Source organism: Nicotiana tomentosiformis, chromosome 2 (genome assembly GCF_000390325.3).
Source record: "Nicotiana tomentosiformis chromosome 2, ASM39032v3, whole genome shotgun sequence".
Taxonomy (NCBI): domain Eukaryota; kingdom Viridiplantae; phylum Streptophyta; class Magnoliopsida; order Solanales; family Solanaceae; genus Nicotiana; species Nicotiana tomentosiformis.
Genome location: NC_090813.1, coordinates 111,357,592 through 111,429,680, shown reverse-complemented (window position 1 = coordinate 111,429,680; position 72,089 = coordinate 111,357,592). Strand labels below are relative to the sequence as shown.

The 72,089-nt window shown below is 38.7% G+C and overlaps 5 protein-coding genes across 6 annotated transcripts in view; 4 read left to right on the top strand and 1 right to left on the bottom strand.

Moving 5' to 3' along the window:
• The window catches only part of LOC138905402 (uncharacterized), a 558-nt gene extending 102 nt beyond the window's left edge, over positions 1–456 (top strand). The window contains exon 1 of the mRNA XM_070193922.1: positions 1–456. This exon is cut by the window's left edge and continues 102 nt beyond it. Within this exon, the coding sequence (XP_070050023.1) occupies positions 1–456 (456 nt within the window).
• Positions 457–18,454: 17,998 nt separating this feature from the next.
• LOC104119019 (microtubule-associated protein RP/EB family member 1C) lies at positions 18,455–21,843 on the top strand. Its single transcript, XM_009630408.4, has 6 exons — positions 18,455–18,643; positions 18,744–18,899; positions 19,036–19,142; positions 20,692–20,935; positions 21,003–21,116; positions 21,211–21,843. Exons 1-6 carry the CDS (start codon positions 18,536–18,538, stop codon positions 21,484–21,486), a joined length of 1,005 nt encoding a protein of 334 aa, XP_009628703.1. The 5' UTR covers positions 18,455–18,535; the 3' UTR covers positions 21,487–21,843.
• A 5,958-nt stretch (positions 21,844–27,801) lies between these two features.
• Positions 27,802–28,432, top strand: LOC108949008 (uncharacterized). 2 transcript variants are annotated; one of them, XM_018778556.3, is made up of 2 exons: positions 27,802–27,951; positions 28,066–28,432. In XM_018778556.3, exons 1-2 carry the CDS (start codon positions 27,931–27,933, stop codon positions 28,288–28,290), a joined length of 246 nt encoding a protein of 81 aa, XP_018634072.1. In that variant the 5' UTR covers positions 27,802–27,930; the 3' UTR covers positions 28,291–28,432. The 2 variants fall into 2 exon arrangements, with proteins under 2 accessions (XP_018634072.1, XP_018634074.1); XM_018778558.3 differs by having other exon boundaries at positions 27,823–27,951; positions 28,075–28,432.
• Positions 28,433–40,382: 11,950 nt separating this feature from the next.
• Positions 40,383–41,383, top strand: LOC138905401 (uncharacterized). The gene is made up of 2 exons (XM_070193921.1): positions 40,383–40,594; positions 41,047–41,383. The coding sequence occupies exons 1-2, from the start codon at positions 40,383–40,385 to the stop codon at positions 41,381–41,383; spliced, it is 549 nt and encodes a 182-aa protein (XP_070050022.1).
• A 30,091-nt stretch (positions 41,384–71,474) lies between these two features.
• LOC138905400 (uncharacterized) overlaps positions 71,475–72,089 on the bottom strand; it is a 1,140-nt gene continuing 525 nt past the window's right edge. The window contains exons 1-2 of the mRNA XM_070193920.1: positions 72,051–72,089; positions 71,475–71,726 (exon numbers count right to left, since the gene is read on the bottom strand). The exon at positions 72,051–72,089 is cut by the window's right edge and continues 525 nt beyond it. Coding sequence (XP_070050021.1) covers positions 71,475–71,726; positions 72,051–72,089 — 291 coding nt within the window. The remainder of the gene's footprint in view (positions 71,727–72,050) is intronic.

Here is a 72,089-nt window from a genome sequence, read left to right as displayed (position 1 = left end):
TTAATGAGATGTGTGCTTTTATTGCAAGAGTTCGATCTAGACATCCAATACCGCAAAGGCAGTGAAAACCAAGTGGCGGACCACTTATCTCTCTTGGAGGAGGAGGGGAGGCCACATGACGGCCTTGAAATCAATGATTCCTTCCCCGACGAGAAACTTCTAGCCATTTCAATGACCGAGATACCATGGTTCGCTGATTTAGCAAATTATCTTGTGAGTGGAATTGTATCGGATGAGTTCTCTTCAAACCAAAGGAAGAAGCTCAAATGGGATTGTCTAGACTATTATTGGGATGTACCGTACGTCTTCCGAATTTGTACCGATGGCATGATTAGAAGATGTGTGTCAGAGGAGGAACAAATTGAAATTCTTGGGGCTTGTCATTCTTCACCTTACGGTGGTCACCAAGGGGGAGCAAGAACAACGGCCAAAGTGTTGAGTTATGGATTCTATTAGCCTACTCTCTACAAGGACACAAGTGATCTAGTCAAGCGTTGTGATGAATGTCAAAGGGCCGGTGGGATTTCAAAGAAAAATGAGATGCCCCTCACCACCATCTTGGAATTTGATATTTTTGATGTGTAGGGTATTGATTTCATGGGACCATTTGTAAACTCTTGTGGGAACACCTACATTTTGGTAGTTGTGGATTATGTGTCAAAATAGGTTGAGGCCGTTGCTCTACCCAACAATGAAGCTAGAAGTATGGTGGCATTTTTGAAAAAGAACATCTTCACAAGGTTTGGTACTCCGCGGGCCATTATAAGCGATGTGGGGTGGCATTTTTGCAACAAAGATTTTGATACTTTGCTTAGCAAGTATGGTGTCACTCACAAAGTCACAACCCCCGATCACCCTCAAGCAAGCGGACAAGTGAAAGTCTCCAACCGGGAGATCAATAGTATTTTGTCAAAAATAGTGTATGCCAGCTAGAGAGATTGATCAAAGAAACTTGATGATGCTTTATGGGCTTAAATGAAGGCTTACGAAATACCGATTGGGATGTCTCCATACCGGTTATTGTTTGGGAAAGCTTGTCAACTTCCGGTGGAACTTGAGCACAAGGCCATGTGGGCTTTGAAGAAACTAAATCTTGAGTGGGATGTTGCCTCCAACTTAAGGGTGGCACAATTGAATGAGCTAGATTAATTTCGGTACCATGCATATACAAGTTCATCCTTATACAAAGAGAATATGAAGTACCTCAATGACAAGTACATTCGGAACAAGGAGTTTAAAGAAGGTGATCTTGTGTTATTGTTCAATTCTCGGGAAAGTTGAAGTCTAAATGGAGTGGCCCGTTTGAAGTTGTGAGTGTGACACCCTTTGGTGCATTGGACTTGAAGAATAAAAATGATGAAGTATTTAGAGTCAATGGTTACCGGGTGAAGCACTATCTGGGAAATGTTGGTGATGGCCACGTAGTGGCAGTGATTCATTTTAAGTGATTGATGGTAATCTACGTCGTGCCGCGACGTTAAATCGGGCTATCTTGGGAGGCAACCCATGTTTCTTTTTCTTTTCCTTTTCTTCTTCTTTAGATAGGTCTTGTTTTGTGTTAACTGGTTCTGAAATGTGTTGCAGAAATGAGTGTGCTTTGCAGGAACTGTGCTCAGAAAAAGTGGCTAAGTGTGAAAAAAGTGCGGACCGCACAATTTTGAAGGCCAGAATAAAAAGGGATCTGCGGCCGCACAATTCTTGTTGCGGTCGCACAACTGGAGATAAGAAATTGCAAACTCTCTGAAATTGTGCCTGTCAGAGAAATGGCCAAAGTGCGGCCGCACAAGGAAATATGCGGTTCGCACAAAAATCTGCGGCCGCACTCAAAAATCTGTGGACCTCGGATCATCAAAACGGTAATTTGTAACAGGTAAAGGAGTGCGGACCGTACACAAAATTGTGCGGCCGCACTCAGCTCTTTAACTTTTTCCCTAATGAGTCAAGTATAAATAGTAGCCTTCTCACTACTGTTGAGACTTTACGAACTTTGAACAATTAACACAAAGGCAAACACAGTGCACTCAACGGATTCACGCATCTAACACTCATTTCATCATCTTTGGTTCTTTCTTAGCATCACTACATTACTGGTATGTTCAATTCATCTTTAAATTTTTTAATTTTCTTAATTTTGTTCTTAATTAGTTTAGTTATTTTTAGGTCTAATGTCAAATTCATCATCATGTGAGCTTAAATTTGTGTGGGTAACTTTCTATTTGCTATTTGGGGGATGGGTAAACTATGTATCATGTCTAAATTGCTACTACCATGTCTAAATTGAGAGTGAATTAGAAACCCTAAGAATCTGCCCGATAAATATTTGAATTGTGCGGCCACACAAGGAATTGTGCGGTCCGCAGATCAGTAGGCTAGGGCATTTGAGGTAGAAGATTGTGCGGACCGCACTTGAAATTGTGCGGTTCGCAGAAATTCAACTGCGGACGCAGAAAAGTGTGTGCGGCTGCAGATCAAGCAAGTCTATATTTTCTGAGAGTTGCCATTTTTGAAGTTTCAATTGTACGGCCGCACTCAAGATTGTGCGGACCGCAGAACCATCAGTGCGGCCTCACTTCCAAAATTGTGCGGTCCGCACAAGCCCATCTGCGGCCGCACCCAAAAATGTGCGGACCGCACTTCCCCAACCTGCATACTGTTTGTCTTTAACTGTCTGATACTTTGGATTTGAACTATAACTGATTTATGTTTCTATATATTGCAGGCAAAGGTTAGATCACGGGGACGAGATGATACATCCAAGGGGAGGGGTGAACCCTCCCGAGGCTGAGGCAGGGGTACCCTACCACTCTCTGTGCAAAACATGATCAGTAAGAAGGCAACAATAGGCCGAGGTAGACAGCTAGAGCCCTCCGAATCAAGTTCATATGCCCTGTCTAGGGAAGCATCAGAGGGCAACTCAGTGTAAAGGCAGTCTGTTGTGCAATCACAGCCACAGCTACCCCAGGACAAATACCGACTGAGAGATGAGCCTACCTCTTCTGAGAGTACTTCTGAGGGGTCGGAAGGGAACAGTAAGGCTTCGGAGCCCTCATTTACTCATGCCCCCACCGCACCAGTCACAGTTGATGATGATGATGATATTCCGAATGATGGTCGGAGGGGAGGGGGGGGTGATACCAGAGTTGCAGGCCTAGAGAGGTCAAAGAAGAAGGAAGTTTGGGAAAATAGGTTTGTGAGCCTGACTGCATTCAACAGGTTCCGAGAGTGGTGGCCGCAAATGTCACGCCCCGGTCGGAGGGGAGGGGGGGGTGATACCAGAGTTGCAGGCCTAGAGAGGTCAAAGAAGAAGGAAGTTTGGGAAAATAGGTTTGTGAGCCTGACTGCATTCAACAGGTTCCGAGAGTGGTGGCCGCAAATGTCACGCCCCGAGCCTGGGGAGGGGGGGAGGGGGGAGAGACTCGTCTATCTTTGCGTACCAACTTGCGACTAAGGGGCTCTGAAAATATAATATCATACTTTGGCCATGGGCCACATTGCAAGACAATTTGCGAAGCAAAATATAAAACTAAATGGAAACCAACGCTGACTAAAAATCAATATTAAGTTGGGTCGGCAAGGCCGTCATAACTACTACAACTGACAAACAAACAAAATATACATACAAGGCCTAAAATCCCAACATACTGCACTAACTGAAAGGTTATATCTACAAGTCTCTACTGATGGATGTACCGTGATCGGAACAGGGCCCCGACCTACCCATAACCTATATACATATATACACAAGATGTACACAGAACTTCTAGACCCGATAACTCTGAAGGACGTGGAGCTTACCGATAAAGCTGAACTCGGGCAACACCTACTGAGGAAGTCTACCCGCCTATCTGTCTTAACCTGCACACATGAAATGTAGCGTCCCCAGAAAAAAAGGGACGTCAGTACGAAATAATGTACCGAGTATGCAAGACAATAAAATAGCTGAAAGCTGAAACTGAACTGATAATATAATAACTGAAAGTAACTGGGAGTCAAAGATGATCTGGATATATACTTACCTACTGATACTGACTCAACTCTCTCAATATAGTAAGTAAAATAAGTTTTCGGCCCTATAAGGCTCGGAACGTGTAACTGCTTTGCCGTAGTAGGCTCGCTCGTAGGCGCTCAGCCATACTAGACTTTGTATCTCGGCCATTTTGGGCTCGCCCATAGGCGCTCGGTCACAGTAGGCTTGGTATATAACTTACCATCTGATCAGAGGTTGCCCAGTAGGGGCCTGCCTATCGATTATAGCTCGATGGTGGTGAAAATACTGTAATATTGTATATATATATATATATATATATATATATATATATATATATATATATATATATATATATATATATATATATATATAGATTCTCTACTCTCTTGGCTGAAAGAAGACAAAACTAAACTGAATATGAAGTCCCGATAAGAGAGAATGCTGTAACTTATGAGACTAGGAAAATCTACATAAATTCAGGAATATGAACTTCTCTTTATGCCTCGTTATCAAACTCGTGTAATTACAAGATCATACCTGAGAGTAGAGAAAAATCCGTATGATATTCTTGAGAAGGATTACACCGTACTCCCTTAGAATCGAAAAATCCCATTGTTATTATAATATGGAGTCTCGTATGAATTTTCAAATCCCCTCACCTTCGTTCTTGTGTTTGCTTTTCTGTATAACTCCCTTACCAAATGGAGTTTGATATTAATTCAAGATAAGTGTAGGGATGATTATCCTTCTTGGCTTTGCATTCTATATAACTCCCTTACCAAATGAAGTTTGGTATTAATTCAAGATAAGTGTAGGGATGAGTATTGTTCTTGGCTTTGCATTATGTATAACTTCCTTACCAAATGAAGTTTGGTATTAATTCAAGATAAGTGTAGGGATGAGTATTATGGATTCTCTTTCTACGTGTTTGCAAGGAGTGGATTAGGATATTATCCATGTGTCCTCTTAATTCAATGGTCTAAAGTCAAAAGTCACTTATCCAATATTCCTCCACTTGCTTCCACGTGGTGGGGGACGTGAGGGGCTTTGTCCCCACCTACAATTATCCACAAATTCTTAATTACATGGTTAATCTCCCATTAAATAATTAATTAATTAATTATCCACATAATTAAAAATTATCTCAAATTACTTAAAATACTACTCATTTTTAATACACTTTATACATCATACTATCATGGTCATATGGTACCTTGTATGACACTAGTCCATAAATACAGGGTATTATAGCTTGGACCGTATTTTATCCCAAATTGCCAAACTTCGACGAAACTCATTTCCTTCTATTTGCTTACCATCTCTCCTTCATGAATTTACCCATCACGTATTTGAAATAACATAATGCTTATAATTCTAAAATAACCTCATTCCCGAACTTACATCGATTAACTTACGATAAAACTTTAACGTATGAAAACGTGAGACATAACAGTAGAGATCGCTCACACTTGAGCGTCAGTTTCTTTTGAAAGACTTGGATAGGTACAATCCAAATGTGGCAAAATAGTTTCGAGAGAGAAAAGGGTGGAAATGGTTCACGCAAAGCGTAGTGGATGCCAAGGAGCACTTATTCCGGGAGTTCTACGTCAATGTGGCGCACATCAAGAAAGGGAATAAGGTAAGGAACTTGAAAGTATGATTTGATCATAGCACCCTGAACACTTATTTGGGGCTCGAGGATATGAAGCCGGTGCAGTATTTAGAGAAGTTTGAAATGGGTGATGCAGCTCGCCCTTGGCTAGCTGAGATACTAGCAGCTCCAGGACCACCATCACCACCATGGATCACAGCAGGGGTTCCCATTCAGCGGAACACCCTCAACTTTGAAGCAAAGGGGTGGCAAACATTTATGTGCAGTTGCATAGACCAAGCCGGAATGAAAACAATCTCCCAATCCCTCGGGCAGTCCTAGTTGCTTCCATCATGGCTGGGTACCCAATCAATGTGGGTGCCATCATGTCGGCCAACATGTCTCTGGTTGTCAGGCAGGGTGAAAGCTCCTATCCATATCCCAACACTATCACGGAGTATCTCACAGATGCGGGGGTGGAGCCCAAGAGCTTTGATAAAAAGGTTAGGGCTAAGAATCTCTTCTCCTGGTACTCTCTGAAGGACCCAAGGAACCCGAAGAACAAGGGTAAGTCGACTACTACCGTAGACCAGTCTGATGAGCCATCGGTGGTAGTTGCAGATTCAACTGCCATGCCTTCCACAACAGTCGTGCCTTCCACCGATACAGCTACCATACCTCCACCTCCATCTTCAGGGACATCGGTATTAGTGTCTTCCTCCTCTACTTATCCACTCTCTGTGATGCGAGTCTCCCAGACACTGGCGAGTCTCAACAACTGGATGCAGATAACTACTGCAAAACTGTCTGACCAATCCAGTGTTGTTGCATCTCAAACTTCTACCCCAGCACCCCAGATTCCTCCGTCAGTGGAGGAAACTTTGAAGAAAATATTGGAGAATCAGAAGACCATCATGGACACCTTGGTAGCACATGGGGGAGCAATTGAGGAGCTTGGGAAGCATGTGAAGAAGATGAGGAAATCTGAGGCTTCGAGGAAATCAGTTGACAAATTGAGACGAGAGGTGACCAAGATAGCAACCGCAGGAAATCTTCCATTTGACTTACTGATGGAGATACATCCATCAGTACCAGCAGACCCAGCAGCACCAGTGGCACCAACTGGCTAGTCTAAGGAGCCAGACCTCACTGTCCACACGGCTGAGGCGGTGCTATAGATGTTCACCAACCCAACTACTCCACGAGCAGAGGATGATAAAATCCAGTTGGAGGAGCCTGAGAGAGGTGATGCTGCTATGGACACTGAGACAATATAGGGATTTATCTCTACTCTTTCTCTTCCTTGTTTTTATTTTGTTAAGCATTAAGGACAATGTTTATTTTTATTCATGCGGAGTCTATTTTGATTTGACATTTGATATTGGCCTATAATAATTGATAACATTCTCTTTTTATTTTTATTTTTATTATGTACATATTCTTCTCTCTCTATTGATGTATATATTCTCTTTCCCTTTCTCAGTTTGTATATTCATTTATACTTTCAGCAGTTTACTTCATAGCTTCTTTATTTTATTTTTTCAGTAGTTAATATTTAGTCTAATAGCTTCTTATTTACTTTAATAGCTTCTTTTTAATTTAGTAATTTCTTTTCATATTTAAGTGATCAATAAGTCTTTGGTTTTCTTAATGCCACAGTTCTTTCCAAAGGTGGTTTTTGTGTGAAACGATGATTTTTCCCAACGATGGATGATGTGACAACCTTCTTAAGGGATTGAGACCGTTTTTGATGTTTAGGTAAGAACAGTAGTAATAATGAATAAGAGGACCTAATTGAGTCGAATTAGAAGAGTCAAGCATGCTTCACTTGGTACCAACATACTTAACTACATGCTTATGATTAAAAATAAGTTCTTGGAAAGAAATAGCTCTAGTTAGTGACCTTTTGACTCTTGTGTTGACTTAAGAAATCATCGAGTAGTTTAGTTGAACCATTAGTGATTTTCAATCTCGAATATGGTTGTTGTGGGCCCTCGATTCTATCCTCTTGAACAATCCAGCTGTGTGAGAGGTGAGATGTTTTGTTGCAAGTCCAAGTGCCCGTAAAAATGGTCTAGAACTTGCCCCGAATGTGTTTCTAGATGAAATTCTAAGTTTTGCTTGGCTTGAGAAAGGATTGTAGGTATTTATAATTTCCAAACGATGGCTCAAAACTAGGAGTGGCCAACCAACAACTGACGAGTATTTAATTTCATTAAGACGTGATTGACGAGACGTTTCGTTCATTTTGTCATTTCTGAGGCGGAGTACCGAGGTAAGAATCGGAAGATCATATCGTTTCTCGTAGTTTACTCTCCGAAAAACGAGGGGACTATCTATATACGGTCGAAATCGGGCTCGACTATTGCATGACAGATCAGGCTCGGAACGTGAGGGGTTGAAGATCGACCCTGAGTCTCATCGAACCAGAATACAAGGTCAGAATGTCCGTCCTCGAGAACATTGAGTCCATGATCCCGGAATCGAACCTGACCCCGAATAAGCTCGAGGAAACATAGCCGGTATAACCAACAGAAGACCGAAATAATGGAAGGCCAAAATATCTGTAACCGGTCGGATATCACAGCGAGAATCTCGGCACGTATCAATAAGGAACAGGTAAATCAGCAAACATGATATTTTTACCTTTTATAAAATTATACCTAAAGTAGGACTCCCCTACTATATAAAGGGAGTCTGATTACTTGTGAAACACACGGTAACTCGCATTCCAAAGAAATATATTATTATTTTTAGTTCTTATGATTCTCTTGTCATTCTGTTCTGATATCGATAAAAGCACTTTTGGCTCGAGGGCGGCTAACCTTCTAAGGCTAAGATTGTTCAACCTGTGTGGTTTGCATTTACTTTCCCATTGTTTATTTCAATTTCAATCTGATTTATCATTTTGTATCAAGCTAGATCACGTATTCTTAAAACCACGTATAAATCTAATTGTTATTCGATTTTGAGGGTAAACACCTTCATTCTTTAATTCTTGTGTCTATAATTGCATGCAATCATTTAAATACATATAATATACTTCCAAAATATTTACTTTGCTCACAATTTTCACTCCAAAATACCTACACATAAAATAAACTCAATTAAACACAAATATAGTACAATTTAGTATTAAAGCACCAAAATATAAAGTAGATAACGCACTAAAAATATATAATTATAGCCAAACATCAGTCAACATATTTTATAGTGATAGAATTATTAACTACGCTTACCCCGTAATTAGAAATTATTGAGTGGGTTTTCGGTTTGAAAAATGAATATACAACGATCTTTTGTCTGCCTTTGGTCTTGACGAAATGGAGAAAAATCGTGAGGAATAGAAGCTGGACCAATTTGTTAATATTAGTACAAGATGACTAGTTATATAAAGATGAATAATAAATAATTATTTCTCTCCGAGGATAAGTCATAAGTGTATATGGGGGCATTTACGTATATACCTATTTTTGGGGCTACCATTGAATTTATACCCGTATTGCACACAATGGCAGAGGTAGGATTTCCGCTAGGGGGGTTCAAAAAAGAAAAAAAGTTTAAAAAGATTGTACCTAGTGGGAATTGAACCAATGACCTTATAAAAATTTTGAACCCCCTTGACCACTAGGCTATGCTTTTAAGTTGTATTAAGGGGACTCAAAACATAATATATAGAGGTAAGAATCAGATTTTGCCTTAAATATACAGTGCAATTTTTCAACGAAGGGGGTTCGGGACCCCCTTCCGCCCCCCTAAATCTGCCCCTGATTGCACAAAACTTCGCACCCGCTCAGATCTGAAGTAGTTCAATCTCTTCGGTGCAACTTCAGAAATCAAATCTGAAGTTTTTCTATCTTTCAATTGCAACTTTAGAAATTCAAATCTTAAGTAGTTCAATTTTTCAATACAACTTCAGATTCGAGTTCTTCTATTTCTCCATTGCAACTTCAGAAATTCAAATCTTAAGTAGTTCAATTTTTCAGTACAACTTCATATTCAAAATCTAAAATCTTAAGTAGTTCAATTTTTCAATACAACTTTAGACAATTTCAGATTCAAAATCTAAAACATAAACTTGTTCTTCGAATTTCAAAAATCCAACACACAATTCAATACCCAAATCTACTCCAAATGAGCTCAAATTTAAAACATAACTTTCAAATAACATAAAGAACAAATCCCAATCATCCAATTATTAAAACAATAATAAATTTAACAAATTCATTTTGCAACTAAGAAGAAGAAGAAACCCTAAAAACAAAAGAAGAAGAAAAGCAGCAGTGATGAAGAAGCGAAAAATGTATGTATCTAAAGTTACTAAATAATTGGGCACCAATTAAACATTTTAAAAAGAGTGGACAAAGATTCAATCGGTGGCGCAAAACTAAGCGCCACATGATTTTTTTTACATGTATATGGAATACTTATGTTTACATTTTATCCGGATAATCACTTGTTAGGATGTCATTATTTGAATATTTAGGATTTTTGGGAAAAAAGAGAGGAAGATTTACTATTTCAGAATAAAATTTAATATTATGACAACTCTTTTTGTTATGAAATAAAAGCAATATAGCAAGAACTATGTAATTATGATTAATAATATAAGAGAATGATAATAGTAGAAAGGAACATTTTTTTCTTCGTTTCAAAGTGTCTCGTTTAGGTTCATGAATGAACCTATTTATAGATATTATTGCATCGTTACATAACTTCCTAAATCTAGTTATGAGTCTCAAAATCAACACAAGTCTAAACATGAAGACAAATATAAGATATGTCAAGATTTCCAAATCTCAAGTTGGACATCCACCTTATGTGCAAGTGGATTTATAACACTCCCCCTTGTATGTCCATTCAAAGATAATAGTGTCTCGTTAAAACCTTACTAAGAAAAGTCCATTGGTAAAAAAGTTAATTGAAAGAAAAAGAGCACACATATCTTGTAATATCTTGTAATACGCATTAAGAGCTGGCTCATTAAAAACCTTATCAGGAAAACCCAATTGGGACAAAACTTTTGTTAAGAAAAAAAGAGTGCACCGCGTATTTTTTCCCCTGATAAAAATTCTATTTGATATCTCGGAGACTACGCATTCCAATCCTATATCTCAACTTCTCAAATGTTGATGTCGGTAATGCCTTAATGAACAAATCTGCTAAATTATCACTTGAACGAAATTGTTGAACATCTAATTCACCATTCTTTTGAAGATCATGTGTGAAAAAGTATTTTGGTGAAATGTGCATTGTTCTGTCTCCTTTAATCTATCCCCCTTTTAGTTGATCTATACATACAACATTGTCTTCATACAATATTATTGGAATATCTTTTCCCCATGAAAGACCTCCTAGATATGTTGAGTTATCGATCTCAACCAAACGCATTCTCGACTCGCTTCATGAATAACTATTATCTCTGCATGATTTGAATATGCTACCATCGTGTGTTTTGTTGAACGCCATGATATGGAAGTACGGCAGTACTTCCACATGTGAATAAATAGCCTATTTGAGATCGACCTTTATGTGAATCTGACAAATATCCTGCATCTGCATAACCAATCAGTTGTGACCTGGATTCATTTGAATAAAATAATCTCATATCAATGGTCCCTCGGAGATATCTAAATAGATGCTTAATACTATTCCAATATCTTTGTGTTGGGGAAGAACTAAATCTTGCTAACAAGCTTACGGGGAAAGCTATATCTGGTCGAGAATTGTTAGCAAAATACATTAATGCCCCAATTGCACTAAGATGTGGTATTTCAGCACCTAAACTCTCTTCATCATTTTCATGAGGGCGAAATAGTTCTTTAATTATATCAAGCAATTTCACAACTATCGGGGTATTCAATGAATGTGTTTTACCCATATAAAAGCACTATAAAATATCCATATAAAAGCACTTCAAGTGATTTCAAATGCTCAATTTGTAATCCATGACAAAATTTTGTCTTTTCAAGATCTTTTATTTAAAATTCATTCTTCAAATATTCTATTGCCTTTGGAAGCTCCAGGAGTTCCAATGATATTCAAGTCATCAACGTACACAACTATTATAATAAACTTAGATCTATATCCTTTTATAAAAATACAAGGGCAAATTTGGTCATTCTTGTATCCTTCTTTCAATAGGTATTCGCTAAGGTGATTATATCACATGCGCCCTGATTGCTTTAATTCGTATAAGGATTTCTCAAGCTTTTCTGAATAAGTTTCCTGGGAATTTTTATATGTTTCAGGCACTTTGAATCCTTCAAGGATTTTCATAAAAATTTTGTTATCCAGTGAGTCATATAAATAGGCCGTGACAACATCCATAAGACGCATATCTAGTTTTTCATGTACTGCCAGACTGATAAGATACCTGAATGTGATTGCATCCACCACTGGAGAATATGTCTTCATAAAATCATTGCCAGGTCGTTGCGAAAATCCTTGTACCAAAAGTCGTGTTTTATATCTTACGACTTTATTTTTTTCATTTCTTTTTCACACAAAAATTCATGTGTACCCCACTGGCACCTTCAGGAGTTCGAGCTATAGGTCCAAAAAATTTACGTTTTTCAAGTGAAGTCAATTATACGTGGATAACGTCTTTCCATTTTGGCCAATTATTTCTTCTTCTATATTCATCGACAGATTTAAGTTCAAGATCATCATCTTGTTGCATTATTTCAACCGCAATATTGAAAGCAAAAATATTGTCGACAACTATATCATTTCGATTCCATCTCTTTTTCAGTTAAGATATAATTATTGATATCTCTTCATTTTTATTATTTTTAGCTACCTGAACCTCTCCTGAGGTTTTATCAATTGTTATGTCTCTTGGCTCTTCTTGAGTAACTACATCTATATTATGGCCATCTTGATCATTTGATCCTTTTCTTTTACGAGGATTTTTATCTTTGGAACCGATTGGTCTATCACGTTTTAATTGTGGCTTATACTCATTTGCTTTAATAGATTATCCTACCGGGACATCAATTCAAATTGGAGCATTTGCAGCTGGAATATGCAATTTAGTACCCCTTGGAAGGTTAGTAAATGCATCTGGCAAGTTGATTCACAACATTTTTCATATAAATGATCTTTTAAACTTCTTGTTCACATTGATTTATATGGGAATCTAAATGAGATAGAGATAATACATTCTAATCTATCTTTTTTTTCCAACTGTTTACTTTCTCCCCCTAATGTTGGGAAAACTGATTCATCAAAATGACAATCTGCAAATCTGGATGTAAACAAATCTCTTGTCATATGCTCTAGATATTTGATAATAGAAGGAGATTCATAACCAATATATATTCCCAACCTTCTTTGGGGGCCCATCTTTGTGCATTGTGGTGGAAAAATTGGAACATATACCTCATATCTAAAAATTCTTAGATGAGAAATATTTGGCTCCTAACCAAAAGTCAACTGTAATAGGAAGATTTCATGATAACTGGTTGGCCTTATGCACATCGGTACTGTTGCATGCAAAATAGCATGTCCCCACACTGAAAGGGGAAATTTTGTCCTCATTAGCAATAATCTAGCTATTAACTGGAGGCGCTTAATCAACGATTCTGCTAGACCATTTCGAGTATGAATATGAGCAACTAGATGCTCAACTTTTATTCAGTGGCCATACATAATCAGTAAAGGCCCGAGATGTAAATTCACCAACATTATCAAGACGAATTGTCTTAATTGCATAATCTGGAAATTGTGCTCTTAACCTTATTATTTGGGTCAACAATCTCGCAATTGCCATATTGCGAGTTGACAATAAGCACACGTGTGACCATCTTGAGAAGCGTCTCTCAAGACCATAAAAATACTTGAATGGTCCACATGGAGGGTGTATAAGCCCACATATATCACCCTGTATAAGTTCTAGAAATGTCGGGGATTCAATCCGAACTTTTGCTACTGATGGTGTGATAACCAATTTTTCTTGAGAACAAATAACATACGAGAATTCCTTAAATTGAAGAATCTTCTTGTTCTTTAATGTGTGCCATTTTGAATTCTCTATTATTCTGCGCATCATATTAGAAGCTGGATGGCCCAACCAGTCATGCCAAATGATAAAATTATTAGAAGTAGTAAACTATTTGTTTACTATGGCATGTGATTCAACCACACTAATATTTGTGAGGTACAATTCAGAATAAAATACGGGTAATTTTTTACGCACACATTTGTTTCCTTCTTTTATTGTAGTAATATAAAGATATTCAACATTTCTTTCGTTGGAGGTCTCAACATGGTAGCCATTTTGGCGAATAGCTTTGAAACTCAACAAGTTTTTTTTGAGATTTACCACAATACAATGCATTATTAATAGCCAATATCGTTCCTCCAGGTAGTAACAAGGTCGCTCTTTCAGAGCCCTCAATTAATTTTATACTACCAGATATTGTATTAACATATGCCTTTTTCATAACCAAAAAAGCGAAGAATTTCTTTTCTCTTAATATTGTGTGAGTTGTAGCACTATCCAGAAGGCATAAATCTTCTTTACTCATCGTGGATTCAATTGAAGGCCAAAATTTTTTATTTTCTTTATAAAAAAATAAAAAGTACATCATAAGAAATACGAAAGACTATCAATAAAAGAAACATTAAGAAATTACACTAGGAATGTAGAAACTAGCATGTATGATACGTTAGAAAAGTACACTAAGAAGAAAAAAACTACTTGCGGGCATAATATAAAAATAACAACTTTTCTTAAAGTTTTTATTCCCCAGTAAGATGATCACTTCTTCAGTCAATATCCTCAAAGAAGTTTTCAACTTCTAAATTAGTAATATTTACAAGTCCAAAATCATCATCTTTATATGCAATATGCAAGATTTGCCTCAACATCATCATATTTATTTGAAGAACTTGCTTTATTATCATTATTTTGAAAAGTCAAGTGTGCCTCCACATTGTTCTCTTTTCTTTTGATGGAGGCTTGATAGAGTTTAATAAAATAGTCAGGTGTACGACATACACGTGCCCAATGACCTTTCATACTACATCAGTGGCAAATATTTACTCTGCCTTTTAAAGAAATATTTTGAGGCCCCTTATTGTTCTCCTGTTTATTTCCATGATGACGATAATTATTTCGTCCCCTACCATGTCCACGTCCACGGCCACAACCATGATAATTATTTTGTCTTTTTTCATACTTTTGATTCCCTGCTACTAAATTCACTTCAGAAAATTTTGTAGATCTAGTGGGACGAGCTTCATGATTTTTCATTAAAAGGGTATTATGTTGCTTAGCCATCAGGAGACATGAGATTAATTCAGTCTATTTCTTTAAACCCTTTACACGGTATTGCTATTGCAATATCATATTTGAGGCATGAAAAGTAGAAAGAATCTTTTCTAGTAAGTCCTCATCATTTATAGTTTCCCCACATAATTTAAGTTGGGAAGTTATCCTAAATACAACAGAATTATATTCACTTACGGTTTTAAAAACTTGTAACCATAAGTGAATCCATTCATACCGAGCTCTTGGCAAGACTGTTGCCTTAAGATGGTCATACCGTTCCTTCAAACTGCTCCATAATTCAAATAGATCTTTCAGGGTTAAATATTCAGTCTTTAACCCTTCATCGAGATGATGACGAAGGAAAATCATAACCTTTGCTTTATCCTGTCCCGATGCTTTATTTTCTTGTATAATAGTATTTTCAAGAGCTTCTGCAGCAAGATGAATTTCAGCATTAAATACCCATGATAAATAATTATTTCCGAAGATGTCAAGTGCCACAAATTCAAGCTTTGGTAAGTTCGACATAGCGAAAAACTATCATAAAAATAAAAGACGTAGAAATAATAAACACTAATTATATAACATGACATACATATGGATGAAGAAAGAAAAATAAGAAGTTGAAAGAGGCATAAAAATTAAATAGACATCATAAAGAAACCAGCAAGCCAAGTGACATAAAGTATTACATAGATGGAGAAAATTTGCTAGCATTCCAAGTAATTCATCAAATTTTTATTCTTTTAAATACACATTAAAGTCACTGTGCCTTTTTTTTCTTTTACAAAATAAAGAAAATGTAGTGCTATCAGAAACATATTATCCTTCTTTAAGCAATACTCATTATTTCATGAAAAATAATCATTTTAGCTATTCTTCTTAACAAATAAGATGACACACAGTTTGGTACAAAATTTGCAGTGTATTTCCAAATATGCTTATCATATTAGTATTTTACCATAAAACAAATACATGTAATATATACCTGAGGAATGTGTAACATGATAAGTAATGATAAAATTGGAGTCTCATACTGATAACGTGTTATGAAATAAAAGTAATATAACAAGAACTATGTAATTAAGATTATTAATAGAAGAGAATGATAATAGTAAAAAAGAACGTTTCTTTCTTCGTTTCAAAGTGTCTCCTTTAGGTTCATGAATGAACCTATTTATAGATATTATTACATTATTACATAACTTCTTAAATCTAGTTACGAGTCTCAAAATCAATACAAATCTAGATATGGCAAGATTTTCAAATCTCAAGTTGGACATTTATAACATTTTTTTATTTTCTGGAAAATGTATTAACCAAATCAAAAAGAAACAAAACTGTCAAACTGTAACTACTTTTGGTTTGTTTTTTCCCTTTTTGTAATAAGAATGTTGATATTAGTGATAGTAAGAAATGTTTAACACGTAAGCCGTTATTACCAATTAGTTTAACTAATCTTTTTCTTTTTTGTTTCCAAAATTTGGTTTAACTTATAGGAGTAGTACCAACTAAATTTTCGTAAGAAGATAATAAAAGATTTTTTCTTCTTCTTCTTCTTCTTCTTCTTCTTCTTCTTCTTCTTCTTCTTCTTCTTTTTTTTTTTTTTTATTTAGATTTTTACATTCCTATACACTATTTCAAACTTTATTACCCTCCCTACTCAAGTTTTAATCTAATTACATAATATATATAAAATTACCAATTATGTACATTTTTATGCATTTAATGATAATAATTAAATCCTAAAATCACTCTAGCGTCTATATCCCACTCCACCCACGTTTCTCTCTCTCTCCCCCCCCCCCCCCCCCCACACACACGTATCTTCAGTATCTCCCTCCATTAATGCATGTTTTCACTCTTCTTCAAAATTCCCTCTACATTTTTTCACTCTTCTTCAAAAATCTCTCTCCATTTTTATAGATCTAAACTCTAAATACTCTATCACACACCTCCATTAATGCATGTTGCTTGCTTAACTTTCAATGAAAAAGAAAACACTTTCGAAGATCAGCCCTAATTCCAGTAAGAGAGCATCAATTCCACCATTGACAACTATTAAAAAGCTTTGACGCCTTGAATTCGAATTTAGGTTTTCAAAAACCATTATTTGTTTGGATTGAGTGTTGTTGCAAACAAGTGGGAATATTGTTTGGAGTTTATATCTCAATTTTGAGGATGTTTTGGTGAAGATTAGACTTGATTTTGGCTGAATTTCAGATTGAAACTCGAAAAAGAAGAAGAAGAAGAAGAAGACATGGCATGCATTATACTTGCGAAATTGTAGTAAAGTTGTAGTAAAATTGTAGAAAAATTATATTATGTTGTTTATATATATATTTTTATTTAAATATTATATGAAAGTTGAACAATATTTGTATAAAAATTGTATTTAAGTTGTATGATATTGTAGTTGTATATAACTCGGTAGGAATAATGTATGAAAGTTGTAGATAAGTTGTAGATAAATTGTATAATATATAATTAGTTGTATGAAATTTATTTTTATTATGTATAAATCAGATACAAAATATACAAAAGACATATTCTATAAAATTTGTATAAAAATTATATTTAAATGGTATGATATTGTAGTTGTATATAACTGAGTAGAAATAATATATGAAAGTTGTAGATAAGTTGTATAATATATAATTAGTTGTATGAAATTTATTTTTACTATGTATAAATCAAATACAAAATATACAAAAGACATATTGTATAAAATTTATATAAAAATTGTATTTAAGATTTAAGTTGCATTTATCAGCAAATGCAAGGAGGGGTGTTCAATCAATCGAAACTTGCTAGTAAAACTGCAGAATTACGGAAAGCACATCTAAAGGGAGATTGATAGGGAATTAGAAGCTTTAAGCTCAACAAAATAACTTTATCCAGCTTGAGCACACATCGCCTGATGGATTCAAGTACTATTATGACAGTATTACAGGAGAAAGCAGGGTAAACATCTGCTATTCTGCCTTCTGGTTGAAGTTCTAATTTCTTAGACCACCTAATAATGCGTTGTTTTCGAAATTTAGTGGGAAAAGCCGGAGGAGCTGATATCATAAGAACAACAACAGAAAAAATTGTCTGCCCAGCAGCCTCGCATTCAGGCTCAACCGAGGGTGACGGTATTTACCGGACCTGGAAATTCTCCGGTGTTTGCGTATTGTGATATCGAGATCGAGAGATTAGATTCTCTAAATCCCTAAATATAAGTTAAATCTGGCGAGAAAATGAGAGAGATGAGATAAAAAAGAAAAAGAGTGTAACTAAATTCCTTGATTGAAGGCACAAATAATGGACTGAGAGTCTTTTAAGGTGGATTGTATATATTTTATAACTAAAATGTATTTAGGTCGGGTAAATATCAAAACATGAACATTTTGCGTAATAAAGATTCAAATAGTGTATACGAATGAAAATATTTTATTTTCATATTTTTTTATTTTTTTTATTTTTTTTATTTTTTTAAGGAAAAGGAAGCGTGAACTTGGGTCATCAAATTTGGGCCTCCCTGAATTAGGCCCATTTGGTGACGATCCGAAACCAAATATCACCGACCAATTTCAATTGAAATCTATAGCAGGGCAAGAAATCCCGCCCAAACCCTCATTTCAAACTCTCTCTTTCTCTCTCTACGGAGCCTTCTACAGAGAAAGTTGAAGCAGAAATGGCGGCACACATAGGAATGATGGATGCGGCATACTTCGTCGGCAGATCAGAGATCCTTGCCTGGATCAATTCCACACTTCACCTTAATCTTTCCAAAGTCGAAGAGGTATTCGATCTCTCCTTTTTCCTGCACTCCTTCATTAGTTGTTGAAATGCTAATTCCTAGTTCATTTTTTCAAATTGATACACTTTCGATTCAATCACAGGCGTGTGGTGGTGCGGTTCATTGCCAGCTGATGGATGCCGCACACCCTGGGCTAGTCCCTATGCACAAGGTCAATTTCGACGCTAAGAATGAATATGAGATGATCCAGAACTATAAGGTTCTTCAAGATGTATTCAACAAACTCAAAATTACCAAGGTTCATTTTATTTTAAACTTCCCTTTTTCCTATATTCAGTTTAATCCTCATTTACCTCTTTTGAAAATCATTTTCCATATTTGCTATTCTTTTTAATAGTCAGTTGATGTTTTAACTATGTGTTTTGTGGAATTAGCACATTGAGGTCAACAAACTGGTGAAAGGAAGACCTCTTGACAACCTGGAGTTCATGCAATGGTTGAAGAGATACTGCGATTCTGTTAATCGAGGCAATTCACACAAGTAACCTTTTCAACCTCTATTTGTGCTTTGCATTTGATTTAATTCTTTTAACAACCTTTACTTATTGTCTATGTATGTTTTTGCTGAGACATGGATTTCCTGTTATAATTGAAAAAGGGGAAAACTGGAATTTAGGGCACAGATATTGTGCATTGAATGAGACATAAGGAAGAAAATTTAAGCAAAGAGAGTTGAGTATAATTTTTAGGAGTATTGAGTAGGTAAATTGGGTCAAATTTGTAGAGTGAAAATGAGTCGAAACCACAAAAAGGTTACGAAACAAACTTCCAATATTTGCTTGGGTTAAAATGAATGTGTTGCAGGCCGTACACTCAAAATTCCGTTGTTTTGTCTTGATTTGTTCTGTTTTTTCAATTTTCTTAGTTTCCAGCTATGCAATGGAGTCGTTAAATTACCGTGTAGAAGCTTTAACCTGCTGATTAGGGCTATGTCTTTCACTCTTTTGTTTTCATTTTTTTCTATTTTATTTTGATAAAGCACTCTAATGTGTTGATTTTGCTAGTAGTAATGTTGTCCAAACTGACCCAATCCTTTGGATTGGTGGATTTAGACTACATCCATCATAACTCGTGTGATTTTATCACTCTTCCAACCAGTTAGTGTTCGAAAGGGTTAGGCATCTTCTAATCTTCTATGATTCAGAATTGACACCCCAATTCTACAACCAAAGAATATACTGTTTGGACTGGTTAGTATCTACTCTTGGTGTTGCTGGGAGATATTGTAGCAGCAGTGTTATGATTTTTTTTTTATTCATTATAATTAACCACGTCCATCATCCTTTTTTCTAGAGAATCTTTACAAGTTTCCACAAGAAGTCAGAATCTCCATTTTCAACTCTTAAGAGGCAGAAGTTCTCAATTAATTATCTGCTTTTTCTTTATCTCCTTTTCACGTTGTTGTTATTCCGCACAGACCTTTGCCACATTTATGCTGGAGAGTGAATTATAGTATAGTCTTCTCGGATTTTAACTTGACATGTATAAGAATTGTAATCTCACCCCTGCTTGCAAACCATGGTGCGTCCCAAGTCCGAATAAAGTGAAAGGTTATGTTATGTTGAAACCTAGGATAAGAATAGTTAAATTATAATGAATCTTTATGATTAAATGTGTCGGGTTTTGCTCCCATTTGTTAGACCACCACTCAGGTATAGTGTTAAATGGGCGAGTGGTTTCGATATAGAGGATTCATTGAACTAACCCAACTAGTTTTGAATTGATGAATAGTTCATAGTTGGTTGATTTACTCTATCAATTGCAAGGTAGTCTTGTGATGCTACTTGTGTAAAATAACTGTCTGACCTTTCATATTATGGGTTCTGCCTGCAATGTGTTTAGGATTATTCAATCTTATACTTTTGGAAGTTGTCTTTCTTTAAGTTGGCCTACCTTAAGGATGCCATCTTTTACTGACTTGAAGTTGTGAGGAAGCATGTGTTTATGTGAGGTTATACCTTTATATTCAACTACCAAAATGACAGAAACTTGTCTAATGGAGAGCTGTTGTTTCTTTGTATCAATGTCAGCTACAATCCTCTTGAGAGAAGGGAAGCTTGCAAGGGTGCCAAAGAAGTGAACAAAAGATCTGCTACTTCACATACTGCAGCCAAAAATGCCTCAATCGCTCCAAAGCATGCCCCTCATAATGCTAGAAGAAATGATGTACCTCATGTAAGCAGCACAAATCAATCTGGTAAGGTGTCCAGACCTTCTTCGAGTGGAGGAGCATCAACCTATTCGGAAACAGAACGTACTGCACATGAACAACAGGTAGTACTAAAAGATCAGAGATGGTTTTGTTTGAGCGACTGAAGGCTAAGTACTAAATACAATGCAGATTACAGAATTGAAGTTATCAGTGGATAGTCTTGAAAAGGAAAGGGACTTTTACTTTGCAAAGCTGAGGGACATCGAGATCCTATGCCAGTGTCCAGAGATTGAAAACCTCCCTGTACCAATCTTTCTATTCTCTTATCTGAAAATTAGTACAATTTCTTATAGCAGCAACCTAAGCATATTGATTTTTGTTTGTTTCACATTTATAGGTGGTTGAAGCAGTGAAGAGGATTCTGTATGCTATGGATGATGATGCATCACTTGTCACAGACGCTGAAGCTATGATATCTGAGCAACACCAGCAAGTAGAGACGTTGAGTTGCACATCTGAAGAGGCAGAAGAAAGGCTGAGGGTAGACACTCAAAAGAGAAAAAACATTGTCAATATTGACGTTGACATTGCTGCCAGCAACACTTTGTCTCCCAAGCAAAGGATGTCTGATGCTTCTGATGTCCATTCCAGTGGATCACTTGTGACATATTGACCAATCTTTTGTCTCCTGGATAAATGACTTGTTCTCTCTGGGTTGTCAAATAATTCCTGCCACCGTCTTTGTTACTCTAGTTATATGTTCTCAAAGCATACTTCATTTCCAAGCAATAGAGTTCGAGGAATTCTACTAGTACAGACATTTGAGTATATCAGAACCCATCTGGTTCGTCTGTTTGGCTTGATTGTACAACATTGCCTGATCGTCATCTCTGTCCTATAGCAAGTATTGGCAACTGTACTGGTTGCTCTGTAGTCATTTTGTCTTAATGCAAGACCTTGGATTATTCTGCTTATGATGATTGCTGTGGTTTAATCGATACTAAAGTTGGTTTTGGGTTTGATTCTGTAATTTTTCTTGAAACCGAACATGAGGTATACAATTAATTGATAAGCTCTTTCATACAACTTAAGTGTGGACAGTAAAATCCTGAATTTGAATCGAATTGATCTTTTTGCCTAATAGAGTATTAGTTTTCATTTTTTGGCCCTGTGGCCTTAGCTTATTTGTTTTAGGGATTTTTACTTTCCTATACACTGTTTGAAACCTTATTACCCTCCCTATTCATGTTTCAATTTAATTACATGGTCATATGCAATTTACCAATTATATACAAATAAGTTTTAAATGAGTATCTCTTTATATTAGGAATTGAATAAGGAATATTAGTTATTTCCTTATCCCTTTATATTTGTCCACTCTCTCTCTTCGTCTCTCTCTCTGCTTTTCTAGTGTATCTATCGTCTAGCTTTCTTTCCAGTAGTGGGATCTTAATAAAAGAATATAATTTCTGGCAGTGGAACTTTTACACTTAATTGGTTATTATAAAATTTAGAGTTCACAGAACAAATATTGCAACTCAAAAGTGCGGATTACAAACATTGAAAAGAATTACTAAATTCAAGACGAAGATATTGTAGTAATTCATCAATGGATTTCTTGTTGTATATATTTTTAATGGAATTCATCAATGAGTTTCAATCGTTTTAACTTAGCAATTTCCTTTCATGTTGCACAATTGGTGTTCAAATTGAAATTGTCTATCAATAAATTTTGAAGGTGTTTGATTCTCCACCATTGACAACCATTAAAAAACTTTGAAGCTTTGAATTCGAATTTGGGTTTTCAAAAACCATTATTTGTTTGGATAGGGTGTTGTTGCAAGCAATTGGGAATATTGTTTGGAGTTTATATCTCAATTTTGAGGGTGTTTGGTGAAGATTAGACTTGATTTTGGCTGAATTTCAGATTGAAACTCGAAGAAGAATAAGAACACATGACATATAATATACTTACGAAATTGTAGTAAAGTTGTAGTATAATTGTATGTAAATTGTATTCTGTTGAATATTGTATGAAAGTTGAACAATAGTTGTATAATGTATGAATCGTTGTATAAAATTTGTATTCAAGTTATCAATACAATCTTTTTACATAAAGTTATTGATATGTATCAAAATTGTATTAAGAGAGTAAGTTTTGATTGGAATTTTCGTGAAGAAGAAGCACAAACCACAGACAAAAATATATACAAATCAGATACAAAATATATACAAAGACATATTGTATAAAAATAGTATTTAAGTTATATGATATTGTAGTTGTATATAACTGGGTAGAAATAATGTATGAAAGTTGTAGATAAGTTATAAATAAGTTGTATAATATATAATTAGTTGTATGAATTTTGTTTTTACTATGTATAAATCAGATACAAAATATACAAAAAGACATATTGTATAAAATTTATATAAAAATTATATTTAAATTGTATGATATTGTATTTGTATTTAACTGGGTAGAAATAATATATGAAAATTGTAGATAAGTTGATAATATATAATTACTATGTATAAATCAAATACAAAATATACAAAAGACATATTGTATAAAATTTGTATAAAAATTATATATAAGTTGTATGATATTGTAGTTGTATTTAAGCTCACACCATAGCTGTATAATAAGGTTTCAAGTCAGACACCACAGATATGTCGATTATGATGAGAAACATCAGGCGGAGAAACTAATAAGCGCAGAAAATTGCGGCTAGAATTACTGGCTGGGGTGATTGTTGTGGTGTATTGGATCAATCCTTATATATTATATTTCGAATATATTTAATCGGTGTGTATAATTATATAGGAGCAGTACCGAACCAATAAGTTTTGGTCTAAATTCTATATATTCATTGAATATGTACAAATTTGGAACCCTATAATTTCAAATCGAGACTCTATTTCCTACAATCTGATTCCGCTTCACAAAAAGCGACGAATTAGAAAAGTGCTTCGAAGTAGTAAGTATGGTATGGGTGACGAGGCCACCATCCAGGAAATTAAAGCAGGAATGAACACAAACAACATAAATAGTGTCAGATGAAATATTTCAAGGTTGAAACTCTTGTTATGATAATTCTGTTTTTGTGCTGACTCTTTCACTTAAACAGGATGATAGAATAAATTACGAGGAATTCTGTGCTATGATGAGAAGTGGAACGCACTCAGAAGAAAAGCTTTTGAAGTGAATCGAGGTAAACACTCTTGGGATGCATTGGCGTAAAGCACAGTAAGCAGTACTACGTAAATTGAGTTGGAGACCGTGTATATTGTAGAATGCGTTTCTTTTCTTCTATATTTCTTGTTTATTCCTAACTCGTCGATTATAATAAATTTTTTAAGGATAAAAAAAAAAACCCGAAACAATTAGCAAACAGAAATCTCTAAATATAAGTTCGATCCGGAGAGGAGGGGAGAGAAGAGAGAAAATAGTATAACTAAATCCCTTGATTGAAGGCACTAATAATGGATTGGGAGCTTTTTAAGGTGGATTGTATATATTTTGTAGCTAAAATGTGTTTAGGTAGGGTAAATACAAAAACTTGGACATTTTTCGTAATAAGGTTTCAAATAGTGTACAAGAACAAAAAAATCCCTTTGTGTTTTATTAGCACGAGTTGGAATTTTGCTATTCTAAAGACCTAATAAATTAAATAAACTAGTATCCATACTCGCGCTTTGCGCAAAAAATATTAAATATAAATTTTTATTTAAATATAAATTTTTATAAGAAAATGTTATTTGAAATATACGGTATACAAAGAAGCAGGCAAATGCTATTATTTTTTGAACATGTAAATGCACTAAATATTCATAAATTCAAGTTATGTGGAAACACACTTATCCATTATAAGAAACAACTATTAACGAAGAAAATCGAACATTAGATTATTGGCTACATGTATTAGCACTGTTTGAGAAAAGCAACAAATAGCGCCTGCTTAAGATTACTTGATGAGAATTAAGATTGTTTGATGAGATCAATAATTTGAAATTAGACAAACTACAACATAAATTAGGCTACTTAATTAGCAGTACCTTCAATAGGTGTTGTCTCTAGCTTGTATTCTACATGATGGATAAAACCGAAATCTCAGAAAAATAAAACATTCTTTTATGGAATTTCCATATTTATCAGACGATAATTCATGATTAAAAGTTAGGGATGACCTCTTCTTGATGCAAACTTCAGTTGACTTTCACGAAAACTGATAATTCTGTTTTACATTGCATTAGTGTCAGTAATTCAATGGTATATGTTTCTCTCAATTAACTGCAGAAACCTATATTATAGAAGAGAAAGTTGAGTATTTATGAAGGATGCATTGTCAAGTTAAAAATATCATATAGAGAACTGAAGTAGTGAAGTAGCTAGTTTAACGTCACAGAAATTTTTAAGATTTTTTTGAATATCTTCTTCTGTTGAGCTACCCTTGTGGTTTTCTTTGTGCCTTTAATGGAATTTAAAGCCGTTGAAGGATCAAATTCTTGCACAACCTTTTCAGGTAAGAGAATATTTACCAACAAATACTAATCGGTATAAATTCGTGGATGGTAGAAATTAGACTCTTGCATATTCATGAAGTCCACATATCAAAACGTGAAAAAACCTTTTCAAGTACGAAAAATGAAGAAGTTTAGAAGAATCTTCAAGCAATTGAAAAGTAAAGGTACATATAAAAAAAAATGGACCATATAAACTTGTGAGAGCGAAGTTGTCACAAAAACAAACTTGCATTTACAATCAGTATTTTATGGACCATAAAAGCACAAGTTTTAGAAAGAGATGCAAATGGTAGAAACCTGAAGCACACGCTTAAACCAAAACAATTGTATTGCTATTATTCGCTGGAAAGAGAAACATCAATATCAAATTAACACGTCTAAACATCCTGTAAAGTCCTTTGGATATATGAACATATAAAAAAAACTCACTTGAATAGTTTTCCTACTATTCAAAAGGATATGTCCAAACTCATAAAGTGCCATCCCGTATGACTAAACGTCGGCCTGCTGAAATGATAACAAATATTTTTTAGCTTCCTAATAATAATGATTAGTAAAAAGCTTAATTCTTTAGGTAAAGAAGGGGAGGGTTTAATAAGAAGATGTGATTATTTATGCAACCGTAGAATTATCACTAGTAACTTCGGCAAAAACTACGCACTAATTGCCTCCACTCGTGGAGAATGAATAGCTTGAATTTTGAGCAGCAACCACTCTTTCTTTACAAAACCTAATATCATGCAGCAACTTCTGCGCGAAATCCGACTTGGCTTAAATTTTTTCTGATTGTAGAGCTGGATTTTTTTGACTAAATTTCCATAAGAAAACTACAAACTCAATATAAGAAAATATACGTAAAAGAAGAATATTCTTAGATTGTGCAAATCATGATATATTGTCAACTGATCATTATTGGACAAGAGAAAAGGAAAGAAAACCAAAAGTTCAACGAAGCATGAATAATCGTCTAATAGATTAACAACTCTTAGTTGTATATTGCAAAAGTATCTTTCTGTAATTCTTTAAATTGAAAATTTGTCTTTGAACTATCTATATTTGCAGCTCTTATGCCAAAGTAATCAAACTACGTAATAATTCGTGTCACATTGTAATTATCATAGTGTTCAACACATTTAGTTCAACACATTTCAATAAAAAAATTTCAAAGTTATCACTACATTACTAAACTCAGTTAGTCGATAATCTTGATTCTATTTATCCTCATGCATAATTCAATCATGAGATCTTAAGATGTAAAATATAAAAAATCATGTATTAGCATTTCATTGGTTTATCTCTACTCGTGGAGTATGAATAGCTTAAATTTTGAGCAGCAACCACCATTTCTTTATGAAGCATAAGATCATGCAACAACTTCTATGTGAAATCCGACTTGGCTGATATTTTTTCTGAATGTGAAACTGAATTTTTGGACTAAACTTGCAAAAGAAAAATGCAAAATCAATAAAAGCAAATATATGTAAAAAAGTTCTTTATGTACAGTGTCCTTTCTGGAGAAAAAGAAAAAACTTACTCACGCTCATTTTTACACCACAATCCAAATCGATAAACAGATGGAACGTGTCCTTCATATATGCATCTATCACTAACCGTAGTTAAAGAGTAGTATATATTCTCATATCAATCCATCATTGATAAACCAATATAATTTTATGTAAACATTGGGTGTGCGTAAGTTTTTTTTTTATTTTTCATTGTATTATCTGCTTTGGTTAGCTTAAAGGTGGTTTCTAGTATGGGCGTAAGATGGTTTAGGCCTGTTACATTAGCTAGAAGAATAATGTGGATCTTTTTTTGCTTTTCAACAGCTGGAATGTTAGGAGAATTTGCAGCTAAAGACCCTTTAGGGGCATACACACACTTAAAATAGTTTTATGGAACTCTCATGCTTTTATTATTTTTGTAGTAAGTTCAATATTCATGATAGCAGCTAGGTGTGAAATAAGACATGTTCTAAAAAGTATTCATCTTTCTTATTTGCTAAATGTTTGAACTTTTAGTTGAGATAGTATCTGCTATTTATTGAAAATCTTAATCCAAGTTTTGGCCTAGGAAAAGTAACGAGACATGCACATGTGTTTAAGTTCTAATTATGTGTGCGCGCATAATAGTATGTTTGCTTGTGTTGCATTACAATGATAACATGGCGGAGCCCTTCTTGGTCGTTTCTTGGCAAATTCATTAAGCTATGAATCTTAAAACACATAAAGTGCATGAATGGAATTGAAAGTTGAAGCTGATGACATAGTATACTTTTGTTGTAATCGAAATTTTGAAGCCTTAGCCCCCAAAATTGGAACCAGCGGATTATTATTTCCTTCATAAAACAAAAGTGACATATAATTTATTACCAAAAAATAGAATTGAATCGAAAAATTCTGTCCGCATCTGAAACGAAGTGTTCGCTTCCAATCTCTCGCTAACCACCAGTTCGCATTTTACACGGCCTTAAAGTCAGGACAAATCACTTGGTATTACACTTAAAAATCATTGCTGTCTTATAAATACAGATTTACAATTTGAAATATTAGCTAGCATTTTTCCTGAATAAGAAATCTGAGAGAGCTGCAATATGAATTCATCAGCCAATAAGGTATGTTTTGAAGGACCAAACCACTCTTTCTTGTCTTGTCTTGTCAGTCAAAAAATGGAAATTCTGGATTAATATTTCATTTCACAATTGCTATTTAAAGATCTTTAATGACAGGGTACACAGGATGTGAATGCACAAAACCAAGAGGAAAGAAGGGTGGAGACTCTGGATTACCAGTCGTCGGCGGGGCAAATGCAAGAACAAAGGCCTGTAGAAGTAATTCACCAGCCACATATTAGCACCCCTATCTCAAACACTAGTGGTGGTGTATTAGCTAATGCTGCTGCATCTGTGGCATCCACCCTCGAATCTGCCAAGAAAGCTATTTCACGGAAATAACTCCACAGTGTTGTGTAATTTCTGTCCACATAAATAGCCGGCTAGATTCAATGTTTATTTTTTTTAGCCGGTATACATAAATTATACATTGATGATACACAGTTATACATAAATTATACATGAATTATAAATATATTATATATCCGCCGGCTATGTTTAGTTTAAAAGATTAGGTGGACGACTATTTAGGTTAATTCTGTATGTCGTAGTAAATATTTGGCTTAAGTTTTGAACATTCATCTTAATAATTAAAATAGTAGATGATGCGTTTATTTGTCTTCTTTTTTAAAACCATTCGGTACAAAATATAAAGAAGGTAGACGTTATTTAGAAGCTAAGGTATTTGGGTTGACTTAAAAGCACTTTTATAGCTTATTTCTGTATTTAGAAGATATATCAAAACAGTGTTTTTTTAATTAAGCCAAATGCCTTTAAGCTGAAATAATAAAAAATAAGCTAAAACTTATAAGTTAGTCTATCCTAACTTATTGCTTTTTATTCTTCCACTTAAATAATATTTGGGGTTTGACCAAGTAAATTATAATGTTGTAGCTAAATACAAGAAATTGTCAGATATGGAGAAGTCATGGCTAATTCTTGATTTTTATCTCATGTTATTCCTGATCCATTTTCTGAATCTGGGAAGATCTCTAATTTACAATTGCCAAGTATTAATCTTATTTGATAAGTTTTTCAATTGCCATGTAATAATTCATTTTCTCAATTTTTAATTAGAATTTAGAATAATCTTATCTGATAATTTAGAACTTACGAATAAATTGAAACATAAATTAATTTATACCGAAATCGAATTTAAATTAAAATATTTCAAAATTTGCTCATTTTTTGGGTTAAAAACTTTAAGGGTATAGCTTGATTCTTTACTCATTCCATACCGGAAGAATTGTAGGAAATCGTTCAATAACACTTCTTCCTATTTCTTTCCCAATGATATTCGACGATCAAAATTTCAGTCACTTTACGAGAAACATATCAAACACTTATTTTCAACTTCAACACTTTTACACAAGTAATTGCTTATTTTTAAATTTAGCTTAGCACTTAAACAATACTTTTAAAAGCTACTTTTATTCAACTAATCCAAATGAGCTTTTAATCTTAGTGGCTAAGTTTAAAAGAAGGGAAATTACCATTTGTGTCAGCCCATAAGTAAGCTAGTACAAAAATTAGCCAATTCATAAAGTATTACTAATATTAGTCAATTAGTTATTTGTAACAAAAACAAAATCAAAATTGTTTGCCTTCTTTTAATTGAGTATTATTGGAATAGACTGGATACATGTTAACGAGTTTAAATATTAGTTTTGGGATGATTTGGTAGAGTTTTGAAGTGGTTTGAATAGAAAATTTAAAGTAGAAGATGAACATGGAAAAAGATGATATGTGTATCATTTTTGTATTACATATGTATTATATTTGTATCAACTGTGTATTGTATGTATATCAATGAGATCTGTGTGTGAGATACATGTACGATACATGTTTTATACATGTGTCGCAGAACAATTTTGTGAACTCGATTTTAACTATGAATTTTGATACCAAATCTGTTCAAATCACCTCCAATTTTTCTCAAATTTTGTATATTGACTCATCTTATATTTTTAATAAATTTTAACCATACCCAAAAAAAACATATATATATATATAGTATTTCATCACCTTGTTTGCTATCTTATCCATAAAAATTCCGTTTCGTTTTGCATCTAATGTTGCTGGTCACACTTAAAATAATATAAGGGGATCTTTGCGTGTGATTCTTGGAGAGAAAGAATCCTTATTATTTGAGTTTTTAATTTTTGTATGTGCTTGGCTAGTTTTGATAAGTTTATAATTAATGGCTAGATGTTGATAAATTAAAACTTATTCGGAACATTTTTGTAAGATTCTCTTAAAGAGGATTTTTACTTCTCAAGAAAGTAGTACGATTCGTCTAGATTTGCAAGCTTGAAAAGGAACCTTCTTTTGCAAAACCAATAGTAATGTCACGACCCAAAACTTAGCTTGTCGTGATGACGCCTAACGTGGTACTAGGCAAGCCGACACTACAAAATACTTTCACATTTTTAAATGAAAAATAAGAATAATACAGGTTTAAATCATCAAAACTCTCAAAATGGATAGAAAGTCAAAACTAATACAACAATTCCCAACATCGGGGTGTCACTGAGTACATGGGTATCTAAACATCATAATTCGGGGAGTACTGTCTATAATAGTCTGAAACTAAATACATAAAGCGGAAAGATAGGGAATGAGAGACAAGGTCTGCGAAGCGCCAGGCAGCTACCTTGAAATCTCCAGACGATCAACTGTGGAAAGGAATCAATACCTATCGTGTCCGAAAATACCTGAATCCGCACACGAAGTGTAGGGTGTAGCATGAGTACAACCAACTCAGTAAGTAACAAAACTAAATAAAGGACTGAAAGTAGTGACGAGCTTCACAGTTATAGTTCAATTACAGTAATCTCAACATAGGAAGGTAGGCATACTTTCAAGTTCGACAATTTAGGCCACAACAGTTAATCCATGTCATGTGAAACAGAATATATTATCTCTCAGAAATTACAAGACGGTGATACATAACAGCTGAAGTGCAACAGAAGTGAAAGTCAAATGCATCATCTCAGAGCAAAAGTCACTCAGTCCTTCCATTCACTCTAACCTCACAATCACTCATTCCTCACAGTCATTCATTCCTCTCAATCGCTCAGCACTCGACACTTGCACTCAGTAGGTACCTGCGCTCAGTGGGGGTGTGTACAGACTCCGGAGGGGCTCCTTCATCCCAAGCGCTATAATAAGACAATCATGGCATAAATCAATGAAACATGCTGCGGCGTGCAATCTGATCCTATAAATATCCTCACAATCAGGCCCTTGGCCTCACTCAATCATCAACCTCTGCAGTCTCTCGGGCTATCAGAATCATGACAATCAGCCCAAACAAAAGTGATATAACGTATCAACAAGGAACAATAGAGATTGAGATATGATATTCAAATAAAACTGTAACTGGGTACAAAACAATAATTTACCAGATAATTCAACATGTACACGACCTATATGGGTCCCTACAGTGTCAACACAAGGTCTAAACATGATTTCTAACATGATTTGCAGTTCAATTTCTCTATTACGTGAAGAATGTACGGATAATAACAGATTATTCAACTACACAGTTCCATGAAATTGACCAAGTCACAATTCCTACGGTGCACGCCCACATGCCCGTCACCTAGCATGTGCGTCACCTCAAAACCAAACACATGTCACATAATACGGGGTTTCATACCCTCAAAACCAAATTTATAACTGTTACTTACCTCAATCCGAGCAAATCTCTACTCCAACATACCCCTGCCTCGCGAAACGACCTCTGAATGCCTCGAATCTAGCCACAAACAATTCGATACAATCAACACAGGTTAAAGGAATCAATTATAGAAGATAAATACTAAGTTATTAATCAAAAGTCAAAAATCAATGCAAAAGTCGGCCCCCGAGCCCACGCCTCAAAATTTGTTAAAAGTCACAAAACCCGAAAGTCCATTCATCCACGAGTCGAACCATACCAAAATTACCAAAATCCAACTCCAAATCGTCACTCAAATTCCCAAAACAAACTCTCCAAATCCCTAGCCTCAAACTTCCAAATTCCACCTTAAATACACACAAACTAGGTGGGAAATTCAATGGGGAAATAAGATTATTGATAAAATATGAGTACAAGGGACTTACCTAAAGAAACCCTTCGAAAATACTCTCAAGAATCACCCAAACCCGAGCTTGAAATGTTTAAAATGAAGCAAAATCGCGAACCCTCGTTTTTAAATAATCTGTCCAGCATTCTCGCTTCTGCGGCCACTTACCCGTTTCTGCTGTGTCGCAGAAACGACCACACTCCTGCTTTTGCGGCCCCTAACTCCGCTCCTGCAAGCCACCAAACCGCTTCTGCGGACCCAGCACCTATTTCCATTTCCGCTTCTGCGATCCTACTACTGCATCTACGGTCATGCAGGTGCGGTAATTCTCTCGCACCTGCGATCACTGCACACTCCCCTCCAAAAGTCGCATCTGCGCAACATAGCCTGCACCTGCGATCAAAGCTCTGCAGGTGCGGTTACACCAGTAGAGTCCCAGCTTCAGCAGTCTTTCAAACTCAAACTTTAATCCGAAAACCATCCGAAATCAACCTGAGGCCCCCGAGACCTCAACCAAACATACCAACAATTTTTAAAGCACTATACGAACTTAGTCGAGCCCTCAAATCACCTTAAATAACATCAAAAATACGAATCGCACCTCAATTCAAGACTGTTGAAATTAAGGAATTCCAACTTTTACAAATGACGCCGAAACCTATCAAATTACGTCCGATTGACTCCAAATTCTGCACACAAGTCACATTTAACATTACGAACCAACTCCAACTTCCGAAATAAGAATCTGACCCCGATATCAGAAAGTACACTCCCGGTCAAACTTTTTCAATAATTCAATTTTTGCCATTTCAAGCTTAATTCCACTACCGACCTCCAAATCACAATCCGGACACGCTCCTAAGTCCCAAATCACCCAACGGAGCTAACGGAGTTATCAAAACTCCATTCCGGGGTGGTTTACAAATAAGTCAACATCCGGTCAACCATTTCAACTTAAACTTTCAACCTTGAGACTAAGTATCTTGATTCATTCCAAAATCTTACCGGACCCGAACCAACTACCCCGGTAAGTCACATAGCAGTTATAAAGTATAAAATGAGTAGTAAATATGAGAATGGGGCTACAACTCTCGAAATGACCGGTCGGGTCGTTACAAGTAAGCGGACTAAGAATGCGTTTATTCTCGTCATACCTTATCACAGTCCAATTCCTTTCCCTTTAAGTTTTGAGAAATGCGTTTCACTATTTGTATTCAGAAAATTTTATGGACTCTTTAATTGAGTATTAGTCTATCAGCGAAGTCAGTTCTCTGCACAAATAGTAGCTGTATGTTGAACGATTATAAAGTAATGGGTATTGTATGATCCAAAATTCAGATTTAGGTATATGCAATCAGATTTTATGATAACATAAGGTTAATCTTAGCCAGTATTAATATCTAAAAGATATACCAAACATTTTTGTTATAAGATCCCGCGTGTGCTATTGAGTAGCAATAAATGATAGCAATAATGATATGATAAATGATTCAAGAATATGAAAGATAACAATAAATAACAATAAATAGCATATAAGTAAATAAATGGGTGGAATCACCCAAAAAAGGTGAGATTTCCCAATAATTCTTATGACAAGGATGGATGGTGATAATCCTTTAAATATTCAGATCCTCCTTGGATCGTGGGAGAAAACGTAGATAAAGATCTCGAAAAAGGTAAGCTTTGTATGTATATGATAAAGGGAGAATCTTCAGAGAATGTCAATGTATAGTTTTTTTACAATGGATGTCCAATCCCCTCCAATAACTACATATCTTTCTATTTATAAAAGTACGTGGATCACAAAACCCTAGATAGTACAACTGGGAAGAATATTCATTAGAATATTCTTTAGGGAATGGTAATCCTAGAACTAGCTGTCATTGCTTTCCGAAAAGGGATACTCGGCCTCGTCCTCTGTTGAGTCACTTTGACCTCGTCGACGATGCATTGTCTTCTCGCGATGTCGACTCTTTGAGGCTAAGTTATTATATCCTTTTGACAACATGCGGTAGCCTCCGAATGCTTTCTTCATATCGACTTGGTCAATTGTAAGGCCCCGTAAAATATTTCCTAAAAACCCGGATTTTCGCGATGCCAAAGTAGGCGTAGAGATTAATAATAGTATAAATTCTTTGCGGCGAGCTTGCGAGTCGCGGTTCGAACATTTTGGATTGAACAGTACGCTGTGAGTTGAAGGAAAATATTGGGCAGGAGTACGCATTTCTGCGGCCCATTCTGCGGTCGCAGAACCACTCTGCGGACCGCATAACCGTTTCGCGGCCACATTCTTGTTGCATATCCCGCCTTGTAATTTTTTGGAGGGAGATTCTGCGGTGCACTATGCGACCGCAGAACCGTTTGCGGTGCATTACGTGACCGCAGAACCGTTTGCGGTGCATTACGCGACCGCAGAACAGGTCTGCAGGCTGCATAGTGACCGCTATGGCTGTCCAACGGGACGGGACGAGACGACATTTAGCTGGGACAGTGGCGGGACGGGACGAAACGGTAGGCCCATCCTGTCCCGCTAACAAATGGGATGGGACGAGATGGGACGGGACGGACGGTAGGCCCATCCCGTCCCGCTAACAAACGGGATAGGACGGGACGGGACGGGTTCACGGGCCTTAAGTGCCATTTTAAAAAAAAATTATTTAAGCATTGAGTTTGGCAACGGATATTCTTTTGACAATAACTAAGTTTTTAAAGTTTGCAACATCTAGTTTTTTGACTTATTTAATAAACTTAAAAATTAAACGAAAATTAGGAAATTAAGTAAAGAATTATAAAATATTAAAATAAAAGACTTGTAATGAAATATTCTAGTAATTATAAATTTATAATAGAGTTATAATTTATTTAATATAATTTCAAGCCATTAAGTAACTAAGTAAGAGTGTAAGACAATTCATAAAAAAAAATTCAACGCTTAGAGCCTTTTATTTTATTAATAGAACTTTCAAATCTCACATACAAATATAATTCTTTTGAAGAGCACCTAATCTACGCAGCCACCTTCTAGGAAGGGTTCTGTTTGAACTAGGCCTCTTAGTAGCCAATTACAAATTATCATACTAATATTTGTAAGCTCCTATATAACTTCGGTGTTACTTATCTATAATTTCTCTCGGACATTGTTCTGAAATTGGCAATGTTGATTGATGTTCCATGAGTTACATGCCGTCATCGCTCCCAGTGCTAAGTATCTCATTGTATTTTTCTTCTTCCCTAGTGGTTAAGTTTTCAAAGCCAAGATTTTTTCTTTCTAAATTAATCCAATCTCTGAATAATACGGAAATCTCTAGGCTGTCCTCCGCTAATGAATGTCTATGATCTCTGATTTGAAATCTTTCCGCGCTAAAAGCATTCCCCGATGCTACTGATGATGTTTGAATAGCAAGAATATCTCGGGCCATTATTGAAAGTGTTGGAAAAGCCTTCCCACGCTCCCTCTACCATGCCAAAAGTTGTTCGTTGCCTTCTTCATCTTTAATACTTTCCAATCCTTGATTAAGATAAGAATCAAGTTCATCGTCAATAGAGGAATCAAAACTTGTTATATCATCCATATCTTCCCATAAAACTTCTACTCTAGACTTAGAAGTAGAAGGAGTAGTTTCACCACCTGTTGTATCTATAGATTTATATTTATCAAACATTGATCTAACATAAGAATATATGTTAGCTTGGCATTCTTCGAGAGATGGTTGTTCATTTTCTTGAATTGCTAAATTCTCATAAATTTTACGAACAAGTCCCTTTGCACCTCTTAATTTTAAAGATGGTTGTTTTATCTAATTCTTCTTCCTTATTTTCTTCATCCTTATTTTCTTCGTCCTCAATAAAAATATCATTGCCAAATTGTCTTTGTAAAGTTTCATGATCTAGTTGTTCTCCGAAATTAATATTATAATATGTGGGGGTTGGGAAAATGAAGTTTTATCAATATGAGTTATTTCATCTATATGTTTTCTAATTATAGGAGAAGGGCTAGGATTAGGACTAGGATTAGGATTACTACTACTTTCACCTTTACTAGTTTTTCTAAATACGCCAAATATATTTTTAGGTGCCATAATTTAAATACGAAATTAAATTAAAAAAGTGAACACAAAAATTAAAAATACAAATGAAATACGAAAATAGAACACGTAAAGTAAAACAAAAATTAAGCACTAAAATAATGCGCAAAAGATATATATTAAAATTAAGAGATGGAATGAGTGCACCGTGATTAAATATTAAAACTTGAAGAAATTGCCCAAAATATTGCTCCAAATACTTAACGAATTAATTTGAAGCTTGAAAGTTGCTCCAAACATTTGCCAAATACTTGAAACTTATCACTTGATTGCGAGAAAATTGAGAGAATAATATAGATAGAATGTAAGAGATTTGAGAGAGAATGATTTATTTTTGTGGGAAAAAATAAAAAAGGATGGGGGTATTTATAGTAGAAAATAGGGCCAAAATATAATTTAATAAACTTAGGGATTATATTAAAAGTTTGGAGGGGAGGGGTAGGGGGTGTTTTTTTTGGGGGGGGGGGGGGGGGGCAAATATGACCATTTTTTGCCGTTGGGAACGACTATTTTTGCAATTATAGCCGTTGCCCAATGGCTATAATTCAAAAAAAAAAGGACGCGGGACGAGACGGGACAGACGGGACGGGATAAACGGGACGAAATGGCCATCCCGTGTCCCGTTTAACATGGGCCCATCCCTTTTAAAATTAAGTGGAATAGGACGGGACGGCCCGTCCCGTTGGACAGCCTTAATGATCGCAGACCAGGTCAGTTTCTTTCCAGCTCTGGCACCTATTTTCGCGGTCATTTTGCGGACCGCATAACCATTTTGCGGTCGCATATGCGATCGCAGAACCCGTTTCGGAGCTTCATTTTTGGGATTTTTAAACCCGACCCAATTCCGTTAAAACACACCCATAAACCATTTTGATCATATTTTCTAATATTTTTAAAGTGAGAGAGAGGGTCCTAGAGGGAGGAAGTGATATTCATCATATTGCTCTTCAATTCTCACTTAAAAGCTTGAAGATTATCAAGAGAGGAACCTAGGTCTTCTTCCTAAGAGGTAAGATTCTATCACCCAAACTCTTAATTTTAAAATGTAACTAGAATGGGCCATTAGTAAGGTAATTCACGGGGATGGGAGTGCTTACCTTACATGCATGTATCCTTGTAGTATGTGGGAAGATTGTGAGCTAAAATGATAGAGAATGGGTTGGGGAATGATGGAATCTTCCACAAAAAGGGCCTTAAAACATTTATGCACACCTAATGTTTGATAATATGCTCAAATGAGCTAAAACCATGTTCATCTTCCTAATTTTGATTCAATCTTGTTATATTTCTAAAATAGATTGAAGTTGATAAGAATTCTGGACCATATTAGAGTCTAAGAAGCTCAATTGAGGTATATTGACTAAACCCCCTTCTTATTAGAATCGAATCCCACGGTGTTCATGTAATTAGAGTAAGTTCTTGATCATTATAGAATTGGAGATTTCTAATGTGTTTGTGTTGAAAGATGTAAGTTCAATATTTATTCTAAACGCTTCATCATGTTATCTTGTTATTTGAGGACATGTTCAAAAATATGGAATATATGTTAGAAATGTTAAGACTTCATGTCAAGATTGAAATAAAGGTTGTTATGCCAAATTGTATAAAAAGCCTCTATGTGCCTAAGATTTCAAAAGTGCTCATATGTGAATTTAATGTCTTGAATGGGAAGCCTTGTTATTGTTGATAATGATAATGATATTGAATGTGGAAAAAGGGGGTCTGGAACTATGAAATACAGCCAAGTGCCAAGAATAACTTTGTAATCATAACCACTAGTGCCAATGAATCGAAAGTATATAAAAGAAGTACGATGTGAGATGATTGACTAAAAAAAGGTAATGTCTCAAATGAGATGGCCTAGCCGATCGGGCCGAGATCAGACTCCATATAAGAACACAGTGGTATTATGGATGGAATTGTGAAAAGGGTTGATGTCTCAAATGAGATGGCCTAACCGATCGTACGCCATGCCGCACATATGGTGGTACTGTGCTAGAAAGTTATGATGAAATTGTTGTAATGTCTCAAATGAGACGGCCTAGCCGATCGGGCCAAGATCGGACTCCGTGTAAAAATACGGAGGTATTGTGAATTATGGAATATCGGAACTAATGATCTCCCAACCTAATAATATGAAAATTGACTTGAAAACGTATATGATCCTTATCGTGTTGTTTTAATATTATTTGATTCTTGACTGTTCCTCTTGTATTATTATTCATTCTATTGAGTTGGTGTTTAGCTTTACATACTAGTGCTATTCGACGGTACTAACGACCCTTTTGCCGGGGACGCTGCTTCTTTAAATAGATGCAGGTGGTTACGTAGCAGACATCGTTGATCACAGATAGTGCTGCATCCTCTTCTCAGCGGACTCGGTGAGCCCTATTTCATTCCGGGGTCATGTATTGTACCTTTTATTTATATTATGGTCACTTTTTTAGGTATAGTTGAGGCCTTGTTGCCGGCACCATCCTTACTCTCTTTTGTATCTTTAGATGCTCTGTAGATACTATGTGGGTTGTACATGGGTGTTGGGAATGTTAAACAAGTTATGTTGTGTTTGATCACTTGTTCCCCTTGAACTATAAAAAAAGTGTATTTTGAGACTTAAAGGAGCAATGACTAATGAAACGATTTAGGGTTGTATGAATGAGATTCCTACTGTATAATTAATGAAATCACGTCTTTTCTTGATCATGGGTTAGTTTGGTAGAAAGTATCTAACAGGCTTGCTCGGCCGAGTTCACTCGGCTGAGCGCCGGTCGTGCTTCCCGAGGTTGGGGCGTGACAAACTTGGTATCAGAGCCGAAGGTTTTAAAGTGTCCTAGGATGTCTCAGAGCCGTGTTTGGTAGAGTCCTTCTTATCGATGTATTGTCGACCACATCTATAAGTTGAAGGCTACTTGGACATTTAGGAACAATACCCTTCTTTGATATTCTGGATCATGCGATGAAACTAAATGTGCAACTGTTCCTCCTCTAACTCGTGCATTCCTTTAACTTTCAGTATATGGCACCTAAGAAGAGAGCAAGAATTGGCCAAGGAGCCAACGCTGCCTTAGGAGTGGCAGTGGACCCTTTATTTGTTGATACGGGTGAACATCCGAGGGGTGAGGATAATCCCCGACTGCTACACTACCTGATTCTACTACACCGACAAAGGCCACACCAGTTCCTGCACCTACTAAAGGTGTGACGGTTCCTCCACCTGATATATCGATTCCACCTCCAGCCCCAGTTTCTGGTTCTGGTATTTCTGATGAGGATCTTAGGGGAGCTATTCAGATGCTGACATAGATAGTGGCTTCTCAAGCCCAACGATCAAATGTTGCACCCACTTCGTCTAGCCTTCAAGGGGATTCTACTAGTTCTAGGTTGAATAGATTTCTTCAGTTGGATCCTCCGGTGTTCACAGGTACTAATCCCAAGGAGGACCTACAGGACTTCATTGATGAGATGTATAAGACCCTCTGGGTTATGCACGCTACTGAGACGGAGAGAGTGGAGTTGTCCACCTACCGCCTACCACCTACCGCTTACCGCCTACTGCCTACCGCCTACCGCCTAAAAGGGGTGGCATATTCTTGGTTTGAGCTGTGGGAGGACTCTCGGGAGGAGGGGAGCCCTCCAGCGAGATGGAATGAGTTTGCTGATGCCTTTATAGACCATTTCTTGCCTGCCGAGACTAGAGCAGTCTATGCCTCAGAGTTTGAGAATCTTATGCAAGGGAGTAGGAGTGTGTGGGAGTATCATATGGAGTTCGCGCGCCCGTCAAAATATGCTATTCACATGTTGCCTAGAGAAGGAATCACATTCTTGGGTCATATTGTCTCTAGAGAAGGAATCAAGGTTGATCCTCAAACGATTTTAGCAGTAAAGAATTGGCCTAGGCCTATAACGCCCATCGAGATTCACAGTTTCTTGGGCTTAGCAGGGTATTACAGGAAGTTTGTGTAGGGTTTCTCTACTCTTGCCTCTCTGTTGAATAAATTGACTCAGAGAGATAGATCTGAGGCAGAGAAGATGGCTTGTGTTACTCAAGGATTACGACATTGGTATTCTATATCACCCGGGGAAAGCCAATGTTGTGGCCGATGCTCTTAGCCGGAAATCTATGGGTAGTTTAGCATACTTGGATGTATATCAAAGGCAATTGGCCAAGGAAATCCATCGATTGGCTAGGACTGAATCATCGCTTGTTATGGAAGTCAAAGAAAAGAAATACAACGATCCATTTTTGGTGTAATTGGAGGGGATTCAAAAATATAAAACTATGGCTCTTACTCTTGGCATGGATGATGGTACCCTAAGGTACCAAGGGCGACTATGTGTTCCGAATGTAGATGGTCTCCGGGAAAGAATCATGATCGAAGCTAACGCTTTTAGGTATTCTGTGCATCCAGGTTCTATAAAGATGTATCACGATCTCAAGGAAATCTATTGGTGGAATGACATGAAAATGAATGTGGCGGACTTTGTGGCAAGGTGTCTGAATTGTTAGCAAGTGAAGGCCGAACATTAACAGCCCGGTGGGTTGGCATAGAACATAGGAATTCCAATGTGGAAGTGGGAAATGATTAATATAGATTTTGTGGTAGGATTACCACGTACTCCATGTAGGTTTGACTCGATTTGGGTGATTGTGGATCGACTCACAAAATCAGCACATTTCTTGCCAGTTAAATCTACCGACACAGTGGAATAGTATGCTCAGTTGTATATCAAGGAAATAATCAGGCTACATGGTACTCCTGTTTCTATCATTTCCGATCGAGGGGCTCAGTTCACGATAATATTTTGGAAGAAATTTCATCAAGGTTTGGGTACTCAGGTGAATCTTAGTACAGCTTTCCATCCACAAACCGACGGGCAAGAAGAGCGGACTATTGAGCACTTGAGGACATGTTGCATGCTTGTGTTCTTGATTTCAAGGGTAGCTGGGATGATCGTTTTCCACTCATAGAGTTTGCTTATAACAACATCTTTCATGCGAGTATTCAGATGACACCATTTGAGGCATTGTATGGTAGGAGATGTAGATCTCCCATTGGGTGGTTCAAGATTGGGGAAGCTGAGTTAATAGGGCCAGACCTCGTGCATCAGGCTATGGAGAAGGTTAAGATCATAAATGAGTGGTTGAAAACTGTCCAGAGTCGTCAAAAATCCTATTCGGATGTTCGTCGCAGAAACTTAGAGTTCAAAGAAGATGATTGGGTATTCTTGAAGGTTTTCCCCATGAAGGGTATTATGTGGTTTGGGAAAAAGAAAAATTGAATCCGAGGTATGTCGGGCCATAAAAAATCATCTAGAGGATCGGTCAGGTGGCGTACAAGCTTGAGCTACCACCCAAGATGTCATTAGTGCACCCTGTATTCCATGTGTCTATGTTGAAGAAGGTAGTTGGAGATCCGTCAGCTATTGTGCCGGTTGAGACCATTGAGGTTAATGAAGAATTGTCATATGAAGAGATTCAAGTTGCCATTCTTGATAGACAAGTACGAAAGTTGAGGAATAAAGAAATTGTCTCCGTGAAAGTGTTTTGGCGAAACCAACAGGTTGAAGAGGCCACTTGGGAGGCCAAGGAAGAGATGAAGATGAAGTATCCTTACTTATTTGAATAGTTGTGTAATCCTTTTACGAACTTGTCGCTATGAATTTTTGTATCATTTGTTCAGTTAATGTAAAGGTGCTCCTTTTGATTGTATGTTGTTTACATGAGGCCAAGGTTGGTGTTGTTATGAGTTATGTTACATCATTGGATTATGTATATTTTTGTAAGATGTGTTACTGGGGCTCCCTGACAGGTGGATAGGCCTAGTTCCAAAGGAAATTCTGGCAAATTTTTTGGAAATTTAGAGAGTTAGTTAAATTTGGGGTTGCTGGTGTAGGGTATGAAAACTGAGTTGCATACGGTGCTAATAGCAGACCCTGATCCTCATTCGAGGATGAATGATCTTAAGTGGGGGAGGATGTAAGGCCCCGTAAAACTTTTCCTAAAAACCCGGATTTTCGTGATGCCAAAGTAGGCGTAGAGATTAATAATAGTAGAAATTCTTCGCGGTGAGCTTGCATGTCACGGTTCAGACTTTTTGGATTGAACAGTGTGGTAGGAGTTGAAGGAAAATGTTGGGCAGAAGTATGCATTTTTGCGGCCCATTCTACGGCCGTAGAACCACTCTGCGGACCGCAAACTGGTCGCAGAGTAGGGCAGATTTCTGGGGGAAGGTTCTGCGGTGCACTGTGTTACCGCAGAACCATTCTGCGGTGCATTATGTGACTGCAGAACAGGTCTGCGGGCCGTATAGTGACCGCAGACCAGGTCAGTTTCTTTTCAGCTCTGGCACCCATTTTTGCGGTCATTTTGCGAACCGCATAACCATTATGCGGTCTCACTCGTTCTAGAGCTTCATTTTTGGGGTTTTTAAACCCGAACCAATTTTGTTAAAACACACCCCATAGACTATTTTGATCATATTTTCTGATATTTTTAGGGTGAGAGAGAGGGTCCTAGAGGGAGGGAGTGATCTTTATCACATTGCTCTTCAATTCCCCCTTAAAATCTTGAAGATTATCAAGAGAGGAACCTAGGTTTTCTTCCTAAGAGATAAGATTCTATCACCTAAACTATTAATTTCAAAATGGAACTAGAATGGGCCATTAGTAAGGTAATTCACGGGGATGGGAGTGCTTACCTTGCATGCATGTATCCTTGTAGTATGTGGGAAGATTGTGAGCTAAAAATGATAGAGAATGGGTTGGGGAATGATGGAATCTTCCACAAAAGGGCCTTAAAACATTTATGCACACCTAATATTTATAATATGCTCAAGTGAGCTAAAACCATGTTTATCTTCCTAATTTTGGTTCAATCTTGTTATATTTCTAAAATATATTGAACTTGCTAAGAATTCCGGACCATATTAGAGTCTAAGAAGCTAAATTGAGGTATGTTTGCTAAACCTCCTTATTTTTAGAATCGAACCCCACGGTTTTCATGTAATTGGAGTAAGCTCTTGATCATTATAAAATTGTTGATTAATAATGTGTTTGTGTTGAAGGATGTAAGTTCAATATTTATTCTAAACGCTTCATCATGTTATATTGTTATTTGAGGACGTGTTCAAAAATGTGGAATATGTGTTAGAAATGTTAAGACTTCATGTCAAGATTGAAATAAAGGTTGTTATGCCAAATTGTATGAAAAGCCTCTATGTGCCTAAGATTCCAAAATTGCTCATATGTGAATTTAATGTCTTGAATGGGAAGCCTTGTTGTTGTTGATAATGATAATGATATTGAATATGGAAAAAGGGGGTCTAGAACTATGTAATATGGCCAAGTGCCAAGAATGACTTTGTAATCGTAATCACTAGTGCCAATGAATCGAAAGTATATGAAAGAAGTACAATGTGAGATGATTGACTGAAAAAGGTAATGTCTCAAATGAGATGGCCTAGCCGATCGGGCCGAGATCGGACTCCGTGTAAGATCACGGTGGTATTGTGGATGAAATTATGAAAAGGGTTGATGTCTCAAATGAGATGGCCTAGCCGATCGGGCCCTGATCGGACGCCATGCCGCACACATGGTGGTATTGTGCTGGAAAGTTACAATGAAATTGTGGTAATGTCTCAAATGAGATGGCCTAGCCGATCGGGCCGATATCGGACTCCGTGTAAGAATACTGAGGTATAGTGAATTATGGAATATCGGGACTAATGATCTCCCAACCTAACAATATGGAAATTGACTTGAAAACGTATATGATCCTTAACTTGTTGTTTTAATATTATTTGATTCTTGACTGTTCCTCTTGTATTATTATTCACTTTATTGAGTTGGTGTTTAACTTTACATACTAGTGCTATTCGACGGTACTAACGTCCCTTTTGCCAGGGCTCTGCATCTTTAAATGGATGCGGATGGTTACGTAGCAGACATCGTTGGGCACATATAGTGTTGCATCCTCTTCTCAGCGGAGTCAGTGAGCCCCATTTCATTCCGGGGTCATGTATTGTACCTTTTGTTTATATTATGGTCACATTTTGAGGTATAGCCGGGGCCTTGTTGCCGGCACCATCCTTACTCTCTTTTGTATCTTTAGAGGCTCCATAGACACTATGTGGGTTGTACATGGGTGTTGGGAATGTTAAACAAGTTATGTTGTGTTTGATCACTTGTTCCCCTTGAATTATAAGAAATGTGTATTTTGAGACTTAAAGGCGCAATGACTAATGAAATGATTTAGGATTGTATGAATGAGATTCCTACTGTATAATTAATGAAATCACATCGTTTCTTGATCATGTGTTAGTAGGGTAGAAAGTATCTAATAGGCTTGCTCGGCCAGGTTCACTCGGTTGAGCACCGGTCGTGCTTCCCGAGGTTGTGGCGTGACATCAATCGTATAACAAGATATTTTTTGCCCATACAGTTAGTCCCTCCGCTTGTTGAGGTCGTCCTCATGGGAGAGTTCAATAGGCGGATAAAAGCGGTCGTGGTCGTTGTAAAATAGTGACGTAGTGCCCTGAGAACCATACGTTTCATACCTTTGGTTTTCCTGGATAATTTTTAGAACAAACTTGTTCTTTGAAGGGAAGTGACGTCATGATGTCATTCGTCATGATGATGCCTATTGATCTCGTCCAAGTCACACGTCTATTCGGGGTCATGAAACGGTCGAGTGCAATAATAATACCCAACAAGGAGTCAGGATCGAATCCACATGGAGCTGAATGGGATTAGTGGTATATATTTGGATAAAGCACGTGAAGTCTCTTGGTTGAACTTTCACAAATATGGTTTTGTTTTTACTTCTAAAATTACGTTAAAGATTACAATTCTAAAGATATAAAACTAGAGAATATTGTTTTTGGATGATTTTCAAATATATAAAAAGTCCTAGGGGTATGACCTTCACCTAGGTGTTTTCCCAATGAGTTATAAACTTTAAAGCTTGTTTTGTTGGTCGGGGTGTATTATAGCAATCAATACTCAAATACCCAATAAATACCTCTCGGTAAGAGAGTGATTTTGCCCAATTTGGCTTTCTCAAGTTCAAATGGGTATTGAACAAAACAATTGATAAAATGCTCAAGTCGGGTTTTACTATCTCTAGGTTCAACCCTTTAATTGGGACTATCAATATCTTGATTTTATTCCAAATTCTTATTAGCCAAGTTTTTCTAGACTGAGTCTCTATTTTTCAAGTAGAGACCAAATCAAATAGGCATGAACTAATGTTTGCAACCATTAATTCTACAATTAAAGGCAAAAACAAGGCTAAATAATAAACTCCCAACCATTAACAAGCCATAAATCAAACACCCATTAGGTTCACACACTAGAGTTGGGTCACAACCCTAGCTAAAAATCTAGCTACTCATAATGGGTATAGAAGAAAATAAAGAAGAGAAGATGATAAAACTCATATTGCAAGATTAAAAGATAAAAATCCAATGATAAATCACCAAAGAAAGCTAAAGTTGCCTAAAGGGGTAAGTAAAAAATGGCTACATGACTTTCAATATTCAAAACTTGACCTAATTTCGTGAAAGTAGTCTATTTATACAAAGCTGGAATTTTCGGACAAAATTGCCCTTTCGGAGGTTCTGCGGTCGCACAATTATATGTGCGGTCCGCACTTCTCTTCAAATCTTGGCAGGAGTTGATTCTGCGGCCGCACAATTCTGGATTGCGGCCGCATCTCTCATGTTCTGCGGTCCGCACAATTCTGGGTGCGGCCGCACTGGGCTCTTCTGTGGACCACACATTTCCTAAGTTCGGTCGCACAGCTGTTTCTGCGGCCGCACATTTATTATGCGGTCCGCATTTCTTCTTGAGCTTGAAATGAAACTTTCTGAACTTTGGATCTTACGTAGCTTCTGCGGCCGCACAATTATTGTGCGGTCCACACTTTACACTTGGGATCTGTTTATTTTCCTTCACATTCTGCGGCCGCAGATAAAAATCTGCGGTCCGCACTTGAGCTTCTGTGCCTAATTTTTTTGTCCTTGTTCAGATCACTCCTCCTTAAGTTGGATTTCATCGTAGTGACTCATTTTCCAATACTCCTGCAGGTAAGCATATTTCATCAGTTTTCGGAAATACAATTAGACACTTTTGGACTAAAACAAAAGCTAAAAGACGCTAATAAGTAGTCAGATTTCCCACTTATCAACTCCCCCAAACTTAAGCTTTTGCTTGTCCTCAAGAAAATAAGGTAATTCCCACCTCCACAAGATAAGAGCCATTCTATCTAATCTAAGGTGAATGAAACACACATCAATTGGGACCAATAATTACCCACAACACTTATGAATTATCAACAAGGCAATGATTTGAAGTTTTAAGCACAAATAGTTCTAATGTGAAACTAGAGCATCAAGAGTCGACTTTACTCATCAAGGAAGTTCGCTCTTTCATGTAGGTCATTATGGATCCCAAACTCCTCCTTCTCTACTCTCCGTTAGCATATCTCACTTAAGAATGTAGCACTCACTTCAAGGATTTGTGAAAAGTTCGCTCATCTCTCTCAAAAGAATATCACAAGTATGGCTCTAAGTACCATATGCTTTCCCCTCATGTAAATCACCACTAATATAAGTTCACTCGGCTTGAAATCACGTAGGGTTTTTTTGAAATGCAATGAAGTCTTTTGGACTAAGGTAGGAAATGTTGGAATAGAATGGGTTCATCTTTCCTTAAGCACTCCATTTTCTCTTTTTGGCTCATGCTTTGCCGACTCTTTGAGTCATTTTCTTTTTCCTTAGGGGTACTAGAGAAACTTAACAACACTCTTTCTTGGTCATGATATTCGTTTTCTCCTTCTTTGTTTTCTCCATGCTTTGTATTTTTGCTTTTCTTTGAATCCCTTCAACTCTTCAACTTATTCACTTTCTTTTTGAATCTTTCTTTCTTTTTCTTTGCCTTTCCTTTTCTTCATTTCTTATCTCTTTTTGTACCTTGATACCACTTTCAAATTTCTCGTCTCTTCCCCAAACTTATGTTTTAGCCAATTATTTCTCAAGAGTGTTAAGGAAAGCTCGGGTGCCAAGAGAGGATCATTACAAAATGGGTAAAGGCTTGTAACATGATTATCAAATGAGAAAGGTTTTAGGCTCAAAAGGGTTGACTAGGGATAACAACATTGGTGGGTGATGGAAAATTTCAAAACGGGTCAAGGAGATTCATTCAAACTTTACATCCAAATCTTCTCTACTCTTGTTCCTTAGAAATCTCTATATTTTCTAGCATTTGTATCCTGATTTCTTGAGATCTTTGTAAGAACTTCCGCTTGTCTTCATTCCAGACCTTCAAGTGTATCTCTTTAACTTCCTCTTTTTCATCTCTTTCCCTTCATTTTAAAAGAAAACGGTGAAAACTTCAAAAACAGTTCCCCAAAAAGAAACTACTTCTATATCGTGGCCGGCCATTGAGGAACCACCGACGGAACCTCCTCTTAGCACGTTCATTCCTGGCGGGTGCTTGATGACTACCGATTTTAAGGTTGAGAAACCTTCACCTGTACCTGCCGGTGTGAGAAGGACTCGAGGTACATCTGCTCGATCACAGAAGAAATTCTCCCCGCGGTTAAAATGGATTGCAACTGGATCGGAAAAAGCATGGTGGCTCCAGGGCCCGATGAATATATCACTACCCACGTCAAGGGATATTAAGTGTTTACACTTATCCCTTTACGTTGGGCCCGTTGGACTCGATAATTATCCAGTTCTGCAAAACGTACGTGGTGTGCCTTAGTCAGATCCACCCCTCGTTCTGGAGGATCGTCATTCTTCTCCGGTTCCTCATGAGCAATATTAACGGATGCTCATTCACCATTGACCATCTTATGCGCCTATACAGTCCCCGATTCTTCCGGGGGGACTGATTAAACTTGCGCGCTGGGCTAGTAAATCCACGTTCTCGAGCATCGATGAAGATCGGGATGGAGGTTGGCTAGGCCGATTTGTCCGAGTGAGGACCTCAGACCTGATCCCAGCCGAGTACATACTGTTCCTCGAGAAGTGGAACACAAAATGTAAGTAAAGTTTCAATTTTTACTCTCATTTCCTTCCTTCTTATCGGTGTTTGGTGGCGATGCAGTTGTTGCTTGGGTCTCGGATGTAGACCCCCGACACTAGGAGTAGGTCGAGGGCATTGTGTTGCAGAAACAGTATTCCGAGCGTGCATGGCGCGAGATTTCGAAGGGCCAGTGTGAGGCCCGTTCTCACAGTGAGATTCCTTCCTTGAGTAGACAACACTTAGGTTTCCTTCGTGCTGCTACGCCGTTACTCATTTATTTTTTCTTTGCAGATCTGTCCAAGGATGTCGCAATGAGGCCTCTATCTAGTGATGAGGATTGACCCGCCGAGTCCCCTGCTCCAAGACAGGGTGGGGAGAAGAAGAGAAAAAAGGCTCTGAGTTCTCCACACTCGGAGAAGAAAAAATCGAGGAGGAGGCTGGTGCGCAAATCCAAAGAAGGCACCAGCGTCCGAGAGCTTCCATCGGCTGAGGGATGAGTTCGAAGAAGAACAAGAAGAAGCTTCTGAACTGGTGGCCCACGTGCGAGGCGACACCGAGCTTCCTCAAATCATGGGGACCGATGAAGAGGCAGTGGTCGAGGCCTCCGAACCAGGGAGGGGCGAGGCCGTTTTGCCCCAAGTTAGGGAGGCCGACAAACAAACCGCGGCCGGTGCTTCTTGGGCATAGGACAATGCCCCGAAGGACATACTTAGAGTGATAGATCTCTCCGAGTCACCTATGTTTACTGATTCCATGATCAACGAGTCCCAGACACTGAGAGGGTGCCCTAACGAGGGGCCCCAAGGGGTGGCAGACCCCTTTCACAACCTTTTTGATGGTTTAGATTCTTTCTCCTCGGAGGACATCATCGGGTCGGGTGATTTACTGGTGCCAAGGAAGAGTTCGTATTCAAGATTCAGGGGGCCTTCTTCTAGTATGAAACTAGTCAACCGGTTCCCAGCTCCGAGTGTGAATCCTGACCTGAAGTGGTCGATTATCATGTCTATTCCAGAGGATGCCCGTGTCCTCTCTGCCCCCGTAGGGGTTGCCAGTTATCTTCGGTGCCTGGTGACCAAAGAGGATCAAGCCAAGATGAAGGAGGTGGACGTGCCTTACCTGTTCAACGAAGCACAACATGCGCTAAACCGGGTAACTTCGGATGCCTCTTGACGACTTCTATTATGTACTTAGATTAAGTTATAAATAATTGTAACTTTTTTCTTTGTGTTTGTAGGCTTCGGTGCTTCACCACGAGACTTTTCTCCGATATCAGGAAGAGTTAAACCAAAATGAGGCCGAGACTCGAGGGCTTACTGAGAAGAGGGATGCTTACAAACTTCTCAGCGAGAAACTCCAGGCTGAGCTAGAGGCGGCTAGGAAGGAGCATGTCAACCTGGTCGAGCAGGTAAGAAGAGCATTTTAGGTTAGTGACAATGAGTCGGACACGGTGGCTAACGGTCCGAACCCACAGGTCCAACAGAAGCTTGATCATATCGCGCAGCTCCGGGCAGAGGTGGATGCGGTAAAGGCCGAGGCCAAAGAATGGAAATGCAACATGGACCGCTTGGCCTCGAAAAAGGAGACTGCCCGGGCACAATTTGCTTCGGGTGAGGTCCAGCTTCGATCTATAAAGGAAAAGGCCTTGGTGCAGGCCAAAAAGATCGAGGAGCTCCTGTCTCAACTGAGTTCAGCCGTCTCCGATCAAGAAAATCTGGCCAAGGAGCTTGAGACGGCCAAGTCGGAGGTTAAGGTAGTTAAAGTCGATGCCGACGAGATGGTGGCCGTTTATAAGGCCGATGCCGAGGCATCTCAGGTTCAAGCAAAGGATATCATCGAGCACGCGAAGTGACAATCTCGAAGGGAAACCCTCGAGGAAATTCATGCTCGGGATTTTGACTTATCAGCTGAGATTGAGAGTGCCAAAGAGCTCGAAGCCGAGGCCAAAAAATTGGCTTATCCTGAAGATGATGAGGAGTGTGAAGATTCGGGCGAGTCCAAGGGTGGCGGAGACCTCGAAGGTGATGATGCAGCCCCCGACGAAGACTAGGCCACTTAGGCCCTTTTTAGATGTTTTTGTTTTTTGCTTTTTGTATTTAGTACTTTTTGTTGAGACCATTCGGGCTTTGTAAAAATTTTCATCGGGGCTGTTTGTCCCTTGTAAAAAGATTTTTTGATATGTATATAAGGCTTTTTTCCCTTCAACAACTTTTGAATTTCCCCTTTGCTTTATTACTTATATTTTCTAAGATCGAAATGCCTTAGCATGAAATAGTTAGGTTACGTTCGGAGGTTCGAACAAACCTTGCCTTCAACATTATTCCGTTTTAAGGCATCGTGGGGGTTTAGTATTACCGAAAACCTTTTCCTAAAGTAGTTTAGATTATAGTTTGTCGAGGGTGGACTTTAAAATCGGTTATGAAAATTTGAAGGCCTTGTTTTTTGTTACGGGTCTCGGACATCTTCGAGTCGTTTTAGTATGGTTGTAGCCTTTTTAGTTCGGGTGTTGCCCAATGGATTTGGCACCTCAAGTTATCTGGACTTGCCTTAGATAACGAACCCTGAACGGAGTTAGCCGTAGCTTTTTGGAGTTCGGGCAATGCCAAATAAGCTTCGTGCCCTCGGGTTTCGATATCCTAGAATGGCCGTATTCGGGCAACGTCAAATAGGCTTTGTGCCCTCGGGTTTCGATATCCCGAAATAGTCGTAGCCTTTTAATTCGGGCAACGCCAAATATCGTTCGGAAGATGATTCCCTGCAAGTGTTAGTTCGGAAGGTAAATAAATAAAGGAAATGAATGGGGTCGTACCTTAGCAGTAGTATCCCTCCAAGTGAGCTATGTTCTAGTTATTCGGTAGTTGCTCACCGTTTATCGTTCCGAGTTTGTATGATCCTTTACCGGTGGTCTCAATAATCTGATAAGGGCCTTCCTAGTTCGGCCCAACTTCCCTTCGTTCGGGTTTCGGGTGTTTTGTGTAACCTTCCTTAGTACCAAGTCCCCGACATTAAAGTGTCGAAGGTTAGCCCGTCGATTGTAATACCTTTCGATCCGCTGATTTTGGACGGCTAATTGGATAAGGGCTGCTTCACGCCTTTCATCCAATAAAATTAGGCTCGCGTTCATAGCCTTGTCGTTTGATTCCTTGGTTGCATATCGGAACCTGTGACTTGGTTTTTTGACTTCGACCGGTATTAGAGCTTCGACGCCATAGACCAGTGAGAATAGGGTGGCCCTGGTACTGGACTTCGAGGGCGTTCGGTATGCCCATAAGACTTCGGGCAGGATTTCCTTCCATCTCCCTTTGGCATCAGTTACCTCTGTTTGAGGTTTTGGAGTATGGTTTTGTTGGTCCATTCTGCTTGCCCGTTACCACTAGGGTGGTAGGGTGTTGATAGTATCCTTTTGATCTTATGATCCTCGAGAAACTTGCTTACCTTGCTGCCTATGAACTGTTTCCCGTTGTCGCATACGATCTCGGCCGGCATTTCGAATCGGTAAATGATATGATCCCAAATGAAATCGATGAGTTCTTTCTCGCTGACCTTTTCGTATGCATGTGCTTCCATCCACTTAGAAAAATAGTCAGTCATAAATAATATAAATTGAGCCTTACCGGAAGCCCATGGAATCCATTCCCCACTTTATGAACGACCATGGTGACAAAACCGAATGCAGCAGCTCCCCGGGCTGATAAATTATAGGAGCGTGTCTTTGACATTCATCACATTTTCGTACGAACTCTTTCGCGTCTTTTGCCATATCAATCCAGTAATAACCTGCTCTGATTATTTTTTGAAACAACAATTCGTCGCCTGAGTGATTTCCACAGGTACCTTCGTGGATTTCCCTCAAAACATACCCAGTATCTCCTGGCCCTAGACATATTGTGAGTGGGCCATCGAATGCTCTTCTGAACAGGGTTTCATCTTCGAGAAGGCTAAACCGGGCTACCTTTGTATGCATGGCCTTCGATTCTTTTGGATCCGAGGGCAGTTTCCCGATCCTAAGATATTCTACATATTTATTTCTCCAGTCCCAAGTTAGGCTCATCGAGTTGATCTCGACATGGCCTTTTTCCACCACCGATCTCATAAGTTGTACGACTGTACCCGAATTGAACTCGTTATCTTCAACCGATGACCCTAAGTTAGCGAGGGCATCGACCTCACTATTTTGATCCTGAGATACGTGTTGAAAAGTCCATTCTTTGAACCAATGTAATGTTATGTGCAACTTGTCCAAGTATCTTCGCATTCGTTCTTCTCTGACCTCGAATGTTCCATTAACATGGTTTACCATAAGGAGGGAGTCTTACTTAGCTTCGATCACTTTTTCCCCCAAGCTTTTGGCTGGTTCATGGCCTACAATCATGGCCTCATATTCGGCCTCGATGTTAGTAAATTTCATAATCTTAATAGATTGTCTAACTACATTGTCTGTTTGAGGCGCCGTCCGTAAAGAGGGTCTAGATTCCCGTAGAGGTCCCTGAGTTAATTAATTACTCTCTTTCGACCTCAGGTATTAGGGCCGGTGTAAAGTCAGCCACAAAGTATGCCAGGATTTGAGACTTAATGACGGTTCGGGGTCGGTATTCAATATCGTACCCACTTATTTCCATGGCCCATTTGGCCAACCGGCGCGAGAGCTCGGGCTTATGCATAACATTCCTCAACGGGTAAGTAGTTACGACATATATGGGGTGACATGGAAGTACGGTTTTAGCCTCCTAAAGGCGCTTAGCAAAGCGAGCACCAGTTTTTCTAGGTGAGGGTACCTAGTTTCGGCCTCACCTAGGGTCCTGCTAACATAATAAATTGTAAATTGCGTACCTTGCTCTTCCCAGACCAGGACTCCACTTACCGCTATCTCTGAAACTGCCAAGTACAAGAATAGGTGTTCATCCGCCTTCGGTGTGTGAAGCAGCGATAGGCTCGATAAGTACCGTTTGAGTTCCTCCAAAGCTCGTTGACATTTCGGGGTCCATGAGAAGTTATTCTTCTTCTTCAATAGTGCAAAGAATTGGTGGCTCTTATCGGACGACCTCGAAATGAATCGTCCCAGGGCGGCTATACGTCTCGTTAGTCTTTGCACAGCCTTCACGTTGTCCACGATCGTGATATCTTCAATGGCTTTGATTTTGTCAGGGTTGATCTCGATTCCCCAGTTGGATACCATGAATCTGAGGAATTTACCCAACCCAACTCAAAATGCACATTTTTCCGGGTTCAGCTTCATATTGTTTTGCTTCAATATGCTGAAGGTTTCCTGCAAATATTTTAAATGGTCCTCTGCTCATAGGGACTTAACCAACACGTTGTCAATGTAAACTTCCATTGATTTTCCTATTTTTTCCTCGAACATCCGGTTTACTATGCGTTGATAAGTGGCACCGACGTTTTTTAATCCGAATGGAATCACGTTATAGTAGTGCGTGTTGTATTTTATGATGAAGGAGGTTTTTCCTGATCACTCGGGTCCATCCGTATTTGGTTGTACCCGGAATAGGCATCGAGAAAAATGAGGATCTCGTAGCCGGTCATGGCATCGATCATGCGATCGATGTTGGGCAGAGGAAAAGAGTCCTTGGGACATGTCTTGATCAAGTCCTTATAGTCTACACACATTCTTAATTTGTTCCTTTTTTTAGGGACTACCACTACGTTTGCTAACCAATCCGGGTATTTAACTTTCCGAATGGACCCTATTTTAAGGAGTTTAGATACCTCGCCCTTGATAAAAGCATGTTTGACCTCGGACTGGGGCCTCCTCTTCTTTTTGACCGGATAGAATTTTGGGTCCAGGCTTAGCATCTGAGTGGTTATCTCCGGTGGGATCCCTGTCATATCAAGATGGGACCAAGCGAAACAATCTTCATTAGTTATAAGAAATTGAATGAGTTTTTTCCTGAGCTCGGAGCTTAACCCCGTGCCCAGGTATACCTTTCGATCGGGCTAGTGTTCTCTCAATATGACTTGTTCCAGCTCCTCGACCATTGATTTAGTGGCGTCAGAATCATCGGGGGCTATAAAAAATCTGGGAACCCCGTAATCATCACCCTCGCCTTCCCCTCGTTTGTCCGAATCTGCTGAGGCTGGTGTCAAGATTGCTATTTGGCACCATTTTGACCATTTGGTTCGGATCCTTCGATGTTGAGATTATAGATACTGGTATCACCTCCTCGATCGCGAATATTTCCTCGGCAGTCGGTTGTTCACTATAGACTATTTTGACTCCGCTAGGTGTTGGGAATTTCAGTTCCCGGTGTAGTGTCGAAGGCACTGCCCTCATGTTGTGGATCCATGGCCTTCCGAATAAAGCGTTATACCTCATGTCTCCTTCGATCACATAAAATTTAGTTTTCGGGATGGTCCGGCGGTGTTTACTGGTAACGTTATCTCGCACTTAGTAGTTTTACACACCATGTTGAACCCGTTTAGAACTCGGACTGCAGGCACGATTTGGTCTTGTAGACCGAGTTGCTCCACGACCTCGATCGGATGATATTGGCGGAGCTACCTGGGTCAATTAACACACGTTTAACTCGGGATTTATTTATGAGTACAGATATTACCAGTGCATCATTGTAGGGCTGCACGATTCCTTCCGTATCCTCGTCATTTAAAGACAAGGTTCCTTCCGATATGTAATCTTGAGTTCGTTTCTCCCTTATGATGAATACTTTGGTGAATTTTAACATCGGCACCTGAGAAACATCGACCCCACCGATAATCATGTTAATGGCGTGTTGAGTTTCTTCTTGCTCGTCCTGTTTGTTGGAATCCCTATTCCTGAAATGATTTTTTGCTCGGTCGCTCAGGAATTCTCAAAGATGCCCATTGTTGAATAATCAGGCTACTTCCTCTCTCAATTGTCGGCAATCCTCCTTTCTGTGGCCGTGAGTACCGTGATATTTACACATCTGGTTAGGATCCCTCTGGTACGGATCAGATTGTAACGTTTGAGGCTATTTGGTGTACTTGATGCATCCGATAGCTGATACAATGGCGACAACATCGATATTAAAGTTGTATTCCGATAACCTCGGTGCTTCTTTAGGCCCGATGGGCCTATCGAATCAATTTTTGCTCATGAGTCCCCGGTTGCTATGGCCTCTATCCCTTCTTCTTTCGTTTCTCATAGAGTTCCGCTCGGACACGTTGCTTCTTCGATCTCCATTATGCGGCTGGTACTGATCCCTGTTTGGTCTCGGTTCACGATCGATGTCTCTCTTGACTCTGTCGATGTTTGTGACGGGATAAATAGACCCCGAAGGGGCCTCGAGTTGATCATCTTCCACTCTGATTTTCGATTGATACTGGTTATGCACGTCGGCCCAAGTAATGGTCGGATATTCTTCCAGGTTTTGTTTCAACTGCTGTGAAACCACCGAGCTTCGGATATTGAGTCCCTGGGTGAAAGATTGAACAACCCAATCATCAGGAACCAGCGGTACGTCCATCCTTTCCATCTGAAATCAGAATACAAACTCTCTGAGCATCTCGTTATCTTTCTGTTTTACTTTAAAAATGTCTGACTTCCTGGTCTCGACCTTGATGACACCAACGTGTGCTTTCACGAAAGAATCTACAAGCATAGCAAATGAGTCAATAGATAGGAGGTAAGTTGGGATACCATATCATAGCTCCCTTTGACAGGGTCTCTCCAAATATTTTCAGCAGAATAGACTCGATCTCCTCGTCCTCCAAGTCGTTCCCTTTGATGGCACATGTATAAGAGGTTACATGCTCATTTGGGTCGGTCGTTCCATTATACTTATGTATCTTGGGCATACAAAATTTCTTAGGGATCGGCTACAGAGCCGATCTCGGAGGAAAAGGTTTTTGCACGAACTTCTTGGAATCCAAACCTTTCAATATAGGTGATGATCTTGGGATCTGGTCTACCCTGGAATTGTAGGTTTCCACCTTTTTGTCATTAGCTTCGATTTTCTTCTCCTCTGATTCTATCCGTTTTGTCAATTCTACGAGCATCTTTATGATCTCGGGGTTAGCCCCCGATTCATGTTCATTCGACCTTTCTACGATCGATTCATCCTTGCGGGTGACCTCTCGGGGTAGATAGGGTTCAACTCTGCTCGGTGCACGACTTTAGTTCTATAACTGAGCTATCGTCGCTTGTTGAGCCTGCAACATTTCGAAGATCACCCATAAACTGATCCCGTCCCCTCCAATATTTTGTGTATTTTAAGTTGCCGATCTCGTCTAATTCACACCTCGAATCAAAGATATGAAACAGTTGATTGCAATAGTAGTACTTAACAAAAGTTGGGGTCGATTTCCACAAGGAGCTATATATGGGAGTTAGGAGTATATATTGTAGTACGTGAGTTTGAACTACCTCGATTTACACTTCCACAAATTGGGGTTGTTTGTATGTCTATTTTAAACTAAGATTGCAAAATTACGAAATGAAACTAAGAAATTGTTTTTGTTGTTTTTCAAGTTTTGTAAAAAGCCTAGGGTTATGATCATCACCTAGGTGTTTGCCTAATGGAATATAGACCTTAATGCTTGTTTTTGTTGATCGGGGTGTATTATAGCTAGCCACTCTCAATTACCCACTCAATACGTCTCGGTCAGAGAGTGATTTTGCCCAATTTGGCTTTCTCAAGTCCAAATGGGTATTGCACAAAACGGTTGATAAAAGCTCAAGTCGGGTTATTACTCCATCTAGGTCGAACCCTTTAATTGGGATTATCAATCTCTTGATTGACCCAATTTCTTGTTAGCCAAGTTTTCCTAGACTAAGTCTCTCTTTCTCAAGTAGAGACTAAGTCAAATAGGCATGAACTAATATTTGCAACCATTAATTCCACAAATTAAAGCATGAACAAAGCAAAATAATAAACACCCAACTATAAACAAGCATTAAATTAAACACCCATAAGGTTTACACACTAGGGTTGGGTCACAACCCTAGTAAAAAGCTAGTTACTCATGCTTAAAATTGAAGAAATAGAAGAAGAAATGCTAATTAAACTCATATTGTAAAATCAAAATGATAAAATATATGTTAAAATATCTCAAAATATGAAAAACCTCTAAAAGAAGCAAAGAGAAACGACTACTGTAGTTTCTGATGTCAAAAGTTGACCTAATTTCGTGAAACTCTTCTATTTATACAATGCTCATAATTGGAGGTCTGTGGCCGTAGGGAGGTTCTGCGGCCGTACAATTCCATGTGCGGTCCGTAGGTTTCTTCATCTTGTCAGGAATTGGAGGTCTGTGGCCGTACAATTCTGATTTGCGATCGCGAGACAGTCTTTCTGCGGTCCGCAGATTTAAAACTACGGTCGCAACTTGGTCTTCTACGGTCCGCAACTTTACTTCTGCGGCCGCAAGGCACTTTTTTTTTGGCCGCACAATTCCTTTGCGGATTGCATTTTGCTAGGAAGCCTGTTGGGTTTTTCTTCATTATTTGCGGCCATAGACAGAATTCTGCGGTCCGCACTTTGCAAGTTCTTGTGCCATTCGTTTCTCACGTATCATCATTTGCTTGCACCACAATGTTCGGGATCTCTTCTTCTTCTACCACTTGCTTATCATCCATAAGTTGCCTTTGACTTGAGGTGGGTGCATCCCCACCTCTTCCACTTCTTGTAGTAACAGCCATGGCATGCCCCGTGTTGTTCTCACCCTTTGGGTTCATCACCGTGTCACTTGGTAGTGCCCCCTTAGGACGAGAATTTAATGCTTGAGAGATTTTTCCCATTTGAACTTCTAAGTTGCGGATCGATGTGTTGTGTGAGGCAAGTTGGGCATCGAAATCGGCATTCTTCTCTATTATTTGCTTAAACATGTTCTCAATATGTCCTATTTCATTGTTGGAAGAACTAGGACCATGGGAAGGATAAGGAGGTGGGTTTCTCAGTTGTTGATACATCGGGGGCCTTTGGAAACCCGACCCCCGATTTCCTTGATTGTTACTCCAATCTCCTTGATTGTTGACTCCCCAATTGCCTTGGTTATTGTTGTTATGCCAATTTCCTTGATTATTGCCGCCACTCCAATTTCATTGATTATTTTTGTTATTCCAATTGCTTTAATTATTTCCACCACTCCAATTACCTTGGTTGTGAGAATTCCAATTTTCTTGATTGTTTTGAGGTCTCCATTGTTGTTGGCTTGGGCCTTGGAAGTTGTTTCTTTGCGCTTTAAAATTGTTTATATATTGGACCTCTTCTTCTTGGTCATTGTAGGAATCATTTTGCTCAAACCCACTAACTTCTTGCATAAAAGTTTATACTCTTTGTTGAACTTGCGGACCCTTTGTTCTCCATTTGTTCACCATCATGTTTACTCCCTCCATTGCATTGACTTTCCTTGGGTTTTGCACTTGTTGAAGTTGATCCTTTGCCAATTGGTTTATGGTGGTGGTCAATTCGGCTATGGCTTGCCCATAGTCATGTCATTCTTTTTGAAGGTGAATCACATTGGGATCACCTTGTGGAACATTAGCACGGGATTGCCACACCGATGAAGTATCCGCCATCTCATCCTAAATATCACACGCCTCCACATAAGGCATAGTCATGAAGTTCCCACCGATAATTTAATTCACTACACATTGGTTGGTTGTATTGATCCCCCGATAGAAAGTTTGTTGAATCATGTTCTCCATCATATCGTTGTTGGGACACTCTTTCACCATTGTTATATATCGCTCCCATATCTCGTGTAGTGGTTCATTAGACTCTTTCTTGAATGCTAGAATTTCATCTCGAAGTATAGCCATGTGCCCGGGAGAGAAGTACTTAGAAATAAATTTCTCTGTCTATTCATCCCAAATATGAATGGAATGATTTGGCAAACGTTCCAACCAATCTAAAGCTTTCCTCTGTATAGAGTAGGGAAAAAGCCTTAGCCTCAAAGCATCATCGGAGACATTTGTTTGTTTACTCCCCCAACACGTATCTACGAACCCCTTCAATTATTTGTATGCATTTTGACCCGGTGCACCGTCGAAGAACCCTCGTTGCTCAAACAAAGTGAGCATCACGTTGGTTATTTGAAAGTTTCCCGCCCTAATACAGGGAGGGACGATAGCACTTTGCATACCCTTCATTCGGCAACACCCGGTGTGGAGCCGCTCGTGGTGGAGGTGGGGGTAGAGAGGGCACATTGTCATGAGGCACTCGGCTTCGTTTATTGGCTTGAGGTTCAAGAGGGACCTCATCCATTTGATCATCCTCAAGGTCCATATCCCCCAAATCTATGTTTCCGAGCTCATTGTTTGCCATGATTGCACCTATAATTTCTCAACACGTTAGTAACAAGGAAGAAAAAGAAGATATTCCAAAAACTCACATAAATATATAGTTAACACCGTTTTTAACTCCCCTGCAATGGCTCCAATAATTGATCTCGTCCAATTCACCCCTCAAATCAAAGATATGAAACGGTCGATTATAATAGTAGTACCCAATAAGAGTCGGGGTCGATTTCTACAGGGAGCTATAAATGGGAGTTAGGAGTATATATTATAGTACGTGAGTTTGAACTACCTCAATTTACACTTCCACAAATGGGGGTTGTTTCTATGTCTATTTTAAACTAAGATTGCAAACTTAAGAAATTAAACTAAGAAATTATTTTTGTTGTTTTTCAAGTTTTGTAAAAAGCTTAGGGATATGACCATCACCTAGGTATTTGCCTAATGGGATATAGACCTTAATGCTTGTTTTGTTGATTGGGGTATATTATAGCTACCAACTCTCAATTACCCACCCAATACCTCTCGGTCAGAGAGTGATTTTGCCCAATTTAGCTTTCTCAAGTCCAAATGGGTATTGCACAAAACGGTTGATAAAAGCTCAAGTCGGGTTATTACTATATCTAGGTTGAACCCTTTAATTGGGATTATCAATCTCTCGATTGACCCAATTTCTTGTTAGCCAAGTTTTCTTAGACTAAGTCTCTCTTTCTCAAGTAGAGACTAAGTCAAATAGGCATAAACTTTAATGTTTGCAACCATTAATTCCACAAATTAAAGCATGAACAAAGTAAAATAATAAACACCCAACTATAAACAAGCATTAAATTAAACACCCATAAGGTTTACACACTAGGGTTGGGTCACAACCCTAGTAAAAAGCTAGTTACTCATGCTTGAAATTGAAGAAATAGAAGAAGAAATGCTAATTAAACTCATATTGTAAAATTAAAATGATAAAATATATGTTAAAATATCTCAAAATATGAAAACTACTAAAAGAAGCAAAGAGAAATGGCTACTGTAGTTGTTGATGTCAAAAGTTGACCTAATTTCGTGAAACTCTTCTATTTATATAATGCTCATAATTTCGGACAAAAATGCCCCTCAGGAGGTTCTGCAGCCGCACAATTCCATGTGCGGTCCGCAGGTTTCTTCAACTTGTCAGGAATTGGGGGTCTGTGGCCGTACAATTCTGATCTGCGACTGCGAGGCAGTCTTTCTGCGGTCCGCAGATTTAAAACTGCGGTCGCAACTTGGTCTTCTGCGGTCCGCAACTTTACTTCTGCGGCCGCAAGGCACTTCTTTTTGGCCGCACAATTCCTTTGCGGATCGCATTTTGCTCGGAAGCCTGTTGAGTTTTTCTTCATTGTTTGCGGCCATAGATGGAATTCTGCGGTCCGCACTTTGCAAGTTCTTATGCCTTTTGTTGCCTTGTGTTTTGATTACTTCTTTTTTAGTCAGATTTCATCCCTGTAGTCCAACTTCCAACATTCCTGTAATTTTACACATTTCATCAGTTTCGGGAACACAATTAAACGCTTTTAGACTAAAACAAAAGCTAAAAGGCGCTAATAAGTAGTCAAAATCCCCACTTATCAATTCCCCCAAACTTAAGTTTTTGCTTGTCTTCAAGCAAATAAAATAGTTCCCACCTCCAAAAGTTAATGGCCATTCCAGACATTCAAAGGTGGGTCATTCACACATCAATTGGGACCAACAATTACCCACACTACTTATGTATTATCAACAAGGCGACGAGTTAAACTTTTATGCACATATAGTTCTAATGTGACACTTGAGTATCAAGAGTTGACTTTATTCATCAAGGGAGCTCGCTCTGTCATGTAGGTCATTGTGGATCCCAAACTCCTCCTCCTCTACTCTCCCTTTGCCTATCTCACTTAAGAATGTTAGCACTCAATCCAAAAAAATTGGGAAAGGTTCACTCATCTCTCTCAAGAGAATGTCGCAAGTACGGCTTTAAGTACCATGGGCTTGCCCCTCATGTAGATCGCCACTAATATAAGCTCACTCGGCTTGAAATCATGTAAGGCGTTTTTGGAATATAGTGAAGGCTTTTGGACTAAGGTTGAAATACACTATGGTAGAGTGGGTTCATCTTTCCTTAAGCACTCCATTTATTTGTTCTCGGCTCATGCTTTGCCAATTCTTTGAGTCACTTTCTTTTCCTTGGGGAGTTAGAGAGACTTAGAATCACTCTTTCTTGATCATGACAATCATTTTCTCCCTCTTTGATTTCTCCATGCTTTGTATCATTACTTTTCTTTGCATCCCTTCAACTCTTCCACTTATTCACTTTCTTTTGCATTTTTCTTTTTGTTCTTTCCTTTTCTTGCCTTTCCTTCTCATCATTTCTTTTTTTTTTGTGCCTTGATACCTCCTTCAAGCTCCTAGTCTCTCCCCCAAACTTACATTTGTATCCAATTATACCACAAGAGTGTTAAGGAAAGCTCGGGTGCCAAGATAGGGTCACGACAAAATGGGTAAAGGCTTGTAACATGGTTATCAAATGAGAAAGGGTCGAGGCTCAAATGGGTTGACTAGGAATAACAACATTGGTGGGTAATGAAAAAATTCAAGCGGGTCAAGGAAAGCCTACAATCACTTCTCAAGCCAAGCAAAACTTAAGATTTTTCCTTGAAACACATGCAAGTTCTAAACCATTCGAGGGCCCACAACGACCACATTCAAGATTGAAAATCACTATGGTTCGATTAAATCACTCGATGATTGCCTAAATCAACACAAGAGTCACAAAGTCACTAACTAGAGCTATTTCTTTCCAAAAAACTTATTTTTAACCATAAGCACGTAGTTAAGTGTGTTGGTACCAAGTGAAGCATGTTTGACTCTTCGAGAATGACTTAATTAGATCTTTTTATGCATTACTACTACTATTATTACTATTATTACCTAAACAACAAAACAGACTCAGTCCCTTAAAAAGGTTGTCACACCATCCATCGTTGGGAAGAGTCACCCAGTTCACACATAAACTACCTTTGGAAAGAACTGTGGTATTAAGAAAATCAAAGGCTTATTATCTACTAAAACACAAAAAGAAGCTATTAAATGAAAAATAAGCTACTAATTCAAAAAGAAACTACTTAGTTAAACACTAACTAATAAGAAAACACATGTAAAGAAGCTACAAAGCAAAAACTATCAAAAGCATAACGAATATACATAATGAAAGAAGATATATACATAATGAGAGAGGAAAAGAGAGACTATATACAGAATAAGGAAAAAGAATAAAATATTGTCAATTATTACAAACTAATTATCTCAGAATCATCAAAATATATCAAATAAACTCCACCCTCTTCCCCCCAAATAAAAATAAGCATTGTCCCCAATGCTTAACAAAATAAGAGTAAAGGAAGGGTAAGAGTGAAGAAAACTCCCTATGGCTCCTTGGCCATCTTTAGGTCCACAAGAGCATCACCGACCTCAGTCTCATCCAACTGGATCTCATCATCATCAACTCCAGGCATGACTGGGTTGGTGAACATCTGACGTACTGCCTTGGCAGTGTCAGCAGCAAGGTCTGGATCCTTAGACTGGCCAGTTGGTGCTGTATGTGCTGTAGGATCTGGGCCTGGGTAGTGCAGGTCAGTCAACATGTCAAATGGAATGTCTCCGGCTGCTGCAAGCTTAGTAACCTATCTCCGAATCTTGTCCACTGACTTCTTGGAGGCCTGGGACTTCCGCATCTTCTTTATTTCCTTGCCCAACTCTTTTATCACTGGCCCATGTTGCACTAAAATGGCCATGATTGTGTTCTAATTCTCCAAGAGCTTCTTTAGAGTTTCTTTACCTGTAGGGGGAATCTGGGGTGCCGGAATAGAGGACTGTGCTGCAATATTACTAGATATGTCTCAGCTTTGCAGTAACTGTCTGCATCCAGTTATTGAGGCTCGCCAGTGTCTGGGAGACTCGCAGCACATATAGTGGAGCAGTGGGTATCAGGACCGGCTTCAAAGCCGAGGTGGAACCTGTAATAGGGGCTGCTAGAGGTACTGAGGCTGGAGGTGGGGGCATAGCTGCTGCACTGGCTGAAGGCTCTGCTGAAGTAGATGGAATGTCGACTGTCTATGCAGCTACCACTGATGGCTCATCAGACTAGCCTATTGTGGTAGACCACTGACCCTTTTTCTTAGGGTTGTGTGCATCCATCAACGAATACCATGAGAAGGGCTTCTTTGCCCGCACCTTCGTATCAAAATCTCGTGGCTCCACCCGTGCATCCGTAAGATATTCAGTAATGGTGTTGGGATACGAGTCAGAGGTATTAGCTTGCCTGGCATCCACATATATGTTGGCCGACATCACGGCACCCATATTGATCGGGTACCCGACCATGATGGAGGCGACTAGAACTAACCGCGGGATAGGAAGGTATGTCTCATTCTGACACGGGTCTAGTTGGCTGCATACAAAGGTCTGCCACCCCTTTGCCTCGAAACTCAGGGTGTTTCTGTGAATAGACACCATTATTGTGATCCATTGTGGTGGTGGCCCAGGAGCTGCCAGAATCTCAGCTAGCCACGGGCGAGCTGCATCCCCCATTGCAAACTTCTCCAAATACTGTGTGGGTTCAACATCATCAAACCCCGAGTAGGTGTTTAATGTGTGCTGGTCAAAACGTACATTCAGGTTCCTCACTTTAGTTACCTTGGTCCCTTTCTTGATATGCGCCACATTGGCATAGAAATCCCAGACAAGGTATTCCTTCACGTCCACTACGCTCTGGGTGAACCACATCTACCTATTCCGCTCTCGAAACTTCCTCAAGACTGTCGGATTGTATTTTTCAAGATCTTTCAATTGGAACTGACGCTCAAGAGTGAGCGATCTCACTGGCCACCACTCACGAAAACTAGAGAAGGCAGCCAAACTGACGAATCTGTCCTCCCACAACTCTTTCTTCTTCGACCGCTCAAGGTCGGCAACCGTAGCATCTCCCCCCTGCCATCATCGGGGATGTCATCAACTGTAGTCATTGGTGCCTCATGGACAGGTGTAGAGGAGGGCTTGGAGACCTGAATAGAACTTTCCGAATCCTCAGAAGTGCTCGGAGATTTGGAAGGCTCGTCCTGGAGTTGATACCTTCCTGGTGGCTTTGATTGGACAGTCAGCTTCTCTTGAACTGAGTTTCCCTCCGATGCTTCCCTAGATGGGACATAAGAACTTAATTCGGAGGGCTCTGTATTTCTCCCTCGGCCGGCTATAGCCTTCTTTGTGATTATCCTTTGGAGGGCAAGGGGTAAAGCACTCTTGCCTCGACCCCTGGAAGGTTCACCCCTCCCCTTTGAAGTATCACCTCTACCTCGAGATCTAATCATTTTCTCTACCAAGCAAAAGCAAGTGTCAATTGTAATTCAAGTGCAAACATACAAGAACACACCAGAGAGACAGTGAACAACACAGTGTAAAACATGCTTGCGGGGTAGGGGAGTGCGGTCCGCAGAATTCTCATTGCGGTCGCAGAATGGGCATTGCAGACCGTACAATTTATCATTGCGGCTGCAGATTTGGATTGCGGTCCGCACAATTGTTATTGCGGCCGCAACTCAAACACCACCAATATGCCAACTCTCTGAAAATAGAGAATGGGCAGTTTTGCGTCTGCAATCAGTTTTCTGCGGTCTGCACATTTTCTATTGCAGCCGCACGTGTGAGTCATCAAATTGACGACTCTCTAATAACAGATAAATAGTTGTTTTGCGACCGCAATGGGATTTCTATGGTCCGCACATGTTTCATTGCGGGCTCAAAATCATGCTTGACTAAAGTACCCTAATTTCCACTTCTGCGGACCGCACTATTTCTTGTGCGATCGCAGATTTCAAAATAATTACGATCAGAGTTCTAGGGTTTGAAATTTTTACACAAATTTGACATGGTGGCAGTGTATAATCATGAAAACCTATTTACCCATTCCCCATAGAGCAAGTACTAGTTGACCCACTATAGTTTTAACCCCACATGGTTGTATAATTGACTGATAAATGGCCTAAAACTAACTAACAAGTTGTAAATTAAACTAAAAAGTAAAAAAATCTACAAGTAATTGAGGCATACCAGATATGAAGTAGTGCAAATGAGTGGTCACAGATGTTGAGTGTGTGTGGTAGATAATTTACCAGATGATTTCAATGTTTTAGACTTGTGAATGCTGAGAGAGGGAAAAAAGGTAACAGTATCCCTAGGCCCTCTATTTATACTAGACGGTTCTGATTGAGGGAAAAAGAGTTGAGTGCGGCCGCAGAATTTCCATTGCGGTCCGCACTCTGTTACCAAGGGGCTCAGAAGCCCTTTTGTGTTGCGGTTCGCAGAATTTGCTGTGCGGCCGAAGAATTTGTTGCGGACCGCAGATTTTGTCTTGTGGCCGCAAAGTGGCAATTTCTCTGACAAACCAATTTCAGAGAGTTGTCATTTTTCCCCTTCAATTTGTGCGGTCTGCAATATAATTGTGTGGCCGCAAAGGACCTTTTGCTGCCGCAACCATAAGTGTGCGGTCCGCACAATACAATTGCAGTCTGCAATTCTTTCTACTCTTAGCCAAATTTCTGGACATATTTCCTGTAAAGCACACTCCACCCTGCAACACACTTCAAATCCAGTTAGCACAAAAATAACATCTAACTATAAAAGAAGAAAAGAAAAGAAAAAGAAACATGGGTTGCCTCTCAAGCAGCGCCTGATTTAACGTCGCGACACGATACAGATTACCATTATTTGAAATGAATCACCACCACAACGTGGCCATCACCAACTTTTCCCAGATAGTGCTTCACCCGGTGACCATTGACTCGGAATACCTCATCATTTTTGTTCTTCAAGTCCAATGCACCAAAGGGTGTCATACCCATGACTTCAAACGGGCCACTCCATTTAGACTTTAACTTCCCGGGAAACATCCTCAACTGTGAGTTGAATAACAACACAAGATCACCCTCTTTGAAATATTTATTCCAAATGTACTTGTCATGAAGATATTTCATCTTCTCTTTGTATAAGGACGAACTTGTGTATGCATTGTACCAAAACTCATCCAACTCATTCAAATGTGCAACCCACAAGTTAGCAGTTGCATCCCAATCAAGATTCAATTTCTTCAAAGCCCACATGGCTTTGTGCTCAAGTTCCACTAAAAGATGACAAGCTTTGCCGAACACCAACCGGTATGGAGACATTCCGATAGGAGTTTTGAAAGCAGTCTGGTAAGCCTATAATGTGTTATCAAGCTTCTTTGACCAATCCGTGTGGTTAGCATTCACTGTTTTGGACAAGATATTCTTTATCTCTCGGTTTGAGACTTCAACTTGACCGCTAGCTAGTGGATGATAGGGAGTCGTGACTTTATGAGTGACACAATACTTGTTAAGCAAAGTGTCAAAAGCCTTGTTGCAAAAATGCGACCCTCCATCACTTATGATAGCCCGCGGAGTATCAAATCTTGTGAAAATATTCTTCTTCAAGAATGCCACCACACTTCTCGCTTCATTGTTGGGTGGAGCAATGGCCTCAACTCATTTAGACATATAATCAACCGGGACCAAGATGTTGATATTTTCACAAGAACTCACAAAAGGCCCCATGTAGTCAATACCCCACACATCAAAGATATCAATCTCCAAAATGGTAGTGAGAGGCATTTCATTCTTCTTTGAGATTCCACCGGCCCGTTGACATTCATCACAACTTTTCACCATATCACTTGCATCTTTGTAAAGAGTGGGCCAATAGAAACCGCAACTTAGCACTTTGGCCGTCGTTCTTGCTCATCCATGGTGACCACCATAAGGCGAAGAATGGCAAGCCTCAAGAATATCACTTTCCTCTTCGTCCGGTACATATCTTCTAATTACCCCATCCGTGCAAATCCGAAAAATGTATGGCTCGTCCCAATAATAATCTTGACAATCCTGTTTTAGCTTCTTCCTTTGATTTGAAGAGAACTCATCCAGGATGATTCCACACACAAGGAAGTTTGCTAGATCCGTGAACCATAGAACCTCCATCATTGAAATAGCCAAGAGTTGCTCATCGGGGAAGGAGTCATTGATTTCAAGGCCATCATGCGGCCTCCCCTCCTCCTCCAAACGAGACAAGTGGTCCGGTGTAAGGCCCCATGAAATTTTTCCTAAAAACCAGGGTTCCGTGATGCCGGGGTAGGCGTAGAGGTTAATAAGCTCGCCGCAGTTTGGACTTTTTGGATTGAACAATGCGCTGGGGAGTTAAAGGAAAATATTTATAACAAATAGGCATTTCTATGGCCCATTATGCGTTTGCATAATCACTCTGTGGGCCGCAGAATGGCTGCAGAGTGAGACAGTCTTCTGGGCCATTTTTTATGTCAATTTCGTAGCCCATTATGCGACCGCAAAATCATTTTGCGAGCCGCACTCTGATCACATACCCAACTTTGAGATTTTTGCAGAGGGAGGTTCTGCGGCGCATTATGTGACCGCAGAACAGGTCTGCAGGCCGCATAACGACCATAGACCCAGACAGATTTTTCTAATTTTTTGGCACCAAATTATGCGGCCGATATGCGGACGGCATATCCATTCTGCGGTCGCTTATGCGACCGCAGATCCTGTCTCGGGATTTCATTTTTAGGAGTTTTAAACCCGACCCTACCTCGTTAAAACATATGCCATGTTCCATTTTTTAGCATATTTCTGATACTTTTAGAGTGAGAAAGAGTGCTTAGTATGGGGGAGTAACCTTCAACCTAATATCCAACAATTCTTGCTCAATCGTTGAAGCTTATCAAGAAATTCCTCATCTTAAAGGTAAGAATATATGCCCTAGCTCTTAATTTCAAAAATCTACTAAAAGGGGATTAATTAGCAAGACAATTTTTGGGTGTGGGGGTCGTTATCTTGCGTGCATGTATTCTTGAAGTATGTGGGAAGGTTATGAGCTGAAAATGGTAGAGAATGGGTTAGGGAATGATGGAATCTTTCACAAAAGGGCCTTAAAAACCTCAATACACACCTAGTGCTTGATAATATGCTCAAATGGGCTAGAATCATGATCATCTTCCTAATTTTGGTTCAACTTGTTATATTTCTAAAATAGATTGAAGTTGCTAAGAATTCCAAAATGTTTTAAAGGTTTAAGAAAGATCAATTGAGGTATGTTGTCTAAACCCCTCTCTTAGAATCGAATTCCACGGTGTTAATATAAGTTATGAAAGACCCTAGTTGATCATTATGAAATCGGTCATCCCGAGTAATCTTGTGTTAAGAGATACATGTTCAATATGTGTTTCAAATGCATTTATTCATGCTATGTTATATTTTGAGTATATATATTCAAAGTGTGGCTGTGTGTGTTATAATTGTTATGATTTCAAATTATGAGAACAAAATCTCTATATATGTCTAAGACTCTTAATTGCTCTCATGTGTATCTAAAAGTCTTGAAATGAAGATTCTTGTGGTCGATAATGGTAATGGTGTGTGAAAATAAAAAGGGGAGCATGAAATATGAAATTCGGCCAAGTGCCAAGAACGGTATTATAATTGTGGCCATAAGTGCCGATGAATTGAATAAATATGAAAGAAGTATGATGTGAGATGATTGACTGAAAAAGGTAATGTCTTGGGTGAGATGGCCTAGCCGATCGGGCCGTGATCGGACGCCATGCCGCACACATGGTGGTGACTGTGCTGGAAATAATAATTGAAATTGTGGTTATGGTTGATGTCTCAAATGAGATGACCTAGTCGGCCGGGTCATGATCGAACTCCGTATAAGAATACGGTGGTATTGTGAATTATGGTATATCGGCTCTAAAGATCACCCAACCTATTAACATGAAAATTGACTTGAAAACTTATGTGATCCTTAACTTGATGCTTTAGTATTATTTGAAGCTCTTATTGAATTCTTGACTGTTCCTCCTTGTATTATTATTCATTCTATTGAGATGGTGCTTAGTTTTACATACTAGTACTATTCGACAGCACTAACGTCCCTTTTACCGGGGGCGCTGCATCTTTAAATGGATGCATGTGGTTCCATAGAAGGCAGTGTTGATCAACGATAGTGGCATATCCTCTTTCCAACAGACTTGGTGAGCCCCACTTCATCCCGGGGTCATGTATTGTACCTTTTGTTCATATCATTATCACGTTTTGAGGTATAGCCGGAGCCTTATTGCCGGCACTATCATAACACTCTCTTGTATCTTTTAGAGGCTCCGTAGACATAGCATGGGTTGTACATGTGTGCTAGAAAAGTCAAACACATTATGTTGTGTTTTGATCTCTTGTTTTACTCAAATCATAAGAATGTGTGTATTTTTGGACTTTAAATTGATGTAACCAATGAGACGATAGTATTGTGTGTGTGTGTGTGTGTATATATATATATATATATATATATATATATATATATATATATATATATACACTTTCTACTGTTTAATTAATGAAATCATGTCTTCTCTTGATCATGGGTGAGTTGGGTGGAAAGTATCTACAGGCTTTCTCGACCGGGTTCACTCGGTTGAGCGTCGGTCGCGCTTCCCGAGGTTGGGGCATGACATTCGCCACTTGATTTTCACTCCCTTTTCGATCTTGGATGTTAATATCAAACTCTTGCAACAATAGCTCCCATCTCATCAACCGAGCTTTGGAATATTTCTTGCTCATAAGATAGCGAAGTGTCGCATGATCCGTATGAACAATAACCTTTGCATCCATCAAGTACGAGCGGAACTTCTCAATTGCAAACACAATGGTAAGGAGCTCTTTCTCTGTAACGGTGTAGTTGACTTGGGCATCATTCATGGTCTTACTAGCATAGTAGACCGGATGAAAAATCTTGTTGATGTATTGCCCCAAAACAGCTCCAATCGCTACATCCCTAGCATCGCACATTAGCTCAAAAGGGATACTCCAATTAGGAGCGGTGATAATGAGAGTGGTTGTCAACTTGAACTTTAGCAATTCAAAGGCTCTCATGCAATCATCATTGAAGTGAAACTTAGCATCTTTCTCTAAGAGCTTGCACAACGGGTTCACCACTTTAGAAAAATCCTTGATGAAACGTCGGTAGAACCCCATCGTGACCTAAGAAACTTCACAGCCTTTCACCGAAGTTGGAGGTGGAAGTTTAGAAATCACCTCAATATTTTCCTTGTCGACCTCTATGCCATTCTTTGAAATTTACTAGCCAAGGACAATGCCTTCCTCGACCATGAAATGGAATTTCTCCCAATTTAGCACCAAGTTCATTTCTTCACACCTTGCCAATGTTTTATCCAAATTTGCCAAGCAATCATCAAAGGAATCCCCGACCACCGAGAAGTCATCCATGAATATTTTAAGGTAGTCCTCGACCATATCCGTAAAGATCACCATCATACACCTTTGAAAAGTCGCTGGTGCATTACATAAGCCAAATGGCATCCGCTTGAAAGCGAAAGTATCATAGGGACATCTGAAAGTTGTTTTCTCTTGATCTTCCGGACCAATAAGGATTTGGTTGTAGCCCAAATATCCATCTAGAAAGCAATAGAAAGCACGGTCGGCCAACCTATCAAGGATTTGGTCAAGGAAGGGAAGTGGAAAATTATCCTTCCTCGTGACTTTGTTTAGCTTGCGATAGTCCATACACACTCTCCACCAGGTCACCATTCTTGTGGGAATCAACTCATTCTTTTCATTGGTGACCACCGTCATGCCCCCTTCTTTTGGACACATTGCACCGGAGAAGTCTACGAACTATCGTAAATGGGGTAGACAACCCCGATATCCACTTGATAATCTCCTTTCTGACCACGTCTTGCATAGCTTCATTGAGTCTCCTTTGATGTTCAATAGATGGTTTGTCATCCTCCTCCAAGTTAATCTTGTGCATGCAAAATGCGAGGGTTATTCCCCGAATTTCCGCCAAAGTTCACCAAATAGCCTTCTTCCTCTTGTGGAGCACTGCCAATATAGAGTCAACCTGCACGTCAGCCAAACAAGAGGAAAGAATAATCGGTAAAGTAGAACAAGGACCAAGAAATTCATACCGAAGATGTGGAGGCAGTGGCTTCAACTCTAAGTTAGGAGGCTCTTAATTTGAAGGCTTTGTAGGAGGAGTTTTCCTATTTTCAAGATCCAAGGAATGTTTCCGGGGCGCATAGTTGTACGACCCCATTCCTTGCAAAGAATTCACACATTCCATGAAGCCATCCATCTCGTCATCATCAAAGTTGAGCAAGACGGCATCCAACATATCACCCACATTAATCGTGGCACTTGTATCATCAATAATCACGTCGGTCACCAAATCCATGAAAGAACATACTTCATTGCTATTTGGTTGCTGCATAGATTTGCACACGTGGAACACTACCTTTTCATCACCCACCCGAAAAGTGAGTTCTCCGGCTTCCACATCAATAAGAGCCTTCCCCGTATCAAGGAAAGGTCTTCCAAGAATAATCGGCACCTCATAGTCCACTTCACAATCAAGAATTAGAAAATCTGCCGAAAGAATGAACTTATCAACATGAACCAATACATCTTCAATCACTCCCAACGGTCTCTTCATGGTACGATAAGCCATTTGTAATCTCATAGATGTGGGTCTTGGTTGCCCAATTCCCAACGTCTTGAAAACCGAATAGGACATCAAATTGATACTCGCCCCAAGATCACAAAGAGCTTTATCAAACTCGGCACTTCC

Coding starts and splice junctions, on each gene's coding strand:
- LOC104119019 (XM_009630408.4), top strand. CDS start 18,536: ATGGCGGCACACATAGGAATGATGGATGCGGCATACTTCGTCGGCAGA. Junction 19,143..20,691: donor AATCGAGGCAATTCACACAA/GTAACCTTTTCA, acceptor TATCAATGTCAG/CTACAATCCTCTTGAGAGAA. Junction 20,936..21,002: donor GTACTGCACATGAACAACAG/GTAGTACTAAAA, acceptor AATACAATGCAG/ATTACAGAATTGAAGTTATC.
- LOC108949008 (XM_018778556.3), top strand. CDS start 27,931: ATGAATTCATCAGCCAATAAG. Junction 27,952..28,065: donor TGAATTCATCAGCCAATAAG/GTATGTTTTGAA, acceptor CTTTAATGACAG/GGTACACAGGATGTGAATGC.
- LOC138905401 (XM_070193921.1), top strand. CDS start 40,383: ATGGCTCTTACTCTTGGCATGGATGATGGTACCCTAAGGTACCAAGGG. Junction 40,595..41,046: donor GTGGCGGACTTTGTGGCAAG/GTGTCTGAATTG, acceptor TTTCAAGGGTAG/CTGGGATGATCGTTTTCCAC.